The sequence below is a fragment of the Porites lutea genome, chromosome 5 (assembly GCF_958299795.1).
Source record: "Porites lutea chromosome 5, jaPorLute2.1, whole genome shotgun sequence".
Classification (NCBI taxonomy): domain Eukaryota; kingdom Metazoa; phylum Cnidaria; class Anthozoa; order Scleractinia; family Poritidae; genus Porites; species Porites lutea.
The window spans coordinates 2,259,885-2,330,579 of NC_133205.1; the positions used below are offsets into that span (position 1 = coordinate 2,259,885).

Genomic DNA, 70,695 nt, shown 5'->3' on the forward strand with positions numbered 1-70,695 from the left:
GGCAGCAATAACGCATTCCTATACTTTCCGTTTTACAAGGTACATTTATTAGATCATTAACAACTAACATAAAATACTGCAAAAAGGAAATCGCCACATAACAATTTATTGGATTGATATCAAAATAAGTTCATTTTTGCCATGGAATTTTAAACCTGAGAGTCATAGCCACACTAAGACCACTAGAGACAAAAGATCAACACCATTACTTAGGGACATTGTTTAAAAGTGATATTTAAATCCGTCATCATTGAAAAACCTATATTTGTTTGCTACCTTATTACAGAATTCTAAGCGTTACGGTATGTCTTAATTTAAATCAAAAGGGCAAGAGAAAAAAAACCTGTGTTGTTATTCAGTTGATTACAGATTTCTTGACTACATGTTCCGACATTCACAGCAATCTTTGAAATGTGTCTACCTGTTTTAATGTACGGATAATCATGGAGTGGTTCCCTAGACGACAGACAAATTATAGCAATTTTGTGTTCATATTTGAGAATTGTTTATTAGTCCAGAAAATCGGTTGCAGATCTCGAAGTGTACTTATTAATTCAAAACGGCCCGTCAACTGCTCAAAGCGGACACGAATAACGTGCGCGCACAACGAAAAAAATATTACCGCTTTGTGACACAGTCGACCCCAAACAGGTTAGGATGCGTTCTCCTAACGTCGAACGCGATAAAGCGCAGGGTCCAGTTGTTCGAAGGCCGATTATATAGCGCTAGCCTGAGGTTAAATTTTAATCCGGGATTCTTTTTCTTTTGTTCAAAAGCATTTTCTGGAATAAATTTCATTATTCTTTTTAGAGCATCCACTCATCAAATTATAGGCAAAAAGAATTAAACTGAATTTGCTTTTTAAGCTTCCATATCTGAATTCAAATTTCGCACTAACCCTAGGCTATCTTAATCCAGCTTTGAGCTGACCCGGCCCAGGAAACGAAGCGTTGAAACCTAAATGTACATCCTTATTTTAGTGTAAACTGAAATATTCTTTCCACTTGCCAGTTAAAAAGTACTTGCTTAGACGTTCTTTTGGTGGAATCACCATTTGTTGTATTGAATATTGGGAACCATGGGAAGATCTATAGAGCAAATACCATTTTTACTGAACAATAAAAGCTCTTCTTTCTGTTAAAAAGTCAGGCAAATATTCACCACTTTGGCCCAATTTCATTATCCAACATAAGGGTAGATGCTGCTTGATGTCATTGCAGCTGTCGTAGTTTTCTTCCTTATCATCATCAGGGAGATCTTCATGAGTGTCGTCCTCATCGATGATAGCTCCTCGGTCTACCAAAAACGCAACTGTAGAACAGTGTCCACGCCGAACTGCGACTCTTAAAGCGGTTTCTCCAGAAATGCTTTTTGTATTTACAGATATCCCGGTTTGGAAAAGAAGATCTAACTGATCTGTGCGACCTTCTGAAGCTGCTTTTAACAGCAATGGCGGGATAAGATTCTTCGCACAGCATTCATCGTTCACAAGCTTCAATTCGCAGCCTCTTTTGATCAAAACGTCAGCAGTCGCAGTATGGCCTCCTTTCAAAGCGTCATACAAAGCTGAGCAACCGAACCTATCCCGGAGGTTGATATTTGCACCTTGAGACAAAAGATACTTGACAGTGTCAATTTGCCCTCTTTCCGCAGCGACTTGCAATGGGGTCAGTCTCCTGTGGTCTCGCGCGTTAACATCAGCGCCATTCTGAATAAGATAACTCACTAGTTCCAGACAAGTGGCCAAATGAAGGAGTGTCTGCCCATCACCAGTCCTTGTTGCTATACTTCCACCATTATGAAGAATGAACTTCACCACGTCTGTATGCCCCATTTCAGCGGCACGATGAAGTGGCAAAAAGTCCTCGATATCTCGGCTGTTTAAATTTCCACCATTTCTAAGTAACAGCTGTGTGGTTTCCAGATGGCCATTGGTGGCAGCTATATGAAGAGGTGTGACACCATATCTACTAGGACTATTCGAATCAGCACCGTGCTTCAGCAAAACATCAACAGCCTCTGAGTGACCATACTCGGCAGCCAAAAAAATAGGCGATAATTGATCACTGACGGACCACCATTGCTCTCGCTCTTTCAACACGTTGACATCGGCTCCGTACCCTATCAAGCGTGCTATGTTCCCCGCTTGGCCACCGAATGCAGCATGATGAATAGGAAAGTAACCTTGATTATCGTGTTTCTCTAAAGAGGCACCTCTTTCGACAAGAAATTCAACAACGTGCACATCATTAAACCTAGCCGCTAGCATCAGGGGCGTGGCTCCATTTTCCGTCTCTGGTGACGCTGAGTCAACATCACCGCCATTATCAAGAAGCCTTTGAAGGTGCTGGGCGTTGCCCGTTTTTGCAGCCAGGTGAAGAAGGGAAGCGTCATGTATATTCACAATGTTTTCAACAAGTTGGTTGATAAGCTTGTGAGGTGGAGATTCTTGAGCAAGTTGTCCCAAAACAGTCACAACAGGCTCGTCAGGGAAAAAGGGGGCGAGGTGGCTAGTTTTGATACTCAGTGCTATAGCACTGTCAAGTTTGTCTGGACTGTAATTCAAGATTACATTGACGGCTTCGACGTCCCCTAAAACGCAAGCTGATTGAAGACGGCTCAGACCGCTTCTCTTGTCCGGTGTAGTCAACGCATAAAATGCCAGATTCTTCAACGTGAGCTAAAAGAGTCAATTTAAAAGCAGTCGACAACTATCAGTTCATACCACTAACAGTACTTTTATTGATATATCATACGGAGTGTAACAAAAAAACAGACTTTTGATGTGCTCAACTGAGTGTGCTTGAATCAGTAGCCCCCCATCACAATCCCCTCCCCCCGCTGGTTGACCGCTTTACAGGTGATTTGCGATTTACTTTTGAGGGCAAATAAATTTTGTTTATTATCTTTTTCGTATATTTCCTGACGGAAATAATATTTTGAGAAGTTTAAATGTTGGGGAGGAAAGTAAGAGTCGCTAGTTAACAGCCTCAGACAGTTCAATGGTGACATAAAGGACACAATTCTTGACAGATGGCTCCAATTTTAAAATTTAAAGGTTCGAAAACTTATCTAAATACAGTAGCTAGGTTATAAGGTACTAAAGGTGAATCCTAAATCATGCTCGCCATCTACGTGGAATTCACGCTGTTCAAACAAGCGACGCATGACGGTCTAATTAACTGACTCTCTTATGCAAATAAACTGTTCATATTAACTTACCACGTTTTTCCCTGCACGGAATTCCATTTTGGTCAGAAATTACTTGCAAGAAAGTCGAAGCTCCAAACTATTCTGTATTTCCTGTAATGTCGGTTAGAAACGCACTAATGAAGCGGCAAATATTTCCTCCTGTTCATTTCCTTCTGAGGTGTCGACCGCGAGGGACTCGGGCTTACCCGGAAAAAGACCGGAAAAAAGTGCGGGAAATGATGGTGGCGCGGAAAAATCCAGGGCTCAGTCGAGATTCGAGAGATTTCCTGTGAATTTTTTCTTTAGTGGGGCACAGGTCGGATACGAGAAAGTACACGGAAGACAAGGTGGGAAAAGTAGGGCCTGAAGGGAGGCGCAGCTTGCTTGCTTTAACCAGTTCCGGTCCCTCAGTGAATTAGCTCAGGCCTCCAAGCTTAGCGTTACGCTGGTGGAAGATTTAGTTTGCTCTTAGTTTGCTAAGTTTGTGAAGGTGCGCATGAGTAGTAAAGTACCATATGTTGGACGCCGGCTTTTTTCCTCAGTTATAACTATACGGCGAGCGAACTCAGAATAACGGAAAAGATAAAAGCTGTGCTTTTCAAAGTTTGTAACAATTGAGGAGAATACATAACACCCAAGGTTTGAATGGAATTACAAATCCAAAAGGTTTAAAGTGCAGACAAACAACAAAGGGCGGTCAGAAACGAAGTTTTATTTTGTCTCTTAGCCGTCTGAAAATCTTTATCAACATTCTTTTTGTCTTGTAACTTACTTTTGTTAGTTTAGCGAGACTCTAAGTAAAGTTTGAACTAAGAGTAAAGTCCTCGTCTCACCATTTAACGTTACAACGCATGTATCCTTCCAACAAACGACGCACAAGCTTTCCTACTGAGTCAAGAATTCTGTCGGAGCCAAACACGAGGATATTTATGTCCCGGGATGCAGTGCGGTCGGGTAACCGCTGATTCCTTGACATTCGCGATTAGGGGAATAATTCTTGGAAATACTCGGTTCATGAAAAGGCTTGACCTTCCCTTAGCTTCCCAAGCAGTCGTTTTGTCTGAAGTAAAACTATGAAACCTGGCACTTGTGTACCAGAGATTAATATCCTGTAGTTATTATTACTTTCGCATGCCCGCATGCTTTCTTCACAAGGGCTTTACAGCTTTTGTTTTTCGTTGCTGTTCCCTACAGCGTGAGAAACAAGACGATATTGAAAATTTAAATAATGATTTTAAACAACTGCGTCAAAGGATCCATGAAACCAGTATAAAGAGAAACCACTTTTGCACCGGTAGAGCTGTGGAAAGCATCTGACAAGTCTAACTGCACTGTTTCCAACTTGTGCCGTAATCACAGTCGACACATTCCAAACCGACCATAATCTAAAACAATTAAGTTTGTTTTTGAGACAAATAATAACTTCAGTTTTTCTTCACTTTTCCCCACGATTAACAAGGGGAATAGCACAACCTTAAAACACAGACAGCACCATGCAGCACCTTTGATGGTCGCGGTATTATTTATCATTTCCTGGTCGTGTGGCCAGAGAAAGACTCCGAAAGCTTCGCTGGGGAAGCACGTCCCTTCCATGATGAAAACATGCGAAGTTTTTCGTCTCTATTCCGATAAACTCAAACCTTTGTCCGCATCGCTGCAAAAAGGGAAAAAAAATAGACGTAAATAACAGTATACGTTGAAAACTGAAACCGCTCGAAAAGTCAAGTTTTTAAACTATAGTAATGTGACGCTTTAGGTGGACATTTTCAGAGGTTTTTAGCAAACTCCTACATTTAGTACTTCGCGATGTACTGTGAAGAACATGTGCAGGGCAGAGGAAAGGGGGCTAGACCTCATACCAAAACCCTCCCCCATACATTACAGGGTTGATGACGTGAACATTGAGCTACGGGGGGTGGGGGGGCATTTTGCGTCATTTAGTGGGGTGCGCGGGCGACACGCGTTCTACATAGTGCTTGGAATGCATCAGCAATGTCAAACGTATTGTGGGTAATGATAAATATTTATAATTTTAGGGTCGGATTCGCTACCCGTGGGAAATACAGCTACCTGCCGAGAATCCCACCAGCTGCGCAGGCTAACAACAAAAATCATGAAGCTTAAAGGTTCTGAAACTCTGACGTCGGCACTATTTGAGTCTTAACTCTACACCAAATTATGTACCACACCCAACTTACTTTGGAAAGCCGCCAAGACGAGACACAATCTCTCGCACATTGGTGATGAGTCCCTCGTTCTCTTGAGGAGAATCCAGAATGACTGAATACAGTCTTGCCATGTAAGAGTCTATAGTATCTAACGTTGGCACCTCGTTTGAGCCAGGCAAGACCAAGTTCGCAAAAGCTTGAACAAGCGCAGCTCGGAGATTACTTAAGTGATTATGTAAAACCATGTTCGCGTTTCTTTGTTGGTTTGTTTCCATTTCGATTTTTGCTATTGCTTGTTTTAAGTTCTCCACGTGTTTGGAACTGACTGCATTTTGTTCCTCAAATTCTGTTGCCGCTTTGCGGAGTTGTCTTAGTTCATCTTCACGCACTGAAATGCAAAAGGGGAAACCAACTTAGTTAATAGCGAGAGTTTCAAAAGATGACGGGATTTGAATGAGCTCTTCCTTAAATGCAAAAGTCATGTCCTCTCTTCCACTCGTGTACACTCAGAAGCAGATGATCTGCTTAGTCTTCGTTTATTCATACTTGGACCTTAAGCGCTGCCTTCACAATTCTCACTGATACGCTCCTATCAACTCGCCAGGTTTAATGCTTTTACCTGGTTCTCATTAGTGTTCATAAAAACTTTAATAAATCTGTTTCGAGTTGTGTCATGACCGCTTTAATAAAAGGCATCAAGATGAATTTTTACAGGGTTAGCCTCTATCTTAAGATCAGGCTTCTTCCTCCTGGCATTTGTGAATATATTAATAATATATTTTAGGTTGGGTACTTGGTGTTTGTATTCAGAGGTAATTTTAAACGCGAAATGAGACTATGGTTCTCATCGACTCTGATGCTTTCAAAGTTCATCTCCTCGCAGGCATCGAGACTAGAAATAACGCGCTCAGCTAGTGGACTTTGCTCAAGTGCGTTTACACTAAGCTCCACGTTCTTATCCAGTCAGACTTGGCTAAGACTGGGCCGACTCACCTCACATAAACAGACTGTCAGTGTTCTTCTTTTTAGGTAGAATCTGAAGTAATTTAGTAGGCTTTTTCCAAAGCAAAGAGAGGTTGGTCGTGGGTAACAGGAAACAGCACTTACTTTCATTGTGTTTTAGAAACTCTTCAGTGAAGACGGGAGCGTTAAATCCTGGTAAATCTTCCTCTTCTTCGCTTTCGTTTAACTTTCCTGATACTGTTTGCTTATGCTTTCGGCCAAGAATGTGCTCTCTCTTGTTGTGAAGGTTGTTGAAGTACTGATTGCACGGCTTGCAATAGAGATCGTCCTCTGCACAGAGCTACATAAGACCACAAACATGTCACTTTTACAAACATCGTTTTCAGTATACATTCAATTAGTGCAATTTAATTTCAGCGTCAGTTACATTATTTCTACAGACGACACGATAAAAAGGTGCGTGAGTTTTGAATGTTTCGTTTTGATGAAGTCATAATATAAATAAAACTCTTTAGTAGGCTCGGATATAAGGAGTATCACAAACGTGGGTCAAAGACAAGAGTTATTCTTCTCTTAAAAAAAATGACATCACGTGACGTGGATGCCACTTCTTCATTCAGCAGACAGAATAGCCGTTGTTACCTCGATTCCGTTTGAAATAGAGTCGAATCCATTGGGGTTCTCTAAATCTGAAAAAAGGAAAGAAATGACATTTAGGAGACAGTTATTTGAAACACTCGTTGGGCATCTCGTTCAAAAGCAAAGGATAGCCAATTACTAATTCTTTGTACTCATCACACATGCCCATTACCACGATTATTCCTTTTTCCCAGGCTTTACGAATGGGAGCACCGAACACAAATCAGCGATTTACCATAGCCTGTTCCAGGCGTTCAGATAGTCGAGCGCGGGAGAAACATTCACGAAGGAAAAAAAAAACGAGGGGAGACCCGGTGTACAATTTAACTAGCTCCCCACTGACTGCCGCGCTCTACTATCTGAACGCCTGGAACTAGCTAGATTTACCGTTGAGGACGGTGACACGTTTTTATAGTAACGACGTTTAACTAAAAAGCGCAAGTCCACCTCTTAGTAGCTCAGTTGGAAGGCGCCGGTCTGTGGCACACCCGCGGGAGGCTGCAGGTTCAAACTCCGATCGCAACTCCAGCCAGGTCCCTAACATGCTCTCCCGCGCGTCATTCCTAAGGGACTGCTTGGGCTGGATTTGTTTGCGGGTTACAAAATTCTTTTTTTTTTTTATAAGAAACAATTTCAATAACTGGTCAATTTTTTAGTGTCTTCGTCCTTCCTTATCAAGGGGACATGAAAGTACCAACATAGCTATTCGAGGAGATTTGGCCTAGGGGAAGTAGATCCTGGAAGCGTCAAGCTTACGTGGTTTGTTAGGGAAGGAACTTTTAAGGCGAAGCTATAATTGTTTTTTAAAAATAACTGAAACACTTTGTTTAGGCGATTTATGGGAGGAGGTTTGACAGCATTGACTCTAATGATCACAACTACTTAACAAACCGGTGAAAAGACAATTGATGAGCACTCAATAAGAATCTACTCGATCTTCGCCTAGCAGTCGTCTTCCACTTCTCATTATGATTAGACCAGAATAATGGAACAAGAGTAGCTAACTTTTTCTCTTTCTTTCTGCTTGCTTCTTCAAAAAGCTTCTGTAAGTATCCGTTTTCTGATAAGCTTCCAACTCCAACATGTATCTCTCTTTGTCCTTGTCTGCTTCATCTAAGTATCTCTTCAGAGAAAAAGTAAAAAAAAATATTGTCATTAGCTGCTGGTGAAAGCTACAGTCCTCGCTAAAAATCCTCGAAACACTTATTCGCTTCCCTTTCCGTCTGCAACGCAAAAGGGAGGGGGAAACGGAACGGAGCGAAATTTTTCCAAAGTGATTCAAGGTTTTTGTCTGAGATTCTAGGTTATATGTAAACGTGGAATAATACAGGGACATCTGCTTATCTACAGAACTGTCATTATAACACAACTTAGAGTTAGAAGTCAATGTATCCATGCACCTAGCAACAAAGTATAAGCGATCCCTCTGGTTTGTCCAAGAGGTTGGAGTTTTGCCATTACGGGTGAAAGAGCATACATGTAGTTTAAAAATCATTTGTTTGAATTTCAGAAAGGGTGAAATGAGATTATTATTCCTAGCGAACCAGAAGTTAAACTTGAACACCCCCCTCCCTGCTAAAAAAAAGACAGCAAAAGCACAAGCATGATCATGTGCATATTGCCTTTTGCCAGGTACAAAGAATTAGCCTAAAGGTCAGATTATACATGTAATTTTGGCCAGCTTATGCAAGTACCAGCTTAACCTTTCAACACTAGACCAAGATTATTATGGCAAGATTATAATTTATATCTGTGGACGAAATCCTGTGGTGTTACCATTCAAATAAAACTTCTGCATATTACCATTTTTTCTTAGGATTTTACTAAAAAAAGAATATTTGAATTTTTTTGCAAATATTTTCTTTTACCACTATTTAAGGAGTTAACGGGTTTATAGTCTAGAAAAGACAAGAAGAAGGACAAAAACATGTTCTAACCTGCTTTTCTTCAGAAGACAACTTACTCCACTGGGCACCAAGTAACTTTGTTACTTCAGGAAAACTCAACTCGGGGTTTTCTGCCCTAACCTTCTCTCGCTGTTCAGTGAGAAACTTCACATAGCCAGTCAGGGGAGCTTTGGGTGCATTGCTGTCGCGGAATGTCTTTCGTCTCTTCTTTCCCTTTGGCCAACCACCTTTCTTTTTCTAAAAGCGACAGCCAAAAGAGTAGCTTAACACTAATGTTTGTAGTTATCTTAAATTCTCTACTCAATCCTTGCCCAGATTGGTTTCCTAATAATCCGACTTCTAATAATATGGTCTTCTAATTGTCCGACAAGCATCCCAGTCGTTCTTCTGGCAGAATGGGTTCCTTCCCCAGGATACAAGTCAGTACAATTAAAGCAAAAGTACATGTAAAGCATTTTAGATTTCAGTATTCCAATATTAATATTTTGCGTGAATGTTAAAACTAAAACATTACAATCTTACCACTGACTTCTCCACATCACCATGAGAGTTTGAGACAGCTTGGGGTGTTTGAGTTTCTTGGCAGACAGTTTCTTCCAAAGAACCTCCTTCACTCTCTCCTCCACTCAGAATTTCCACTGAAATCATAAATTAGAAAATGATTTTGAAGAACAGCAGGTATACAGGTAATTTCTTCTTCAAAATTCCTGATGATCATAACCCACCCTTCCCTCCTAAATCCATATAATTGTGCACCGGGAGGATATGGACCTTGAGGTACGATGGGTGTGTCCTCTGGTGGAAAAAAAGGATCTCAGCACCTCAGTCCCGTGGGTCTCAGTTTTAATGTCTAAAATAAGAGTTGAGTACAGTTGAACCTCTATTAATTAGCAGCCAGTGTTCCAAGTCCTGAAATAAGTGTAGAAAAGTATTTTAAATCGACGAGAGTGCTCCTTTTATTGTCACCTCTATTACACCGTCATCAAGTGCCTGATACACTTGTAGTGACTTTATTTTAAAAATATGGAGGAATAGTCCGGAATAGAAGGTAACGACTGATTGTGGACCAGTAAATGCCGCTTCCGTCACATGTTTATTTCATGACTTTATGATTAATCTTTATGGAGTGGCCAACCTCTATAATAGCCTGCAGTGCAGGCATATTTTGGGTGGGCGAAACCTGCTTGTTTATGTTCGTATTGTTGTAACCACCATCTTTGATTTTATGTTGGAGGAAGATTGGGGAGAGTAAAAATAGTAAACCTCAGGGTAGGTGCTAGGGCAAAAGAAGGAAAAAGGGGGAGTGGGGGAGGGGACAAAAAAATGTTTTCTCTTCTCTCTCTTCACCCCCTCCCACGCTTCATTTGACTTGTCCCATTTCCTCCTCTCCTTCGCGAGTTTCAACATGGCGTTTTCGCAAGCAAAAACATTCGCGCACCCAAAGAAAATGCCTGCACTGCAGGCTACCTCTATAAAGCAGCCACTTACCAGTACCCCAAGGATGATAACTTAATGGAGGTTCAACTGTAGTCTGAAACATCAGCCATCTCTGTACCCACTCTCCCCCCCAATGGGGGAAGGGGAGGGTTGCAAAGAGATGACTGACACTTCAGACCATAAAAGAAGGTTACACTGGGCCCCAGGGCCTGTCTTCTAGATCTGCTACTGGTCAATGAGCATACTGTCTTGGACTAGGGATGTGCCTACACTTCAGAGTGATGGTCAAAACTCACCTTGACTAAGGTCTGATACAAAATCAGCTTCAGATGTTTGCAAAGACTGGCTTCCTTGTGGTGCATGATAACTGGTAACTGCATTGTGAGTGGCTGATGCAAAATGGAGGCTGCATGGGATTAAAAACAAGAATAAAATGCTGCGGGGCAAAGCATATTTCAACCTCTAGATCCCACAAAAATTATTATGTTTCTCAGGGCCATGTCATGGTTTTTGGCAGCAGAATTTTTCATGTGCCTTTGCTTTTTTTGTCAACTTTTTGTGACTTTAGCCAAAAAACTCTAAGTCTAGTTGACAAGATTAATGTTCATGAAAAAAGGGCTCTGTCAGGGTCATGAGTGGGTGTCTTGGTACAGTGAGTTACTTGTGAAGGGGGAAGGAAGGAAGGAAGCAAAACTTTATTTAAACACAGTAATCTTATCAAATTTACATCCGTATATAAAAATAGGAACTCTGTTCTACCTAAAAGCCATGAAAGCTGGGGTAGTGCAAAAGAGAAAATCTTTGCAGAGGTTGGCATCCCAGTAATGGGCTAAGAGTTGTAGTCGTTCCCAATGTTGGCATGTCTTTACCAGCTTGCAGCAGACTCTAAGTTTGCACTGTTTACATTAAGCCGTGAGTCAAAGTGACTGTGAGACTGTATAAAGATTGATCAAATCTTCTGATTCATGGAGACTATGCACGGTCGATACCATCATCATAAAGTTTAATATATCAACTACAACCAAAGCTTACAGCATGCTGCTTATGTCTGAAGTGCAAGTTTACTGATGTACATCTGAATATAGTTTACACTTGTTTAAAATGGAAGATTTATGGATATTAAAAGTTTCAGTCAAAATATACCTACATGCAGTTTTCAATTACTGAAAACATAAGACAAGTTAAGACTGAGCTAATTTCTATCTTACCGTCTTTTACATAAGCTCAAGCATATCATATATCTACGTACTGTACTTAATCCTTGGGAACAAACCTGCCATCTTCCCCTACAGTTGCAACAGCTAATTCACTGGCTTCACTGACATTCTTCACGTCCACCGAATCAAAGCTAGACAGCGTAAAACCTGGCAGAGACGTAACAGTTGTTGTACCATCAAGAGATGGAGTTAAAACTGCCAAACCTGCCGAGCCTGGAACAGAGGTGACAGAGAAGGTAGCGAGAGAGGTACTAGAGATAGCTTGCGAGTCCAGCACTTGCGCTAAGGCAGTAGCCGTGGCGCACGTTGTTCCATTTTCCAGCGCTGTATCGGCGTGCAAAGTGGAATTTTCTCCAAGGTCCATGACAAATCGATCTAAACTTATTGTTTTTTCCTCGACTCAACAGGAAGTAAGTTTTCACTCACTTGTTGTGGACGGAAGTGATTGTTTTGGAAGTTGTTTTAGAGGGGGGTTCAAAGTTTCCTCGTTACTTCTGAACCACTAACTATCGCCGCCAAACGAGCAATAAAACGCACCACCCTCAAAGGAGGATGGGGAAACAATCCCTGCAGTCCCGGATGTTATGAATACTAATAAGTTACATGACGAGTAGTTAAACCGCTGATCACATCGCACATTCCGGCTTTTCTGGCCTCCAAAAGACCTCCGCAGAATTTTCAGCTCGAAATTTAATACAGGTAAGCTTTTAAGCCTTGGAGAAGGTAATCTATCGATCCGCGCTATTTGCCCAATGCCCTGGAAAAGATAACCTTTGCCCAGACCTGCGGACGCAGCTCAGAGGAGGAGGAATTTGAGGGGGAAAGTCTTTGTTCTGACAGTGAGAATTTTGCCCAAAGTTGCTGTGGTTCATTACATGCAGGTTTCGTTTAAAATGAGCGAATGCCTGTGACGGTTGTGTATTAAGGCTAAATAACAAACTGCTTGTTATTCTGGAATGGGAAGGGGGTGGGGGGGGGGGGGGGGTTGGAGGAGGGTGGGGCTGTGGAGGTTATGTGCTGCTATGGCCCAATGGGGGATGTACTTAACTCTGAGCAGTTAAGGTCTAGACTATAGACTGGGCTAAGGGATGTGAAACAGAGAATTGTTGAAAAGGAAAACATTTTACAGGGAGTGGTGAGTGTAATGATGAATTTTATCGATATATGAAAGTGAAACTGTTAAAGGAGATTTTAGTCTATAGTTGAGATTCACGCAGCAAAATGCAGCTGAACGTTGTCTGATAGAGATTGGCTTGTGCTATGAGGGTCTTAAAATACCAGCAAGTCTGTAACACCTATAAACACCCATAGCCATATTGGGACACTCCTGGCTTCCAATTTCCCAGGGTCTCTCCTCTCCCTAGCAGTGGGGAGGGGGGGGGGGTACTTCTTTATAAGAGGCTAATGGGGATGTGCCGCTCGATGAGGTCACATTTTCACTACTGGTTTGACTATAATGGGGTCGCATTTCCAATAGGGTCACTAGAATGGGTTCGCACATTTTCTGATTTTTGGGTTAAGACAGTTGTTCATATCTGTGGTTAGCAAATCAACGTACCAGAATGTTTGTACTGTTGGTGAAAAGTTAAGTGTTATTCAGTCAATATAACATAAATACATAAGTAGAAAGTGACTAAGTTTTGGATCGGGAAAATTTGCCCAAAAGTGACTAAGACGGGGCCTGTAATTGGCCACAGAATAGACCATAATGGGGTAGGGGCTCTGAGAGCCCAGTGGCACATACCCAGCAAAAATTAACCCAAGTTCCCCCCCCCCCCCCACACACACACACACACACACCCCAGCTCTCCTCTTCCTTTCCCTTGGAGCATAAAGAACATAATTCATCAAACAAGAATTCATCAAACAAAGTGTTTATTTATCATTCTGGTGATGTAGTTGTTTATGTAGAAGAATTTCTTGCCCCAGCAAAACTGCCAACCTAAAATTTCCTTCTGCCAGTGTAGTGACAAAAATTCATACAGTAGAATCCTGATTTCAGTCTTGAACCCTCATTTTTGTGAAATTTCTGATAATTTATATTGAAAACAAATGCAACTTCCCTTTACCAGTCAAATACTATGTTATATACCCCTAGATTTTTAAAAACTCCCAGTTATTATTCAAGGCAATTCACTTTCTAAGGTGGTTCGAAATACTGGGTTTCCACTCTTTAATGTTTCAAGTTAAATATTTCTTTACTCATACTGTCTTGCATATTTTAATTTCATAGCACAGATATACCTCCAAAGATATTCAACCTTAAAGTTCAAGATGGTCCTGAGTAGCATTTCTTGAAAGGTGTGGTAAGTCTTAATGATTTGAAAGTACAGTTTATAATGCCGTAAAAGAGAAAAAAGAGAAATAAATTAGGGCATGAAAGTGACAACTTGCTTTAAAATTATTGCAGGCAACCAGAGGAGCCCACAGTCCTAATCTCCATGCTGCTATTAGCCTGCGTTTGTTTTAACTTCCCCTGAGAATGAATGAAATGCCTGGAAGAAAATCTGACCATGCATGCATGGTATGCATGTTTGGTCCTTCTATCACTTGTAAACTAATCAGGTACGTTTTGCCCTTCCTTTACATGAAACTTAATATGCTAACTAAAGCCTTTGAGCAAGAGCATTTTGACCTTCAACCAATCTGGCCTGCATTCCGTAACCGTCGGTTAGTACTAGTTTTAAAACGTGTTACTTGGACTTTAGACAAACAGGCTTCTGGAGATTTGCCTGCACACAAGTTATAAGGGGGGAGGGGGGTGGGGAGATGGAGGTGGAATTCCTAAGATGTACATTAGTACTCTCACTCTTCCCCTGTTCCACTGAATCTTCTTGTCACCCTTGTATCCACTAGACAAGTCTATATATTTTTTGCCATTTTTCACAATAAATTACAGTGGCTTAACACAATATAACGTGATATTACAATATACTCAAGAAATTTGTAAGGGTTTGGCTAACAATGTAATGTGAAAAGGGAAACAACAGTGAGGAAATATAGGTAAAGAAAATATGTTAAAGGTAACAGGAAATCTTTTATTTTAGAGGAAAACTGAGGCAATATTTGTTGTTTTGAATTTCAACATTAGCAGAATTCAGGAGTTCTGGACTTTGCAGAAACAGGAAACGTTCTTAAATTATTTAGTCCTAAATTTCATTGCTTTCGAGTGACGATTTTCACCGCGCTCGAGTATTTTGTTCACTCTACTATCCCTAAGGAAAACAGAGAATTTCTGGTAGTCTATCCACACGCACGTCAAGACAACAACGCAAAGACGCGAAATTTGCATCTTTTCCGTCAATAATTTATCGCTTGGTAGTCGTCTTTGTCAACTTTTTATACCAAAATTTGAGCTGTTTGAAAAAGATCACCAAGCTAACAAACGAAACCGTTTTGGCAATAAAACTCGAAACACTCAACAACCGATAATGTTTGCTCAATGAACCCGCATTTCCAACTTTTAAATCTGAATATGAGTGTACGACAGATCACAAAAAGGGAATTTCGAATTGTAAATAAAAGAAAAAGGTTAGGATAGTTTTCCCATCGCACTCTTTTAGTTTCTTCCCTTATCGTGTTAAGTGCAAAATGTGATTTCCCCCTTTTTTTAAATAACTGTTAAAGAAAAAGAGAAGTTTGTTTGCTGTTAGATTGTTGGTTCGACTCACTGTCTAAAAAGTGCTAAATGTGGAAACTCGTTTCTGCGATAATGATTGCAATGTCTTGCTAAAAAAAACTATGGCTGGCATCTTAACAGTGATAAATAACGCCGCGAAACTTGTTGCGGCAGTTTTAAACGGGATTTCCTGAAAACAAGCTGTGTGATGATTCTTTTCCTTACCCTCTCATCCCCGGATCTCTTAGTCTTAAAATTTTCATCTTTCTGGTTTGAAACCTGACTTAGTTTGGACAAATTTATCAGGATGTACCTGAGTTGTCCACCTTGCAAATATTGCCTTGCAAAAGTGGTCAAAAGAAGCCTCAAAATTTTAAAAGAGAAAAGAGTGTTTTTTGTCAAAATATCTTTTTTTCACAAGCAACTAACTACACCAACCATCTGGTTGACAATTCCGAAGGGGAAAAGGCTTTTATAGTTCGGAAAACGCGTGTACCCTACGACACGTTTCTGGAATTGCAGTGGACTGATTTACCGGCACACAGTTTTTCGTTAAACTGAATCCTTAATACCCACTGCGAAGGGCGGGACTTAATTGTAAATATTTATAGAGGAATTGAGTAATGTGTAGTTTCGCTTCCCAAACGGAATTTCCGTTATCCACCCCTAAATCGTTGTGGTACCAAAAATCGTGCCGCTAATCGCCTCAAAGACTACCCTGTTCTTGGGCACCTAATTCTATAGTAAATACAATATGAAATTAAACGTAGCCGTAGAGTGTAAGATCTAGATCAGCTTGTGAAATCCCCTTGAATATGATTCTTCTACTTCTTTTCTTCTGTCATCTTTTGTTTTTCTCAATGTGTCTATTTCTTCCTTTTCCTTTTGCGGTCATCTTTTTTTTTGTTTTCTTCTATCTGTAACTAAGCAACACCAAAACATTAGAACAACTCCTTACGAAGATACTTCAAAGACTTTCCCATGTCACGTTTTAATGGAAATTTAATTTTACATTGAGGTTATTTTCTTAGCTGAAATATACTTTGCTACTCTAGCTCTTATACACTAAGTCCTTAGATTTGCCAGATCTAATATAATTTGATTGCTGTCCTTTTCTTTTTATCATTGATTCAAATTGTAATAAATGGTTATTAATGTCAACTATATTGCGACTTTTTCTATCGAAGCAACAATATAGTTAAATGCCGTCGACTGATTATTGTGAGTGTCATTTCCTTGAAACATTTAGCTCGGTGTCTCTTTACTGATGACAGATTTGTATCGTATAAATTAATATTTGAAATAAAGAATGTCTCTTACCCAGTTTTTTAGATTTGCGACGGAATGAGAGCGAAAAATAGATGTTTTGCCTTGTGTGCGTTTCTGTGTGTAAATTAAGGCTTTTCAAAAATAAGGTAACTCCATTTTTTTGAAAATAGGCGATCCACTTTAGAATGGAGACAAACCTTTCCGCTGGGTGTGGACAAAAAGTGTTTGGTCGAGCATTTGATATTGTTTCACCGATTTCACTCGACTTTCTTGACTTAAAGAAGCTTTATGACCACTAATGTTTTATGTTTATGCCAATGAAATTAGAAATTAATGCAAACATGCTAAACGTGTATCTCATGAACGTCAAGTCTTTTTGAGCCTTATTTTGTATTATTGTGTGCAAGTGACTGGACTTAAACCTCTTCCAAAGGGAATCTGTCATTGTTCACCTTGCTTTCAAGTGGATTCTTTAAATAAATGAATTATTACGTTCTGATGCCACCTTGGCAAGATGAAAGGAATTAAAAGAGTGATCGTTTTGAAATATTGGTTCTAATAGTCACCAAAAGCCAAGTGATTCATGCGGTAAATGTTTTGACCGATCGCAGTGGAGATAAAATTGTAGGACAATGGACGGCATAGACGGAATGGTTTCATGCCAAAGACGTAGAATGCGAAGAAGAAAAAACGAAGAATAGTTAATGATGCAATTAGGAAAAATTAGTCTGAAAAATTAGGAAGTCATGACTTTTGTCTTGAAAGGGTGATTCGCTTTAATTGATGAATTAAGTACTATAAGTTCAAGTTTTCAAAGAAATAAGTTAACCATTAACGAGATTGGAATTAGCTGTTTTGCAAAACAATAGCACTCAAGCACACTTGTACAGCGGAGGTTTGTAAAAGGGACAAGCTCGATGTTCTCACGCATAAGAAACTCAACCAATATTTTAACTGTTCTTTCAATTTAATTTTTGTTTTACCACAGAAGAAGTAAGACAATTGAACTTCAAAATGCTGCCAAAAAAAAAAAAAAAAAAAAAATTAAATTGGGCTGCATGGCTCTGTCAGTTTTGTAACTTTTTGTACAGACTTTGAAACGGTTCATTCGAGATTTATTAATTCATAATTGTCTTCTTATCACCAGTAATATTACAGGGACATACGAATATCATAAAATAAACTAATCCTAGGAACGTTTAATCGTCTCCATGCCGGAAAGTTAAGTTCTGCTCGACCAGGATTGAGCAGCTCGTTATTAATTACCGATGGAATCTCGTCGCCTTACAAAAGATACAATGTACAAAAACAACTTCCTCTCGCTTCCGATGAATGTCCTGCTCGTAATGCGGCGCTGCATTCTCGGGAAATCAAGTCATAGATTTTCGTGATAACACGGGCGACCGACGCTTCGGTACTCTTGTGCTTGAATTTTTGCGGCCACGCGTGAGACAGCAGTTCACAAAAAGATCGCAGGTCATTGCTCCGTTATAAATTAAGCAAATTCTAAAGCGATCACGTGTAAGATGATTTCCTTCATAAGACTGTTCCTTGTTGTTGGAGAAACAAGAACGTGAAGTTTCGCATAGCTTCACTTCCCCATTCATTGGACAATTCGCAAAAACTTCTTGCTTACTCCCTTCTGTTGGCAAATAAACAGGTTGCACAGAGTAATTCATTAAAGTAATCAGATTAAATGTTAACTTCTTTTTTCCAATGTGCTTTTCTCTTAACCGCCCTATTTCTTTACTTTTGCTTCGAAATTATAACTTGGTTATACTGTTGATAAGGGCTTCCTTTTGATTGTTGCTAATTCGCATACATTCTGCCCCACTGACCAAAAAATATTCTTTTATCGTAAGGCTTTTTTTTCGCGCTTAGAAGTAGCCTTTTGAGCCTCTGATTTCAATTCAACTGGTTTCAATTACCCTTATTGGGCAATAAAGTAAGTATATCTCAAGATATGGTCGAGTTTAGAATGTTAGCATCTTTATAATGATGGCTTGTGGTTTTCCCTGGTTCTTAAAAAAAAAAGAGTCCATTTAGCGAGTTCTTAAAAGTGCATGCCGAGATCATGCCAAAAGCGAGGTACCTACAGAGTGAGACGTGACTCACGCCTGGGGAGCCTTGCTTAAAAGCGTGGACGTTTACAAAGGGAATTGAAATGAGGATTGGTTAGACGGAAGTTCCAATTATTTAGAGTTAGTGTTGCTTTTTCTTGTAAAATTAAGTTCATGACGAGATGCATGAACACTTCTGCTAACCAGCGAAACCACAAAATGCATCAGATTTTGTGTAATTGAAAATGATACCTTGTCTTTATTTTTTAATTAGCGAAATCCCATTGCTTTTTCACCACAACAAACGTAGAGTATAGCAGATCCTGCTATTAGAACATACACAACTTTATAAATTATTTACTCCTCATTTATGCACAATCTCCTTCTATCGGACTGCTGTAAAGAAACTGACAAAAAAAATGATGCAATTTCCGTAGTATGGGTTCACCAGAAAATGTCAACCGAAGCAAAGGCAAAGCAGTTATTTCAGACTGGCAATTGTAGTTTAGGTAACTGGCCATTTACACCTACTGCGAGCTTGCAAAACCGCTAGTACAACTGTGGTGTCTGGAGATGTTAAAATTTAATTGAAACCTCGTCGAAAGCATTTTTGCTTGGTGCAATAAGGCTTTCAAGATTTTACAAAGAGATTTTGATTTTTTGATTTTTTGATTTTTGATTTTGACTTTGAAGTTTAAAAGATACAAACTACGTAAACTGATAACTTGAATATTAAGCTTAATTAAGTGAGGATGTGGTACAAGCAAATCTTATTTATTCACAAGTATTTGATATTCAGTGATATTTTAGAGAAGTTAAATCACTATTTAAGCGTACGTCAACATGTGTAACAATGCAAACGTTTTGGTATCATGTGCTGGTAGCTTATTAGTTCTTCGTCGAGTAATGTATGGCCCAAGCAAAGTTTTCTAAGCCTCAATAACAGACGTGCAGCTACAACGTACGTAAAACTAGCGAGTGGCCATACTCTAAGTGACATTTTTTTCGTTTATTGCAACAAAAAAGAGCCAGTGAATTCTGTGAAAATAACAGATGGTTATTACCGAAGTATCGTATAGGAAACGACTTTTCTTTGTGTTGTCTAAGGAAACGTCATAAATTTATCGCTGCTTTACTTATCCATAATTGTTGAGCGTTATTCTTTTTATACAGTAAAGAATGGGTATAAAGAAAATTCTAGCTGTTAAGATGGGAAAAATAGAAAATGATAAGGTGTTAACAAAGAAGACAAGGAAAACATAGACTTGGATTATATCGAGTAATTCATGAGTTATCTTTCAGTACCAAAAGCTACGTTACGCGTTAATCACAGAATAAATTTTATAATCTTGTTAAACTACATGTCCATGAACATAAACTAAAAGCCTTTGACCTTTTTTTGGTTAATGAAAAGTATGTTTAGATTTCTGTCAAATACTTTGTGTAAAGGTTAGAATCCTATGTATTGTTCAGCCGTAGATGGTTATTGTGTACCTTGCGAAAAAAATCAATTGAATTTCCTTGTCACCACACATTCAATGTGTGGTGACAAGGAAATTCTGACAAGAGAAGAAGAGAAATTAAGTGATGAAGCATAACTGTGGAGCAGTTTAATGTGCTTTTCTTGAGCTGTCGCTGAGGAAGTAAAGAACGTGTGGCTAAAAGACAAGGATCGAAATCATGACTCGTTTGCATCATTGCCAAAGTCTTTGAAATGATTTTAACATTGTTTAAATTAAGAACTATAAAAGATAAATTTCCTTCAAGGTACCAATTGACAGATTTGTTAGATCGTCTTGCGATGTATAGACTACTTGCATAAACGATTTTTTGATACATCTCTGAAAAGTGTATTGTTTAATTTATCTTGAAAAATGGTTAATTGACTGCATACAATCGTTTCAGGTCACAGGCTCGGAAAATGTCTCCTGCCTGTTACACTTTTCCAACTCTACATTAAGCTGGATAATTGTTTAAATTCTATGACCCCGAAATAATAAGAAAAAGATTAAAGCCTTAATGTGCTTTACTTGATCCGTTTTGCATTAACAATGGCGTTGGTAAAAATCTGCTCAAAATGAGTATTGAAAACATTTCTTTTTACCCAGTATAGATGGATTCTAGTGAAGTTTTCACCCACGAGCTGTTTTCTAGACAATCTTTAAGTCTTTATTGAATCATGACATTATTTTTGTTCTCTAAAAGAATGGTCACACTTTTCCGATTCTTTTTTCTCTAAAACCAATGCAAGTTTGCTCCTTGCATTCTTCCTTGTGTGTTTTTGTGTATTAAATGTTTTTCGGTTCAAAATACTGAGACACGAACTTACAACTTTTAGCAAACTTATTCTACATTTTGACATGTGCAATCTACAATATTCTTGGGTTTGTGACAAGCCTATTTCGAACCATTAGCGTATCATCACTGCTCTTGCCTTACGAAGCATCACTATTCTAGTAGTCCGCTAACTGACTTCCTTTGTATTTGATTAAAAGAAAATGCGATCTGTGTAAGGAACACGCAAACCGTGCGAGCTTTTTTTGTAACTTTCGCCTCCATGCTGTGACTAAAACAAAAGTCTTCGATATGCGACCACGTAGAGAATGGAGTCAGTAGAAGAATATTGCAGTGTCCAATGTACATCACGAAAGCTTCCATGAGTTGTGCTGAAATCTAAATCCTCTGAAGCTTCTTTGAAAATGCTCGCTAATTGTTTGAGCTTTACCCTTTATAATACTTATAATCTCTTCCTTTTAGTTGTGATTCTTTGTGTGAAGAGAAACGATGCATCTTAGATTTACGAAATGCCATTAGCGATAATTTAATCGGTCTGATGACGATCCATGCAGGCACTACACTAATTATCCGCAGAAAAAGAAAAAAAAAATGAAATCGCGAATAGAGAAAATAAGCGAAAGAAATTTTTCGTTTTTGCAAGTAGATCAGTTTCAGAGATGTTGAATCTTCATTCGGAACTAAAAGTAGTTATTAAAACACCCGTTCTTAATTTTATTAAGCCCTCCTTATCCGTTTCTAGTAAGGTGTGATGTAATGCTGCTCTGGTGAACGTAGATAGCAAACACAATTCGTGGAGCTAGTGAAGAATATATTTGCAATGTCGTTATAATTTTCAATATTTCGTTCACTAACATTTTAAAAATGCTTCCAGTTTTAACTGGAGTACTTGGGAGTGCCAAAAGGTTCTATAACAAGTTGCCGTTCGTACAAAAGCGCATTCGTGCAAATCTTACGCTAACTGAGATCAAGAGAAAGGCGTGTCCAAGCAATTATCGCCTATGGTACCGCGTTCGACGAAAATATTTTTGTTGTTTGAGAGCGTTTAAGGCAAGAATTTAATTTATTAATTTTCCAGCACCGGTTGTTAGGTAAAGATTCCTGTCGAACTCATCTTCGAAAACGTGTTCGTTGATACTCATGTGTCTGTTTAACTTGTAATTAAACCTCTGTGCTCTGTTGATCATATTAACTCCTAACTAAGATGCCACGTTCAACGGGAAACTACATTCGCGGAGTCTGTTCTCGACCACACTCAAAAAGATATTTTGTTTGTTCACTTAATTAAACTTACCTTTCACGAAATCGTTTCGAACACTTCTAGAAGAAGGCTGTTTTGCCTTGAGGCAAGCTATCGAACACGCAGGCTAACCGAATCGTTTGAAGACACGAACAGGAATTCTTTAATCGTCGATTACAACAATACTGATACTGATATTGCGCCGTTTAGATGTTACTTCAAGAAGCCAAAGAGGCTTGAAAAAAACTATATCGCTTATTAGATCGCTCGTGTTTGCTGTGTTATGCTCACAGGTGTAATTACTTATCTCTTTTGGAGCAAAACGAATGCACATTTTTCTGGTAGATTTCATGAGTTTTTATATGTTTGCAAAAAGATGTTATACTCGTAGCCACAAGGCTAAAAAAAGTTCTCGGTTTAAGTTTGGCTGGGCTATTTTTATTGTTTAATATTGAAAATCAAATAAAATGTGGCGGAATGATTCTTATGACTCATTGTGTCTGTGTGGTGAAGTCGGGTTGTACCGGACATAACTAAACCAAGAAACACTTCCGCGGTTTCTAAATTCATAAAAAAAACAAGTCGTGTTCATAAGATTACTAAACGTTGTCGTTCGTTTTAACTTGTTGTTTATAGTGATAACAAGCGGTGATAAAACATGACAACTTCCTAACTGTTTCTCGCTTTTTTATTTCTTTGAAACTGAGCTAGGATATGACGTGCTCAAAGTGAGACAAATGTTCGCTTGCTGGAGGGTTCTGGTTGATTGTAAAATTGGTGCAAACAACAGCAAAACTGTGTAGAGTTACGTAGAGTTAAATAGTTGTGAAAATACATTCAGATCCTCCGAGAGCGTCCAAACAATTGCCAAAATTTGATGATCACTCAGGAGAGGTACTCGAAGTGTTGATTTGGGTTTTCTAGATACTGAGCTGTGGTCGTTGTATTTACGAGGTTCTACTGTAGAAAATGTAGTTGTAAATTTTGAGTCAAAGCCTTAGGAGCGGCTATAGCCTGCTGCTATATGTTTCTAGGCATTTATTAAATTTGGTATTTTCTTAAGTTTTGTTATGTGCGCTTTTGGGAAAAAAATGCAGTCGCGACTTCTTTTTAAAAGTATCTCACTTAGTGTTTTGTCTATTTTCTCTGAAATGATAGAAGTTTTTTAAAACTCCAAAAGCGCTGTTTTTACTTTTAAGTGTTGTTAGTTTTCCCTGATTTCATTTAAAGTCAAGTAATTTCTTGTTTCAACGATATGTTGGTATATTGTAGTGTTGGAAAGAAACATGTAAATGTGTTTAATTTTATGTGTTCATCGGAATCATAGTGCGACTAACAATTGTTGTTTTGCTGTCGGGTTTAGAAGATATACGTGACCATATTCTTTTCATTTTCTTAAATTTTAAGCCAGTCTCTGAACTTAAAAATTTACCATGGCCATGCCATTCTGTCGTGGATATTAGACAAGTTTTAGGCGTATTTATGTAGCGCATTTGTTTAGAGTTTAAGGATGGTATGTATGACAACTTGGAATTTTTGTTTCAAGAATGTGCACAGGTAATGAGTTCGTTTGTAGTGCGTGATCTGGGAGTCCTCAAGTTCTGCCCACTTAACTGGGTCAATGATTTCGACCCCATTTGAATGAGTTATCGAATAATTAGAAACTATATTAAGAGGCGCTGTCGTCACTGCCGCAAACTAATCAACCAGAGAACCCTTTGTGGAATTTTTGGCTATTTTAGTAGGTTCTTGAGCTCTTTATAGAGCTGGCTACCAACGCAGAGCGTATATTTCGTATTGTAGACGCCACAATTTATGCAGGCAACCAAAAATAAATCAGTGATGAATTACAATGTCATTAGTTACCTTCAGTTGTGTTGTTCATTTAGGTTAAGTCGATTCACAAGTCATCCGTATAAGTGGATTTGTTGACAGCTTTCACACGATTGCGTCCTTTTGAAAACAACTTCGATCATAGAGGAAGTGGACTGTAGATGACACACATCCGGAAGACCAAACTGCTCTTAGTTTTATCGCATCTTCTTCTTGTGCGGTAATTGTAGCACAGCTTACAAGCCATACACCTCGTGTATATTAAACTGCGAAATTCATCGACTCTTGTGAAAAGGGTTTATGGGCATTCTCCGCCTTCGACTTTCAAGCTAACAATGGCTAATTTGTTGTATATACAAAATCTACTGGGTGCTTTTATTATAAACTGCTGATTAAATTAACGAAAAACCTCTTTTGTCTGAAACTGAAAAACACAACGACAGGTTCGAGTAGAAGAAAACATATTCTTCCGAGATCTGGAAAAGATGCAAATGTCTTAGAGCGTCCTTCATTTGTTCTTTTTTGACCCCTAAGTACATTGCATTGCTAACCAGTCACGTTCACAGGAAGACGGAAGATACGATTTTATTCTTTGCCATTTCGTGCAAGTAGAAAGTCGAAGATGAACTATTGTTCTGGTCGCTGGTAATGTCTTCTCAGGAGAGCTTTTTCGACACCTTACTTGTCAACCTGTCGTCATTAATCATTTGTAAACACTGAGAGTGTTATGTAAATAAGGCTGACTTATTCGCACCTTGTTTAGTTGTGGGGGCGCTATTTTTCCATTACCAAAATCCACCACTAGAAAACGCTCTAACAAATCTCATTTCCATTTGCTACAATGAAAGCGTGTTGACGTGTGATAAATTTCGGAAGCCACGCAAACGTTATCTGTATTCTTGTAAGTTCGTGACACCTGTTGTCAATGTTTGCTCAACTCGGTCACGATGGAAACTACAAACTTTTAGTCAGAGCTTTTATTGTGGATTAAATGTCTGGGCAAAGCCAGGCCGAAGCGGCGCAAAACGTTGTTAAGAATGTAAAGCCCTTAACTTATAAACCAAACAATGCGCGTTTTCATTCTTGCGTTCCACAAATGGTCAAGTTGGCTGCGCGGACTGCCTCTGAAGGGTCTCATTGTCAACGGCATAATAATGCTCCTCCCATCTTTGAACAGCGAATAATGTTCTACTTTTTATAGTCTGCTTGAATGAATTCACAATATAATTAGATTTGGACTTGAAGAGTCACCAAATTACAGATTAAAAGTGACTTCTCCCATGGGATAGTCATTAACTATTAATTGAGCTTGCAAATGTACGACACAGGAAATACATAAATTCACGGAAACAATAGGCCCACTAAAACCGCATCGTTACGTAGGGGTATAAATACGGCGCGCGTAGTAAATATCTGTCAGTCAGATGTGAGCGAGGATGAAAACCTAAAGGTTTGGCCATAGCTTTAGATTGTTATAGTATGGACGGAGGCATGAGTACTTTTGGACTACCACCGTTCGACATTTCCCAAGATTTTGGTACTCCGGCACATCTACGCCACTCATCGGAAAGTTTTAATTCACGCTTTCTTGGCGCCCGTTTTCCTAATGCTATCCCGAACATTTTCAGAACGGGGCCCGATTTCGGCAGCAAAAGCGTAAGCGAAGAAGGAGCCCGTCACATGAACATGAGCAGTGGAATGGAGAACATTTCTGAGATGGAAGAAAGCGAACTACCCATTACAATGAATGAACCTTATCTTCCATCGGGAATAACAACGACGCTTGGATGCACACAACAACAACACAGTTCTTTGCATTCTACAGTCCCGCATCTACAGCCGTCTAACTTTCCTTTCGACACAGTAACGTCAGAAGCGGATACCTATCCAAGAGACATTCCGTTCCCAACGCCCATGGATTTCAGTATAAAGAACGAGCCTGAGCCTCGCTTTCACCTTAATCCACCGTCTGCTATCTCAAGCATAACCAGTGCCCTACAACCGAACAAACGGTTTTACGGCCCGAACTTAAACCCCTCTTTCTCCGACACTGCCGCCGCACAGTCAATGTACACCTACATTCATCAAACGCCGAGCGACGAACCCAAAGCACCCCAGTTTTACCGACCGTTTCCCGGCTTCCCACCGTTTGATCCACCGGAGTCCATTTCAGATAATCACGGCTTTTCCAAGTCAGAAGACAGCCGAATTTTCTCACCTGTGTCCAGCAGTCACCGACCTCCAATTATTGAACGACAGAAATCGCAGCCCACCAACCGTGCGGAGGCACACGATGTCGAAGATGTTGACGACGCTAACCGCTGTAAAAACACGGTGGAAGGCACCAAAACATCGGTGAGAAGGCTCAAGAAATGGTACAAAGACAAGTACGGAAAATCGATAGACATGAACACGGTGACTCGACAAATGGCTATGGAAATGCTGAAAGATTTCTTTCTTGAGATCCGCGACACTCGACCGGGTAAAGAAGGCAATGAGTACGAACCTGTTACTCTCACAACTTACAGAAATGGACTGAGGCGATACTTTCTCGAAAGAAAGTGTCCCCCTGCCGTGGAAAATTTTGATTTAGCTGATCGGGAATTTGACGTAGTTAACTATGGCCTTGTATCAAAGAGAAATGAGCTCAAGCGTAAAGGCAAAGGAAACCATCCAAACGTAGTTGAAAGCATCACTGAAGAGCAGTTAGAGAGAATGTGGGCTTCTGGAGCAATTGGAGTGCACGCGCCAAGGCCATTGCTTCGACTGCAATGGTGGATCAACACCGTAATGCATGGGATCAGAGGTAGAATGGCCCACCACGATCTCAGCATTGATGACTTTCGCATCTCGCGTGGCCCTGATGGAAAGATAATCATCGATCACATGAAAGCTGGATCGAAAAGACCGAGAGCGGATGACGACAAGGATAGCCCGAGAAGTAAAAAGAAATGCAAGGCACGGGTAGCGGCCACCGATGGAAGCGAACGCGATCCTGTCCGAGCCTTTGAGGTACGATCACTTTTATATAGCTTCTATTAATATGAATAGTCGTTTGATCTATGAGCAGTGTTACAGTGCCTTTGTAAAATCCGAATGAAAAGCTAATTTCTGTCTCTTTTTCTCTCCGTCTTGTATAGGTGTACCTCCGCCATCGCCCACCAGGTATCTCGTCATTTTATCTTACCCCTAAGCACAAGCCTAAGGGTGATATCTGGTTCAATAAAGTACCAATGGGCAAGAACTCCATAGGTCGCATCATGAGAGAAATCAAGGCAATCGCTGGAATAGGATAACATGTCAGCACCTGGAGAGATTTGATATAGTGCGACCAATTCAGGGAGACCTCAAGCTGTCGAACATTTGTTGTCTTAAAAGAAGAGACATAAACAGAAAGATCGACTTTAAGTGAACAAAAGAGACTCGCGGAGATTGCGGTAGTCTTAAACCATAAACCTTTAAAAATTGACGAACTGAGCCACTAGTAAGTAAACAAGAATAGTTTCAGTTCTTGAAAGAATTATCCTTTAAGTTTTATATTATGGAAAGATTTTTACGTTTTATGCTATTAAAAGTAAGAAAATCGACTATATACTATATATAAATAAGGACATTTTGGTATAAGAAAGGAAAGAATCTATTCATTTATGTCTAAAAGAAGCCGTTTATGGCCTCAGAGCATGCTTGTAAGATTTCAAAGCGGTTGCAGGCTTTTAAAAAAACTATAACTTGAGTATTTAATATATATATGCATCCAGCAGCCGCAACCAAAGAATGATAGCTTGAGTTTATTTACTTTCGCCTGTTATGCATTTATTTGAAGAAATCCATTCGAGAAAAGCAATTCTCGCCTTCATCTTTTCTCTCATTACAAATCATGGAAAAGACTTGCATTTGGCTCGGAAAGGCCTCTAAGTAACTGAAAGCTTGAAGTCTTTTGAAGTATAGCTTTATATCTCGTGGACCGCCTATCTACACTAACCACAAAAGACCTCGTTAGCAGCCTTAGAAACTTTTAATTGTAATGAACACATCTTTGTCCCGAGGGCGTTCGCACTCTTCTTATTTGGATTCAATGAAGGTTTTACGAATTTAATTTCGTTTAAAAAAGCGACTCATCGCGACATTGCCAAAACAATCTTTATATAATGTAGCTTTCCCCTAGAATAGAACCAACGTGTTTGTTTATGACCTTTTGTAAGAAAAAAACTAAAATATAAAAAGAAAAGTCGTGAGACGAGATCGAGAGGAGTTAACTTTCAAACCGCAGGCAAAATTAGCTGTGAAAGAGGCGTTTCTTGACACCTATGTTTCATAGAACATCAATCCGCAAAAGAGATTTCAAAATGTCCAAAGATAAGAGAATGTATTAGCTTATAACGATTTATTGTTAGGAATATATTTTTTATCAAAATAAGTTAGGAGTGTTAAAAATTTTGCCCATTTGCTCTGTCGTTTGAATCGTTGCTGGTTGGAACGACGAGTAGTTATTTAGAAGTAGCTCCAATTTTAGATCGAATTAAATTTCATTGTAAATAGGTTCATAGCTGCTTTTAATTTTGTAAAACGTGCCCGCGAGAGCTCATCTTTAGCTGCGTTCTAAGAGATCTTTTGTAGCGGAAGAAGGGAGGAACAAATTGTAGAGAGCAAATGTATTTAGATAACAGTTGACCATTGTTTAATAAAAAGATGGGATGAACCCAGCTTTGTTTCGTTGATGCGAGATTATGCGTATCTTCCGTTTACATCGTATTTTATTGTTCGGCTAAGTACAAACTGGCAAAAGCACCCTAAAAAAAATTTCCAATTTTAAAAACAGAGGGTTTTAAAAATATATCTGGCAGTCTTTGCCACGTCGTTCAAGGACATTTAGCCAAAAGTTTCACTCATGTCAGGAATCTTTCGAAGACGCCAATTAAATTTTGTGAACATATTATCATATTTTATTTTTGCGTCTGAAATTATAGTTGAATCTTAAAATCCACCCAAGAAGATTAAGGTTTGCCTCAACTATTTTAGAATTTTTTTGTAAAAGTCACTATCCCGTGCGTTTTGTGGGCATGAAGCGTAAAAAAGGCTAATTTTTATGTCAAGGTTTTAACCTTCAGGAATTATTGGAAATTTGTAATAGTTATTTTAGGTTACGGTTACCGCGCAAATGAGCGTAAAAGTTCCTTTGTGATAGAAAACCTAATTTTTGGCGTAAATCTTTGCTATGAGGTTAAAATTTCGACGAAAAAAGTACTTCGACTTTTCGTTTAATTAAATATTATCAAATTGGCTATCAGGCAATTCCCGAAGCCTTTCGTGAGTTGCTATGATGTTGTTTTGACTAATATGCAACCACAAAGCAACAGTTTCGTGACTGCTAAATTGCCCTTCCGTCAAACCGAGTCGCTTGACGCATGCCCAAATGAACCTGTTGCGATAGCAAAGGACGGGCGCTCAAACAAAGTGAAGCCGAAAAAAGCATGTCCACTCAGACATTGAAACCCTTCCAGTATTGGACCAATTCCCGTGGTAAAAGTCGCAATTTATTCTAGAACGACTGCGAAACTTTCTGTATAAGTAATTTGCGGTCACTCTGTTTAGGAAGTAGCGGGGTAAGGGGTAAATTGCTTCAAGAGGGTGATTATCACTTTAGATTACGATAATAATAGTCAACACGTCGACCAATATAACGGTGACACGATTGACGTTTGCGGGTTCCTTTGCCGGTACATGTTCTAATTGCTTCCTCGAAACCTTCTTTTCTGTTACGTGACCTGTGGGAATCGTTAGAGTCTCGGTTTTGCCTCTTTTCTTGTGGGAAAGCTACGCCCATTGGTGTGAAAGCTGACGAAGCCTGTCCACAAAATAAAATTCACTTATAGAAATCAACAAACAAATGCACAAGCACAATCTAATAGATATTTTTGCGGCCAGTAAGAAGCATTGTATTGATGTATAAAGCTTTCAGGTTTTTTCTTCGCTGCGCGCCCGTTGGCGCGCCAACCGTCTTTTTCAAAGATCAGTAAAGGGCTGAAAAATTGAAAGTTATGCTTTTTCAGTGGAAAAAGAAAGGAGCAGAGCTCGCTAACAATGTTTCTCTCCTGGTCGTTCTTTCCTCGTTGACTTAATTTTTTTGCACAAAACATTCGTGATCCGGTCCATAATGGTTTTGTGTCGGAGACGGAGACGTTCCCTTCTCCTAATGAGTCGTTAAACGCGAAGCGATAAGTTTGCGGCGGCGTGTCTGTGCAGCAAAATCTAATCAATGCAACTATGAAGGCCAAAATGTCTCGGTCCTTAGAAAAAGAACACAAAATGCAATACACAGGCAATGGTACCCAAAGACTCTCCTTGCAGTAGCATCTAACCTACACTACGTGAAAGCTGGTATCTGATTTCTAAATATAGGTAGGCAATATTATCTAACAAGCAGCATGATTTTGTTTGGTGGAATACAAAAGTGGATCAGTAGCTTTCAGCTAATATTCGCGTGATAGTCAACGCTGGTGATAACAACCTTGAAGATTTAGGTGACCTGTGACATCACTAAAGTGTGGAACTCTCTACTACCTCCCTTCTTCACCTTGGGGGTAGTCTAGCCATTTTGCTTTTCAACAAAACTGTTCTTTCTGAATAATGTACTGAAGAATAAAAGACAAGGGTTTATCACAAAACATCCTAAAACAAAATTTCACTCAACTGTCATAATGTTAATCAGTGTATAATTTCCTTGGAACAGGTGCTGTTCCCCTCTTAGCGGTTTTCTTTGGCAAACTCTAGATCTTTCTCCCCGCGTTGTTTTTTCTACTCCTCTCAATTAATGCGATCACTAACGCTAGTCATTGTTGTTGCTTTTTTAACAGCCCTCGTGTGGTAGCGCTTGAATCACATATTTACAAACTAACGTCTGGGGAGGTAAAGCTAAATAGATGTCAGGCGAGAGTTTATCCAGCGGGTACCATGCACGACAATGTGACCACTCGTAGCTACTGTCTGGTGTTTACAATGATCAATGCTCTCTGCGATGATGTGTGTTCCGTTTTATCTATTGTGTTCAAAGCTTTTAACAGCTTGTTGGAAAACCGTGACTGCCGCCCGGCTGCAAAATGCAATCACCATGATCGGTAGACTACAAAGAGGCGTTAGTACCCGCAACGTCGTTTATAATGCATAGGTCTGAGTCCGCTAAATGCGTGGTAAAAAGTAAGAATTTTTCTGTTTTTTTCTTGAACGTGCAAAGCTTGTGCTTGGTTGTCGTTGCTTAGTTTGATTATGCCGTTAATGCAGCCATCAGTTGCGTAAATATCAACGTTTCCTGTACTAATATTCAGCTTTATGTTAGCCACAATAAAAGTGTGGAATATGTGTTTGTAAACTGGTATGGGTACCTTTCTTCTCACACGGCCACTATAAAAACCTTAAGCTAAAACGCAGAAGTTGTGCTATATATGTGTTTGCAAATGTATGACTTTTCCTTCCTGTGATATTCAAGGTTAATTTTTTGTCATTTGCCTTTAAAATCTGTGGAATATGTGTGTGTGAACAGGTATAGGTACCCCTTCCTCTTACACAGCCACTATAAAAAGCTGAAGTAGAAAGCAAAAGCTGTGCTAGATATGTACTTGCAAATGAGTGACTTTTCCTTCCAGTGATATAAAAGGTTTATTTTCTGCCACTAGCCTTTAAATCTGTAGAGTACGTGTTTGCGAACTGGTATAGGTACCCCTTCCTCTTACACGGCCACCATAAAAGCCTTAAGTTAAAACGCAGAAGCTGTGCTATATCGGTGTTTGCAAATCTTTGACTTTTCCTTCCTGTGATATTTAAGGTTTATTTTCTGCTAATAGCCATTAAAATTTGCAAGTTACGACGATTCTGAATGTGTATGCCCGGGCCATTCCCGCCATAAATACCTTAAGGTTTAGTTCTGTTACCGTGAGGAGCTCGGTATTATAGGCTGGATTTCCCTGTCGAATAATTCTTACGTGCTAGCGCACTTAAATTTTACGCGCGTAAATAAAGCAGAGGCAATGTGTGATGTGTCGCGAGTAAGCTTAAACGCGCGACACTTCATACATTGCCTCTATTTTAATACGCGCGTAAAATTTACGTGCGTAAGCACTTACAAATCACGCGACAGTGAGAAAAATACGTATCTCTCGGTATGATCCCCTGTTATTTATCGTTTATTTTACCTTCGTCTTCTTACTATCACCATTATTGAATTTTTTCCAAGTTTAGGCTGTGATTGACTGAATTGAATTCTCCAGTACTCTTGCATTCGATAGAGTTTTAAAAATCGGCTTGCTTGCTGTTGTAAAAAAATAGGTTAAGAATTTATTTTGTTAATTGCTGTTGACATAACATGTCGAATAATGGTCCTCCGATCTATAACCGCCGGTCGTATAAGTCACTTTAAGCTTGTTAAATGCAACTAGAATCCTCACTTACAAAAACCACATCATCTTAAATCTCGCGGATAGTAGAAATATAGTCATCTGGGATGTCATTTCATATATTAATATATATGTTTAATATATTAATTGTGTTTAGAATTATGTCGTATAAAATACTACGGTAGTGTTTTTATTCAATTTTGTATTATTTCTTTTGTCCGATGTGTGCTGAGTAGAGACAATATTTTTGCTTCAAAGGAATCCTCTGGTGGTTTCATTGAATGAATTATATTGTTGCAACCTTTTTGTTTATCGCTATATTTAGCTATGTTGCGTATACGGGCTCGCCTTTTCAAGATCTCTGTCTGAGTGTTTCGATGCTCTTGTCACCTATATAGCCGGCAATGAACTGTGCGTAGAAGTGTTAGTACTTAGCAATGTTGGCATCGAGTCTAACAGACTCCTAGTTAACAAAAGCAAACACTGAAATAAGATAAGAGGTTAGTCGTCATAATCGTTTAAAATAAACGCAAACTGTGCTATATTCGGAACTCGGTTGGAAAGTTCAGTTTTTTATATTGTAGAAGCTACGCACAAGTTTACGTCAGTTAATGAGAAGTTTTAAAGGAGGACAAGATTTCTAATCGTTTCTTTATCAGCTTTCGGATCTTGTGAAAGCCATGTAGTATGTCTTGAACTTGTTGCTACGTGACTCTACTCCAAATACCATTGAACATGATTATGTAATAAGCTTTAACACATAATTTCAGTTTCTACTTATTTAAGGGTGCACTTTTTCCCACACATCATTTGGGGTTTTAACTTTTAATTTTCTCTGATTAAATCGATCAGTGGGAACTCGACAAACACCTTTTTCTTAACTCTGGGCTGTTACGCTTAAACGATGGCATCATTGTATTATTTGCTATAATTTCTCTCTGTTATGTAACTCTCATTTTTATTCTCGAACAAAAATGTTGAAAGTTGAATAAACTTCAAGACCTCAGAATTCTACAAGAAAATTACGTAACATGAGTTGTCCGACCAAGCTCTCTACGTGAAGTATGTTACAGAACTTTGTGCCAAACTTTCCCATTGCCCCGATTTCTTACATATATATTTCTAATATTTATTATGTGCTTCCAATTAAGGCACCGATGATATTTATTTAACAATGTCATATCATTAAATAATGTTTTCCTTGCGGATTAATCTATAAGTACACTCGGTGTGAAATTGTCATTGCTCTTGAACTAGAACCCTGTTGTCCAAGTAGATTGAGGTATTTAAGCTGTTAGTTGTTGACATCTCTGACCATCTCTAATAAGTACTGAGAATTTGTAACATAGTCCCAGATAAAGAGAGCTGTAGGGTGACATACAGGAGTACAAAACGTTTATTGTATAACTGCTGGAAATACATTTTTAAGCTAGTATTTATAGAATTAAATAACTTTAAGTCAATTAAAGTTGGCTTACCAACATAAAAACCACAATGCCTACATCTAATTCTCTTTTCTTTATTCAAACACTAAAGAATTCATAATTTTTCAGAAACTAGTAAATTAACTTTTTAGACTATTTACGACTCAGTGATTTTGTGCAGCGACAAGCTGAAAGCACGTTTTAGCATTCCTTGTGTTGTTTTTCTTTTATCTGCGTTTCGCATTGATTTGAGTCCACACTGAATGGTGTTAAGTGGACTGTTCACCGGAGAATAAAAGAAAAGAAAAAAGGCAACAAGCAATACATATCTAAACAAATTGTCGACTGCCCGCTTAATTTTTTAAATTTGTTTTTTAGTGTTCATGGACGGGTGATTTTGTCCACGAGGTTTGATCGTATCAAGGTTTTCCTTCGCGTCGTTTGTTATGCGTTTACTGACTGTCCCTGGTTACGATCAAAGAATCATGCTGTTACATTTATCAAATATTTTCTTTCTTTGATATAAACAGGCAAACACGTAAAACTTTAACTCTTGTTAAGCCGGTTCTCCCAGGTTCAGTAATTTTTACGTAAAATGAATGCCATTATCGTTTTAATTGCTTGAGTGGGACTTGCTCCTGCTTTACCTCTGACACCCTTGACTAAACTGAGGATACAAATTTTTCAGGGAGTAAAGCTATCTCCTTTTTTTGCAACATTCAAACTGCTTATGTTGGAAATGAAGAAGACTCAAATGGAATGAACAATGTTTGTTCTATGCTTTCACATGTTCATGGCACTTCCGGTTTCAAAGTGGACTCTTCTCAATACAATCGTTTAACCGTGCATGATTAGGCTTTGTTTACGTTAGCCCTGCACGCGAAGAAAATTGCGACAGAGCATAGTGATTAAATTCACACCTGTCCTCAGAAATGATGTTCGAGAACTGTCTAATATGATTCTCACGCGAGTGCCAACCCTTGCTGACTTGCTTGACCTCTTTATTTTTCGAATAGTACGTGGCGGTCGAGGCGTGAAAAAGGAAAAGTACTGAGTCGATAAGGATGCATGATCTTGAATATCTTACTGTGCAATTGCAAATTAGTTAAGGCTACCCTAAGTGTGTCAAATGAGTGACGCGTTTTTTAGAGTGGCTCTTTCGCCTCCAAGGGCGCAAAAAAAAAAAAAAAAAAATTCAAAAACTGTTCGTGACTAACAACGCCGAAAACGAAATTATAACACATGTGAATTTTATATGTAGGGGTATCATTCGATTATGTCCTCGAACGCAAAAGTTAGAACCGCATTTCATGTTTTTATAATTCATGATGGGCGTGAGGCGTGATAATAACTAACGATGTATGATTAGTCTTTTTGATGCATTTCCTGAATGGGCCAATTACAGCTCTATTATGAAGAAGCTTTTAGCGGGCCACCCAGGAAAGTGTATTCGCATCACGCAACAATATCGTTGAATTTGAAACTCTTCGTTTTGATCATCAAGGACGCCTGTTCTTTTCACATCATCGATAAAAGCTTCTCTTTCGAGTTTCAAGTATCGCGGGCGATCTTTCAACACAGTTGCCTGCGGGGCGCAAGTTCTAAAACTGTCACTTATTCCATTGTCAAGTTACTGACGTAAAGGCTTGCAAACGCATTAGGGCAATTTGGGGCTTTCTGTTAGCAAAATGATCTAATTATCTTTGTTGCGAAGGTTTTGAAACACGAAAATAGTTACTTTGCATGATAATGTAATTATAATTTTTTCTTGCTCCAAAAACTGGAAAGTTTTATCACACCCGATCAAACCTAGTCGATCTTTTGTCGTTTCAAATTTTTTGGTGGTCTCTTTTTAATCTAGGCGGTAATTCAAAAACTTTATCTTGTTTTTACTGATAGGGTTGATTGAACTTTGGGCTGATTTATTATTTAATTTGCCCCTAGCATTCTCAGAAGTAGAATTTGTCACCAAGTTTCAACGATTTTGCGATAAACTAACGATCTACTTTAGTGATAGGAAAATATTAACTCAGGTGCTGATAACTCACGTTTTTCGAGCACTTTGCTCACGAAATAAAAACATCGTATTACAAAGCCATAAAAATTAGCATTCATTCGATTTCGTTTCGCGTGCGAAATCGCATAGGATTTATTTTTTTGAAACCTTGGCGTGATGACTCACGCTGGTTAATTACATCTCAATAAAAAAGAAGTAAAAAGCGGTCTCAGCAAAAATGACAAACAAAGGTCTTTCAACAGACCTAAAATGGGTACATAATTTCCTGTTTAATCCACTGAGCCATAGTTAGGTTCAAAATTTAGACAGGAAATGATTTAGTGTTTTTTGTTATCCTAAGAGGCCATTATGAGCAGGTTAGGTCTCAAACACTGTTGATTGCAATCACTGGAAGTTCCTATTGAAATTCTAACCACCATCGCGTGCAATGACGAAGGTAGTTTTGCTGAGTAATTGTGACAGCAATCGGCAGCTCGCAAACATTGCATTTACAAGTTTTTAAACAAAGCAAACATTTTTGGTTCATTATGATTCGGGGGCTTAATCCACCCTTGGCTAATACCCGGTGTACACCTTACAGTAACTTAACGAAGTCGTAAGAGCTCTTCAATGAACGAGCAATACAAGACACGTGAAAGGTCCACGCATTCATCCTAGCGTGGCTGTCGTTCCGCTTTTGTGTTGTGTTACGGTTTCCAGGGTTTACATAATTTGACGTAAATTAGTTCTTGAACTGTCAAGTAGATTCAGCTGCTTCTGCGAAAAAAAAAGAGAAACACATGAATGAATAATGATAAGCAAATGTGCATAATGGTGAAGGGTGTTGCGAAATAAGAAAACTCTTAACGCGTTCGTAAATTCTTAAATTGTGGTTCTTGAACTGTCTCTTCTGTTTCGTTGTCCAATTATCCCGATAATGTCCTTATAACATTTGTTTAACCTTGATGATAAAATCACACTTCATGTATTCCAGAAGCTCGCGGATCAGTTGACAAATATCCACTTGCAACCCACCGGTACTATTCAGGTGTTTCAATTCATAAACGACACAAAAAGACAGGTAAAGTAGCGTATATGATTTGTAACATAAAAGGGATCAGAAAAGGAGGAAATTATAGGTGTATGACGGAAATTAGAGAACTTGAAGTAACAATAAAACACAATTTACTCACAGGCAAATCCGCCCTGTCATTCGCAAGTTTTTCACAACGAGAAGCCTTTCTTGTTTTCTTTCTTTTTCGCATCTTGGAAACAACGAAATCCTCGCACCGTTGCAAATTATTTTGGAGTTATGGTGTAACTTCTACGTATGCGATAGTTTGTCTTCCTATTTCAAAAACTTTAGAATTTAGACATGATTTACCCAACTCGGGAAGCCTGATAATTTTTTTTTAATCTTTATTTTTGAAATATGACAAAACTCTGTTTCAATTTTCTTTCATTGTTAATTTTATTTCTTTAACAGACGCGATAATTTCCCAAACTTCCCCGAAAGCTTGAGAATATGGTCAAGAAAAAAGCCCAAGAAATAAAATTCGGATCCACGAAAATTAAAGTCTGTAAAGAAAGGGTACTATTTGCATAAAAGGTTATTCACAATGAAAGCCATTTTCATAGATAATTATGACTGAATTTTTTATCAACCTTCCACGTACTTACCTGTTTGTTTTCAATAAAATCTATAATGTTTAAATCGTAAAGCCAAATTCATTTAGCGAAGAAAATCCGCCTTTGACGCGGAACTCGTGTTAACATGGAAAATGGGTCGTCTGATTTTACTCCGGTCGTTGCATAGCGAATTTCCTGTTTCAATTGTATCCTACAGGCGTCCGTTTTCTAGCCTAAAACGACGCTCAAATGTGACGCTCAAAAGACCCTTGAATTAGACAGCAAGCTAGTTTAAATTCACGCAAAACTAGACAATATATGATGACCGGTTTATTTGCTTTTTACCCTGGACTTCAAAGGACTGAACTGCAAATTTCTACATTGTCCTACATTCATTTTTCCATTTTTTACATTCACATGTTAAGACTGTGTTTAGCAGTAGGACAGTTTTGTCGGCTGTTCGCTTAAACAAAAGTGCTTTTCCTTCTGATGAATTTCCGTCTCGAATGAATCTTTTCTTTTCTTTGTTATTCACTGTTCATTTGTTATGAGAACTTTAAATTTTGGAGGGGCTGATACCGATTGTAATTTCAACCTTTTCTGAGAGATACGTGTATACATCAGTCCAAAAGTGCACGAGCTAATCCTTCTGTTATCGTAATAATTGAAACGTTCAGAAACTACTCAAACTTTCAGATAGCAGAGCGCTGCGTTCAGATTGGGAGCGTGTCTCTTTTCTCCCCTCGTTTTTTCTCCTCGTCAATTTTTCGGCCGCGCTGTACTATATATCTGAACGCCTGGACCTGGCTATACTCAAACTTGCACGTGTTCCAATTGGATTTGCAGTCCATCTTCTTAAAGTCATTATTCTGAAATAAAACGTAACCTTAAAGCCAACTTCCCATATAACCCAAGAAATGCATGTCTTTTTTTTACGCGTCGCGGTTGTCTAAAGCGGGCACCTCTGTTTCTAATCTGTTGAGAAAAAAATGAAAAAAATTGCAAAGAATTGTGTGACCACTATTTTTAATCTGTTGAAAAAAAAACTGTAAAAAAATGCTAACCTTTTATTCGTCTTGAAATGTTTTATTTTACGGTTAAACATGTAAATATCAGTTTTTTTTTCTGTGTGAAAAACTGTGTCAGAAGGAAATTCAAAAGATTAAGTAACATTACACCAGAATTTGTTCTTGGGAACAATTTTTTCTTTGATATTTAGCCAACAAGCCCCTTTAAACGGCGGGTGGCCTCTACCAAATAACAGAATGTTTATATATTATAGTGCACTTATCAATTTATCAAATGATGTTTATCGACGAATGCCATATCTTTGGAAATGTTTGGCACTAGTTTTAATTTTGCCACTTTTTTTGAAATTTTACATAATTTCTGAAAAACAGCCTTTCTTACTTGCGCGGAACAGCTAAATTCAGTTCTTCGAAATAAACTCGGACATCATCAGAGGGCGCCGCACCTGACTGTCGATTGTACGTTGAATTTGTACCATGTGAGCTATTTTATCCAATCAGATCGTTGGAAACTTAATCGATGAGTTACTATGAATCTTTTAATTGTTTGAGGGCGGGGAGGGTGAGGTTGAATGGAAAACGTTAATTTTTTTTTTTGCGCGAGTTTCTATGCCACTTTTTTGAATATATTGAATTGTTTTAAGTGCTAGAAAATATAAAATGAGGCTAGGTATGATACGCTTGGATACTTGTGTATGATCGTGAGAACACATTTTAAATCGAGTTACTGGACCGATAGTAAGGTTTAGTTCTATAACAATTGCTTATAGTGTTTGAGAAATTGAAATCATCAATGACACTTAAACCTTCCTAGAGGAGAGACACTACAAGAAAGGCTTCTAAATATTCTGTCAAAACAACAAGAAGGAGCTTCCGCCAAACGGGCGACAAATATACTCCCTTCCCCGCCAATATTTACGGAGAATAAACTTAGCAAAAAGAAAGTGATCCCAGGAGTGGCCGCTTGTTGTTTATGAATATCGGTTCAATAAACTCCTTATGTTTTACATGAACACGATCGAGTGGGAGTCAGGGAAGACCCGAGATTCCGGAATTGAATTCCAGCTCTCACGAAAGTCCTAAAGGCGCAAGTTTAAAGTAACTGCGTTGCCATTTATGGTGTTATTAAAGGGCGTCTATGTTTCAGTAGCTCTGAGTCAAGAGATATCTCGAATCAATTAGTCCTATATCGGCTTGTTAAAACCTGACAATTCACTAGAAATAAACTGACTATATTTAGCTGGGATCAACGCTTACACACGCTCAAGGAATAAACTACTTCCGTTTTTCTGTCTTCTGTTATTGTCGTGCGAATTTGACGTCATTTGGGTAATGAGGTAACCACTTGACTTTGCTATTTGTGATTTTGTTGTTTAATGAGTTTTGTTGCTATGTTTTGTTGTCGTTAAGGACATAATGACTCACATCTTCATTGTGGCGACAAAGGGCTTCATAATTAAAAAACAATTGCATTTTTATTGTTTTGTAAATTGGGGCCTTCGTAAGCATTCCTGAGGAGAAAATTGTTCAGAGGAAATAATTTTCTTTAAATTTAAACTTTCCTCGACAGTTTTGGTCTCTAGTTTCAATCCTCTCAGCAATCTTTCGTCCTAGCATTTTTAGTGTTAACTTGCTTCTTTGTTTTGTTGAAATATTGGCTTTGGCACCTTCAGAATATCACCATGAATTGTGTTTTGACTAAAGTAAAAATTGCGTAAAAACAGTGAATTTAGAGCTTCCATTTTCCCCCTTTGCAGATTCTAATGTTGTCCTTAATGGTCAAGTTATTTAGATCTTTTCGAACATCCAGGCTTGTCTTAGTATGCACAATGCAAGTGTGCGGTGAAATGATGAATATATAAAAAACTACAAGCTGTTTGAAAAAAAAAAGACCCAAAATATAAACCTTTATTTCGTGGTTTAGAACACTCAAATCTATTCAGAGAAAGAAGGGCTTGAGCTAAGGGCGAGCAGAAATACTTAATCATTTTAACATTACTTCCAAATAACTTAATTTGCTGTTATTTATGGTTTCAAACAAATGTATGATGCACGCAAAAATGTATATTCGTAGAATTATTGGGGCTTGATCACGGTTTCTGCGTTTAGAAAATGAATTCTTCAAATTTATCGTTTGTTATCCACCCTAATCTTTTCTGTTCTAGATAATCTTTAAACTTTTGCAAGTTACTATTACCGCTTTGTTGTTTTTCCGTGTCACCATCCGTATATTTCTTCTAATTTGGAGATAAATTTGGGACTCGAAATATCGCGACTTAAGGCAAGATGTCCGCTGAGAGATTCGAGAGTCTGTCGTTTTATTATATCTTCGCGTTTGCAGTTATTCTTGAATATTATTATCGTGGAATTGAAATTGCAAATTGTATGTAATTAGCTAGCACTGGTTGTAAATTGCGTGAACATAGATAACACAGAACTATTGATGGTCTGTTATCAAACCTGAGAATAATCATTATATTTCTTAACTCTTTCCATTTTATGCAAGCGAAACTATTTATATATTTTAAAATCCTGTCCCCCTGTTTTCTGTTTTTTGTCCTGTAAAAGATTAACTTTAAGATTTCTCTGGAACTTGTTAATCTTTCTGTATGCTGGGACAAGACATAACTCAAATAACGCTATCAATATCCTCGATAGTGCAAGTCACATCTAACAGTGAATATTGTGTACATAATAAGTAATTTCCGGGAGTTTTGTTTTCACCAAATTGGAGAGTTTTGATACTATTGGTTCAAGTATTAGTACATAATGAATAGTGGTATTTATATTTGGCTTTACTGCTTAAATTTCAGTATATTTGCAGTCTATCTTTCCCTTTAGGATTGTCTTCGGAAGTTAATTGATATAATTGTGTAAGAAGTATTTGTTATTAAATTTTTCTGTCATAAAAATGTTTAAACGCAATACAAGGTATTAGCCATTTTGTTAGGTGTTTAGAAACGAAGACCAGTTGTTAGTCTGAAGTGTTTTTAGTAAAGGAGGCCTCTATAGTAAGTTTTTAGTTCAATAAACACAAGTTTGAGCAGGTTTAACTCTTGGTAAAGTATGGTTAGAATTTACTGGCTGCCTGTTTAATACCTTCCGCCAACCGCGTTTTTAAAGAAATTACTTGTTGACTTTATCGCGGAAGGTCTTTCTGCAATTTTAATTCTTTTTTAAAATTATTTTATTTTATGGGGTTTCTAATTTTATATTTTCATTTTGAAAGGTTTTGAAAAGGGGGCTGAACCTGCCACAACTGCAGCGGCCTGCTTGACCGCACTTATTTTTTTACATTTTTTATTTTGCCTCCACAAATTTAAATATCACCTCTCAGTTTTTGGAATACAGATTTTCTTTTCTTGCCTGGAACAACTAAATCCAGCTTTTGGAAATAAATTCGGACGAGAGGGATTATCTGAGGATCATTGTCCGGTGACACATGCAGCATGTACCACGTGATCCAGTTTGCCCAATACTATCTCAGAATCGTTCAGGTTTTGAGGGAGAGGGGTGCAGTTGAAGTGGAATTCTATTTTTATTATCTTTTTCACACACTTTTATCTCACTTTTAAAATAGTCTTATCCAAGTAATGCATTTTGCATTTGGCCACAGAAACTAGTAGTCTATGTAAAGAATCTCTCACTCAAACGAGTGTTTCTTAGACCTCGAACAGTCTCTTATTTTTCTTTGCAAAGTTACTGCACGCGAAACACAAGCTCAATCGCGCTGGCTGAGATTAGAAGTAGATGGATTTTAGAGAAAAGGCGGACTGCAAGCAGTCTAAGTGTTTCTGGGTGGAAAATTTCCACCGAAGAAGTCGTGTCCTAAAATTTACGGTATTCGCTATCGAAGTAAGGATATTTTGCTCTTGAAAAAAAATACGCCTTGTAGCTTTGCTTTAACTTGTTTTCTTCAGTATTAATATTGGAAATCGTAGGGTTCAGTATCGCTTTTAGTTCCTTGTTTGTCCCGCCTTGGATAGCTTATGTTGTTGCACTGCAAAATTATCACCGGCGAGGCGCCTTAAATTTCCATCTACATTAATGATTCCAAATTTTTTTTCTTAACAACAGTTGTCTTTAAAATAACTATAATAATCACGTATCACTTGTATGTTTGTAGTATTGTAGTTAGCTTGAGAATTCATCTGATTTACTCTATACGCCACTTGCATGTCTCCCATAATGAACCTTATTTGCCCCCCGCCCCCCAAAAATGTTACATAACCGTACCTTTCTTCTTCATTTTTCCTGGGTATTACAGCCGTCCCAAGAGAAATTGAAAACAATGCTTATGCAAAATTTGGGGGGGGGGGGGGAGGGGCAAATAAGGTGCATTATGGGAGACGTGCAAGTGGCGTAAAACATTTTGGGGTTTTTTGGTAGGTAAGAACTTTCCGTGAGCGCTCACAAAAACGTCGGCAGAGAATAACATGGTTATGTTGTAGTTGCTGAAACCAGAAAATAATATTCTGCCGACCACAAGAAATACTTGACCTGAATCTATACAAAGCATTATTGTCTGAAGGGTATTGAGACTGTTAAAGTGGATGATTTTGATTTTAAAGCTTTTTAATAAAGTTTATCCCCCGTTAATAAAATAGTGTGTATTTTGTGTGGCTGTGCTTTCCCTCTTTGCTTTACGATCTATCTTTCAACCAATACACATTTAGATGTCGTCCTCTGCATGTAGCCGAAGAACAACAGCCGAAAAAGATAAACTGCAACCAATAATCAAATTTTTCAAGCAAATTAAGCGGCAGTTGGTAAATAGTAAGGTTTCAAAACATAGCGTGCCCAAGCTTAGGACCTTGAACCTCAAAACACTTCTTGTCAATAGGCTCTTCACACAGCTGGCTCAATGGCGTCTGGCAGAGGGACAAAACCAAGTGGAAACAACATTATTAATTTCATATAAGAGATAAAAGATGGCCGAGGAAAAATAATTGCGTCCTTGTATATTGGTGATATGTTTTTAATGCTTTCACAGGAGCAAAGCTTGTTGAATTAAATTAAATATTAAAATGTGATAATTTCCAAACGAATAATAATAAAAAGAAAGAAATGAGAGAGAGAGAGGTTATAGGTTATTGTCAAGTCGAAAGTTCATTTTTACTTTGGCCCTGAGGCCAGTGAAGCTAAAGACCAAAAAGAAAGAACAAAACGGCAACTAGTAATTAACAGGTCCAGGTCTTGTAAAATATGATTAACTTTAAACCAGGGTTAGGCAACATTTGAAAGGAAAATTTGACGTCTGTAAGAAACGTGCAACTGCAGCTTTTACACTGTTAGGGTAAACCAAAATATCAAACCAAGGCATTGTATCAGAAAGTAAACCGAAGTATGGGTTGAAATTTTAACCTTAGATTAGGGCTTCTTGGTCATCGAGTGTCTTGCTGTTTCGTGACAACAAACCGATTCAAAGTAATGTCATTATGAGCTAATTGCTGTTCTCAAGCAAAATTATAGCCGGAAAGCCATGTCATGTAATAAAGGACTATTCGAAAGGGCTGATTGCACTTGTAAGGGTTCTTTTCAGTCAACACGAAGGTCGCTTAAGGGTTAATACGAAATGTCGTTTCGTTTAGAGATTTTAAATCTCTGTTAGTCATAACACAATAATATCCTTTAGGTCTTCCCAAAACACCGGAAATCATTGAGTACTCTTTATTCTTTGACTTAAAATGGCGTGTTCTTCTAAGCTAGTGGCAGTCTACATTTAGATAAAACTCAAAACAAAATGGGATAATTTGTTTTCAACGAAGTCATTGAACGCAAGATGTCTTTCTTTATCTTTCACATTCTCAAGACAAAAACGAGTACACGTGCCAAGCTGGCATCTTTATTGCTGTTGTTGTCGTGCCAGTATGGGAGCAGTTTCAATAGGGCTCTTCTAAACATCCATTCATCATTTAATATATGGTGCTAGCGGTTTTCTTCTAAAGCAGTGCTACCAGGATGCTCGAAATTTTTTTCAGTTTCCCATGACCGATCGTGCGATGATGTTTTTTTTTGTTTACCATTTAGGAAAAGTTTCCAGAAAATCCGGCTGAAAAGTAAATGGAACACGACTTTTTGGGTCGTTTCAACGAAAATATTCCGGAAGCAACGGAACATCTGAAAAGGTGTCCTGGCCGCCTGAATATTACAAACGGAAATTCGTGTTTCATTACTTCAAAGCCATCTTTGATACCAGTTTCAAGCCTTTTTTTTCGGTAAATGGAACTGATTTGTACAAATGGTAAGCGCAATGTCGGGACGAAATTTACCGGGCCTAGATTTTGTTTACCATTTACCCAATCCATGAACTCACAGGTTTGCCCTTGTAAATTGTAAACAACCTTTGTCTTCTGATTGCTGGTCCCACGCTATGTTATAAACAATGAAAGGCAATTTTTGACGAGGTGGCACAGCACGCCAATAATGAACACCCACGTTATGTTCCCACACTCTTAATAATTTATTTAGCCGGCTGTTTGCCTCTATTTCCAAAAGGCGGTGGAATTGATTTCGTGGAATATCACTAATAAGATTTTTCAAATGGTTTGGTGGGCGGGTGCGTTAAGCCTTCGAATACAGCCGTATCTCCTCGCTCCACGCCATCCGCCGCTCGCCGCATCGTGCCATTTACTTGACAGTGGTAGCGTTCCGCCGCCAAACATTAGCGGAGGCCAGTTGCAGTACAATACAAGTGTCGTAGCTGACTGAGAAATGTTGCTAATTTTCAAGGCAGTTACAGGTAGCAGAGGATAAAAACAAAGGAGCAAAACCGACTAAGAAATCATTGTTCCAATTTACGTTTTGTATTTTCCTGTTTCTCGTTTGTCGTGAACGCGGTGCTACTGTTCCCTCTAATGAAGTGACCACTCTCTGTTCCATGCCTCTCAAACAGGTTTTTGAAGATAGATTTATAAAACTAAAGTTAAGGCTGCTAAACTTTAGGGCCCAGGTCAAATCCAAACCTCAGGCAAGAGAGGGCCTCTTTAAGTTTGCTCAGACCTGGTAGCTCAATAAATAGCAATTTCAAAGGATCTAAAATCGCGCTCACTTTCCGCTTATGGGAAACCTTTTGACCCCACTACAAACCAGAGTGCTCGGTGGTGCTATCCGTGAGTTAACAGTGGCTATCCCGATCTTAACCAACCGGTTGTCTTATAACGGGTAATGCAACACAATTGTAGCCTTGTCTTCTTAACAAACCCGTGGTTATTAAGAAATTTAACCTTCCGGCCGGGTTGTTCAAAGTAGGGTGAAAATGACCCAGGGTTAGGGTAGGGTCAGTGGTTGAGTTCAGACTGAATATGAAAGTTCGAAAAGCAAAATCGTTTTATTTCTTTTTGTGTACAATTTGATGATTGGATGCTCCAAAGAGAATAGAGAAAATTTTTCCAAGAAAATGTTGTTGACAAATGAGAAAGAAAGTCAAAAACCCGGATTAAAATATAACCCCGGTTTAGCGCTGAAACAACCACTGGGAAATTTGGCCAGGCCTAAACAGGGTTTTAAGCGTTGTTTGCTTTTGAAAAACCAGGCCTAGTTCATAATATTTCCGAAAACGCTCTAGCTTTTTTGAAGCTGTAATTCCACCTGCAAATTTTGACGTCTATAATTAATGTTAATTTGTCTTAAGACGAAGGAACATTATTTTTAAAAGAAATCGCAGCTGAAAATTCCTAAATACAATTATAATGGGCATTTGGGCGATTGTTAACACATTTTTTATAACTTTATAATATTGTACAAGGGAAGATCTAGACCATTTTTCGATGCATGTCATAAAAATATGGATTTCTTGCATTGAAACTCTACATTCACTTTGAAACACTGCAAGTTTGTTTTATTTATATTTTTTGGTTTTGACGGACAAAGTGTTTTCGCGTTCCTGTAGAGCAGGTTCTTGTTTAAGTTATAAGTTTTAAAAAATTAATAGTGATAATATATTGGTTTTTTTTTACTTTTTTTTTTAATATGGGAAGAACTGCGAAACATCGAAAAGGAGCCAAAAGTAATCATTATTATAATATTTTTTCAGCTGTAAATTGCGACACTAAATGTGCCAATAGACAGTTGCCAACTGAAGCGGGTATGGCTTAAAAATATTTTGTCAATTAATGATAGCAAAATATAGTAAAAAAGAGAGAGAGATAGAAAGAAGGTACAAGGGTGGGAAAAAAAAAAGAAAAAGAAAAAAGGATGGCTCTCCTTCTTCCCTTTGTACTTCGAAGGCTTAAAATGAAGTAAAACAGCTGATATTGCGGATAGTTGAATCCCAGAACATGAGTTGCCGGATTATGCAATGTATCACAACAAAGAAAAGCTTCTTTTCGGTACCATCGTTTCCCGTGGATATGACTGATAAACGCTGAAATTCCCGCTTTTCCATCACATGGCTATTTTTTTTTGTCTACCAGAGAGTTAGCTTCAAAAACCAGTTTCTAGGCGTACGTGATCTTGTTTTCTCGCTCTCTGTTGACAAATGTGGATAAGCGTGCATTTGAACAAGAGAGTGACCTTTAAGGTGGCTTACTACAGTTTTCAGATAAAAACTGTCGACATTTTCAAATTGGCACATTTTTAGCAGCTGAGGGTCTCTACTGTGAACTGTTAATCTCTGCAATTGATGTAAATTATAGTAGAACGTGCAATGTAGTGACCGAGCACCCAAACAGGGGACTGGAAACTAGACCTTTAAAGGCTCTTTTCATAAAAACTAGCCGTGCGACCCTATCTGAAAATTTCAGGATTTATTTTTTAGAAATAATTGTTTTTAGAGACAGAGAGTGTGTGCAAACTGCATCGCGGCAAACCCGCCATCAGAGCTGAGAAAGACTTCTCAACAATTTTTTTGTGGAAAAAGTCATTGCTCGTTCTCACCAAACCGAAGTCTCTCATGGGAGCTATAAAGGTACTGACGTACGCCTGTTTTCGTGTCTGCTTCAGCAGGCAAAAGTAATCGTTTTGTTTGTCAGTAGTCTGTCAGTGGCAGTGTTGACCAAATTATGACTTAGCTTTATTCTTATTTGAATCACGGCATTACAGAAACCTTTATTTTCACATTCATAGAATTTTTAGATTTCACACATATAGGATTTATTGATGAGAACTCGCAAAACGGATTGAAGAACCGAACCCTATCTAGTCTGGTTATGTTCCTTTTTTCTTCGGCTCGAAGGTGACTCTTTTTATGTACGCTTCCATTTTTTTGGTCTGTTTCAAGCGCATATACATTTAGAGTTAGTACATTTTCATTGCAAAAGCGATTGTTGTATTTTGCAAATCATAAACTAGCAAAGATGCTGCAGGTACGAAACCGTTTATTATCCACTTGTTCAAAAGGCGTTTTTCAGTTGTCGAAAATAACATTGCATAGGAGACACGCTAGTGCGAAAATTTATCTCTTTGTCATATTCTTGAGCCGAAAATCTGCGAAAACCCAGCCGTAATAAAAAAAGTTTTACTTAAATTTTCCGCATGCTGTTTATCAATGAAACTGTAATAAAAGGCAATTTAACCTCTCAAACAGTGCCAAAAATGCGAACGCGTGTTCTTTTCTTTGATTTAAAGTGACTTGATATTGTACAAGGCCAGAGAGGGCAACTTCTCAGCGAAAACACAGCACAACGAAGTGCTTTTTTTTTTTTCAAAAAAAAAAAAAAGCCATTAAGCCTGAGTTTTCTCAAACAAGTGAGCACATGGGAATCTTTCTCGTTTTTTCTGTCTTTCTTGTTGTTGTCGTTGTTGTTGCCATGGTTTGGGAGAGGTCTCTTTGGGTTTCAAAAGGTCGTTATTTATATGAGACTGGCGGTTTTCTTTTAATTCAAGTTGCTTTTAAAATTCTATTTCAGTTCCAATCTCGCGGTTGGTGCCTCTATCTTCTAGCGCTACTTGAAGAATGAAAACAACGGTTAAAGCAGTTTCACGAATCAAAAAACGAATACGTGTGATTCAAAAGTGATCATGTTTTTTTGTTATTATAAGAAATCCCATTGTTTTTCAGAAGAAAAATTCATTTATTTGCTTTGAAAAGCTGGATAAGTGCGTTCTGAAGGTTACAGTTACTCTAAACACATGCAAAACTCCAGGCTACAAGTATTAATGTGGAAATATTAAACATCTTATAAAACATCTTATAAAGATTTTTACTCTTTTTGCTCGTCCTGACCATATAATTGTTTGTCTGTAAGTGCTCAGCGTTAGATTTTTACTCTTGTACTAAAATGCTTAATGGGTTTGTAAATAGTGCAATGTATTTCGATTCATTACAGACTAAATGTATTTTTATCCTATCTTATTAATGCACCGCAAATAAAAAACACTTAGAGAAATGAATTGTTGCACACTATGTTTGCTTTGGAAAATGGAAAACGTCTTTATTACTAAGAGCCCTAAGACTGATAAAACAATGAGAAACAGAAAGGTTTTTGACTGATGTTCAAATAAATAATGCCAGAGAAACATTTTTTTGGTTTCCATGCCTACGTGGACCAGTAGGAAATTGTTAAAGCCGTAGGTAACAATCTTCTAAATGGAAAGTCATGTTATCTTTCTAACAGCTCCAAATAAGAGAAATGGCTTAAGTCCTGACTTTTTATATACAATTACTGAAAATCAGTAACAAAATCATTCAAGAACAAAGAGGGGAAAAAGTGAACTCGAAGGCTAACACTCCTTATTTAGAAGTAAGCGTAAGAAAAGATGGTTTTAAAGTGTAGACGGTCGATTTGGAAAAAGTGGCCAATTACGGGTTTTTTACGGTTTTCACTAATTTTAGAAGGGAAAATCAACTTTTTCATTTATCCCGGCCTCTACGAATCATAACTGGTTCGTCCTTTTCTCAGTCGGCGTTCTTTGCGGATCGGGAAAGGGGCCCAGCCGATGGCTCCACGACATTTAGCTTTTCGTTTTACCTTTAGTTATATAAATGTTGTATCAGCAAAGCTCTTATTACCGGTATTTTTGTCCCCAATCAGGATTTTATGGTCTTCCTCAGAAATATTGTCAAATTTGTCGCTATGAAATTGCACTCAATACTTGAAATGGGCCATCCATCTTTTTCTGTTTTTCTTTTCGACAGTTTACAGTTCAGCTTTTTCTATTAATTGTGATTAATTTTTGCCCGATTGTGGCTATTTTTTGGCGAATGGCAATCCAATATGCATGGCGTATCCAAGATTGCGTATTCTCTAATGGCGGTCATCTGAAACCACGTCATATGACGTCTTGTGTAACGTGAATACAATCTAAATTATAGCTGAACAAATTTGAATGTGCAGTTTTACAAATCTTGTAAGAATTTGAATGTCCAACCATTGATTATCTTGAAAATGTGGAACATTGCCCCCCCCCCCCCCCCCAGAATACCTCATAAAGCCGAGTTCTATTCTTGCTTTTCTTTCTACGTTTTGCGCCAATTCTTTTGCCTATTAGGCCATTTTGTACCCACCACCAAAACTTCTAGGTCTTCACGGTTAACTGCCCAGTTTTCTGGCAATTTTGTGCGGTAGAATTGACGTCATTTTTCACATACCGCAAATCTCTTCCAAATTTGGTCAGCTGTGTGTGGTTATGATGAATTATCCGCGGGATTTTAGCCAATCAGAAACTGAGAAATATTTTGAGTGAATAATAGTGTAAATTATAAACTTGCCTCGTCAGCTATGGCCATGAAAACACCAAACACTGTCCGTAATCGGCAGAAACTGTGACGATTTAAAAGACCAATGCACCGGTCATTAGGGTGGAATATAACCTGAATTTTTGTCTCCATCCACAGCGAATAAAATGACTGCGAAGTAATTTAAGGCAAATTGGGTATTCTGGCAGAAGTATTGACGAGAACCAACTTGCCTAGCTTCCCTATGAACTTGCCATTGCCATGCTTTCTTAATTAAGTTATCTCGGTGTCGAATCAAATATGATTATTACAACTGCTAAACTCATTAAGAATTAATTTTAACGGAGGTCCTCAAAGAACGAAAGCATAAACTCATGATGTAACACACTTTGCCCTTCGCTGCTGTGATGATGAATGGACTTTTTTCCTCTCCAATGCTGATCAAATCTAACACTTATTTCAACTTACCGTTATACCTGAAAACTTGAATTATGTAGAGGCTTCGAATTTCTTACAAGAAAGAATATTTTCCCCGGGAGGTTAAGGTTAAATTTAGTGTGTGTAATGTTTTTGATGAAATATTAATCGGACAATTTGTCTGCACATTAACAGCTGAAAACGTTGTACAGACAATTTGTCTGCGTGAAAAAAGAAAATAAAGAAAAAGAAGCTGTTAGAATTTTATTAGAGATTTGAACACTTTATGCAGGGAACAAATGGAGCGGGGTAAAATGCCCTCACTATCACGAATGACTTCATCGTTTATACGGTATAAAACATAAAGATAAAGTTTAAATTGCAATTTGAACGAATTCAAGTGTTGCCTAGTAATTGCTGCAAGGATTCCGCTGCATTTTTGCCTGAAGATGATTGAATGCCGGCGGCTTTCTTGAAAGTCAGAGCATAATGATTCACCGGTTGTTAGAAACTATGAACGCAATTCACAAAGCTGAATCTCCCAGCAGGTATTGGAAGTAGGTTAATTGTCTCTATATACGTACGAAGAGCTTGTAGGTACACACCTTCAAAACTCATCTAGCGTTCGAACTAAGTTGGATACCCGGCCAAAAACATTGAAAGACGAAAATTGGGCTTTTTTTCGACAGCTGGGAAAGTGTCCACTCAGTCACGGTAGGTCTGATCTCAATTAATTAATAAAATGAATTAAGCTAATTAATTTGTTGTGTCTTCATGATCAGAGAAAGATTGAAATATCATTTTTTTTAATTATTATTTTTGCCTTAGTCGTACAAGGAGGCGGTGGATGACTCCACCAAAGGTTTTCCACGATTGATGCCGCATCATGTCCCACCCCTGTTAATATCATCTTGTAGATCTGTCTACAGTATTGTTTTAAAATTCTGATTTTCAGACAAACTTTGTTACGCAGCAGCCTGTAAGCAGTCGTCTCGGCACAGTTACAATTTCTCTTAAATGATTTCTTTCCTTGACAAGCCTTGAAGGAAACCAATATGATGAACTGTTATCCATGTCTCGTTACCATTAATCAAGCTGCAAATCATTTACTTCATACCCGAACCACTGTTTAGGTCGTGTGAAGTCAGTTTTCTAGTTTTTCAAATTAGGTGGCAGTGCATTCAACTACTGTTTGAGTAAGGTATCAATAGGCTCATCAGTTGAAAGACCTTGAAACAACATTTGCTGGTTAACTTTACAATGAGGTCAGATGGCCGTTCTCACAGTAGTTGTAAATACGCAAAAGCTTTGTAGTAGTTTCACTTGGCGCAACCTAGCAAAGCCGCGTAAGACAGCACTTGCGTTGAACTTTCATACAGTTTTCATTGCAAACAGTGAAAACGCGTTCAAGTTTTCAAGGTACATCCAGTGCTGTAGGTGTGTGTTTCAAATGTTTTTAAAATCTTCAGTAACCCTTTGTGTGTTTAAAGATGTGGTGAATGTCTTTCAAGTATTTAGTTTTTTCTACCCCCTTGGAAATAAGCATCTATAATACCTTTTCCTTTTGTGGACGATGACGGGTTTTCCCCCCTTTTTTCTGTGCACGCGGATCACGCAAGCAGGTCGACTTTAGATTTGTTGGCTTTTTATCAAGATTAACAAATGGGACCAACTTTAGAGATAATATAAAAACAAAATAGAAGAACCATTCGTAAAAGGATCTGCACGGTATGTTATTCACGCACGCACGTACTCACGCCTACGGCATTCAATTTGAACTCCCGTTAATCGGATTTCTTGAGATTCACCTGTAGCTACGTCTTAGCTACTTTTGTCACTTGTCTCTAATTATTCAACAAGGGCGGAGGTTGGAACATTTCTCGCTGCAATCGCAATACATCTCTCTCATTTTGTTACTTGTATGTTAGCGGCTTAAATAATCGGCCTACATTCTTTAAGACTTGTTGATAGAAGGATCTTCTTGTAGTTATCTTAAGATCTTATGATAGCAGCGGTGTCACTTTGAAGGCAACGTTTTTGTGTTTGTAATGATTTTTCATTCCAAAGGTAGCCCTTTAAATAATATTTTAAACCCAAATGCCTAAGCTTGCCTAGCAGTTGTCTACCTCAAAGAAAGCATAATTTAATAATTCTGGCGGAACCAGATGGCAGCTCGCGATGTCTGTTTTTGTAATAAAGGCTCACAAGGAAAGCTGGCTATAGTGTCAGATGATAACAACAAAAAGAACAATTTTAAAAATTCACAGTAATTAGTGTACCAAAATGCCAACAAAACACTGAAAACGGTGTGTGTTTCTTTGGCCTTTGGGTGGATGGTAGTCAACCATAAATACTCTGACTTTCAAAATGAAGTATTACGATGTTGTTACTGCCTTTGCACAGTTGTGTCCTTCGTAGGGTTTTGATTGCCCACCGCCTGTTTACGGTTGCGCGTTTTATTGAAGAAGTATCACGCTATCCATAAAAGTATCACGCACATTTCAAGTAGTTTAAATTTATTTCCCATCTTCTTTGTACATATTTCCTTATGCCAAAAAGACAAAAGAACCTACCCTTAATTACGAAAGGGACGACCAATTAACAACGTGGAGAAAACGTTCACCTTGAATTCGAAAGTTGTTCAATGGTCAAGTAAAATTCATTGCCAACATTCACAAAGTTACAGTTGAAATCGCTCGCAGCTCATCATGAAAAGCGTTTTATACCAAACTGCAAATACTGGAAATAGAGAAGCCGTGACTACTAAGCACTGAGGTCGAACTTTGCGAGGAATTTTTTAAACTCGAGTGGAGCTAATGAAAATCATCCAGCAGTGCGGTGTTACTGAAAGACGAAGCAATTTTGTAATTACACTCTTCGGTGATCCATTGTTAGAAGGGGACAGTTATTATCTTATAATAATACGTCACAGTTTTTTTCATTTTAAGGGTAATAGTCATTTCAAAGTAATGTTTAAAATGCGATGGAAATATGCATATATTAAAAAAAAAAATCTACGCATAAGGGCGGTCATAGGTACACCTGTGTTCTAATTTTGCAGACATTTCAAATTCCATTCCAAGTGACCCTATGTTGCAAATCACCACTTAGTTGTCAATAGAAAATAGGGGGAAAACGTGCCCCTCTTCAAGAAGGCAAGTTAGAAATAAACGGCTATTGTAGTTGTGTAAATTGATTTTATCTTTATCTTTAAATCCCTCTAGAATGAGCAAAGATCTCAAGTTATGGCGGAGGGCGTAAGTGCCTCTCTTGTGTGATGGACAACTCGCTAATGCTAATACATGCCGGCATTGACCAAACAATTCTTCGTGCTCCTCACATGAATTTTTTTTTGCTGAAAAGAATCAAAGGAAGCTTCCGCAAATGACTTATATGACGTGACCTAGCATTAATATTGCCTATAGTTAAAGAATCTTAACGTCATTCATAGCTTTGCTTTTAACTTGAGCGCCGAGTACGAATTGCATCTATCCATGATTGACGAAACAAAGGTCGCCGATTTTGAAAATCGTAACTACAATTCAGTCCTGTTTTAGAGTCGACATTTTGTTGTCTGTCAAGTTCAGTGTTCTTGAGTTTTCCTTTTCTTAGGCGATTTGAATACCTCAGATACACATTTTTTTTCAGATGTGCCATTTTTTTTGGACTACGTGTTCATGATCAGAATTTCCTGTGGGGGCTTTTTCTTTACAATCTTCTTAGTGTTAATGGAATACGTACATAACTAGGCGAGAGCTAGTTGACACCGGATGTCCAAAGAATCACAAACTGCCTAGAACAAACATAAAACACGTAAAGTACACTGTTCTGGGAGGGTTTGAACTAACCAAGACACCAATGACAAGATGGTAGGCAAACCTTGCAAACAACTTGACAAGGCAAATCAAAATACTCCCACATTGCTAACAATGACGTTACGATGCATCTCTTCAAAGAGACAACCCACGACGAATTATGAGCGACACTTCTCGTCCTCGTGTAGATGTTAACAAAACTAATAGGAAAGAGTATTTAACGCCTAATTATTGATGCAAAATTACTGCAAATATAGCCCTTGAGTGATAATTGGAAGTTGCAAATTAATTCTTTTAACGATCCGTGGGGGACACAAATCGGCCCATTAAGTTACTCATCCTTTTAACACTCAGACAATTGTTACCAGTTTTCTTTTCAAAATTCTGAGAAATAGCTCTCCCCCTGAAGCTTTCCACAGAATTTGTTTCCAGTCTGCAAACGATTGTCCCTGCTTTGTTTGTTCTTCAAAGGAAAATTGATCTGCGTATTCTTCTTGTCTACCAGTTAAAGTTATCTTTGACCCATGAATGTCAAAATCCTATGATAGAAGAAACACTGCCAACTCAATGCTGATTCATAGTCTTTTCGAGAGTTCTTGGACGCGTCAGTTGGTTTTTCAGTTCTCCTCAATGTCGGTAGAATCAGGATCAGCCGAGGACGGTGTTCTAAAAGAATACATTTTACTCAATTGCCGGGTTATTCTCGCATGAGTTTTACGTGCCTTTCCTTCGATTCTTGCGCACCTTCGAAGCGCTTTTTTGTAGCTTTGTCGGAAATAGTCGTCAAGGGCACCGTACAAGTAGGGATTTAAACAGCTGTTGAGCCAGATGCAGAAATGAGAATACTTCATCATTATGGTGAAGTACGGATAGTTTTCTCCTGTTCCATAATCGTACCAGAAAAACAGCACGTGATTTGGGAGGTAACACAGCGCAAAGCTCACGATCAGAACAATCAGTAAGCGAATAAACTTCTTGTGGTTTGCCTTGGTTCTGTCACTGGTCGACTTTCTGCCCTGGAGGCCTTCATCTCTGCGATTTAGAACAATAGCCATTTTACCATAGGCTATCCCAATTATGACTAAAGGGAGGAAATATTCTGCCACGAATAGATACAAAGTGTAACCTTCCCTTAGAATTGTGTCAGCCGGCGGGTCGCCCCAGAATTCGTCGCAGCTGAATTTGTTGTCTTCTCCAAGCACTTCTTGCTTCTGAACATCATTGACAATAATTTGCGGTAAAGCAGACATGAAAGCAAAAAGCCAAACCAGCAAAAGAAGTAGCTTGACCTTCTTCAGGGTCAATCTAGCCTTCATTGGATAAACAATGCCCATGAATCGTTGGAGTGTCAGGGAAGTAAGGCTGTAGATCGAAGCCCCCTGGCATACCAAACTCAGCGCCGGAATGAGTTTACAAACTGCGGTGGACCCGAAGAATCCAAACGGATATTTTCCCGTCTCGTAGTACAGTAATATAAACGGCGTACAGAACAAACCCACGGCCATATCAGCAATTGCCAAACTCATCAGGAAGAGTCCGTAATAGTAATTCCTTAAACTTCGTAACTTGCGATTCCTCCTCACTGCCAAGCACACGAGAATGTTTCCAGCTATGTTTAGAATCACAATAAGAACAGAGAGGATGAGTCGAACGACTAGCGAGGGAAAAGGCTCTGGGATTTCCCGGCTGGATGCCGCGGTTGTCGGAATGGGTGTCTTTTCGTCCATCGATGTCGACAGGACTGCAGTCACAGAGTTTGTCCACGTTGTACTCGTAGCGGAAAGAGAAGGACTAGCTGAGGTCATGATGGGAACAAACTGAACGCGTCAATACTTTGGCGCTTAATTTACTCTGTTTGGTCTGGTTGCTATCGTGAAATAAATCTTGAAGCCAAGAACTAAATTTTCACGCGCAGCTGAACAAATTGGTGATGTCGAACTTTTTGCCGTGAAATACGCTTTGAACTACTTTCTTGCATCTGTTTCAACACGATATGAGTGATATTAACTTCCACTCGGTGGCGAAATATGCCTCAATTGAGGAGCGCGCGATTTGATCGACTCACCCTTATCTGTCGAATCACGTCATTGTGCGTCGTGCTCACGATGTCGCGATTGATTGAAATAGTGAGACATGCGGGGCTTTCTGACATGACAGGTTAGCTGCGATGACTGGTTAAAAGGATAATTAACGGAAAGATCTACCGCAGTCCGAGAAATCCCTTTCTACAATGCCATGGCCGGAGATCCAATTTGTAGGTAGGAGTGAATTGTGTACGATGTTAGTATTTGTAATGAGAAACAAAACATAAAAGTCAACAGTGTACATTTCTCTGAAAACAATTCTGCCTTTCCATTTCGATAAATTTAGATAGCAAATGTCTTCTGGATCGGTGTGACTGCCTTCTTGAAGATAAATACAGTGATTCGTAACTCCCTTAAATGCTCTTTGTACCTAATAATATTGATAATTTTCCCTCGTGGAGCAGGAGAAGCTTAAGTTCAGGGAAAAAGCTGAATGTTTTCTCAGCGTAGCTTATTTATAGTTAAGTATTCTAATCGTTTTCTCGTCTTTCACAAACAATACTTCAGTGCTCTCGTATGGAAATTTAACACGGTGTCTTCAGACTAAAGTGAGATAAGTTAATATATTTACAAAACAAATTTTAAGGGGCCGCATGAGATTCTCTTTCATCCGGTATTGTTGCGTCACTTTTTGAAGTAAGAAGTAAATGACAAACAGTGCGTTTTACCGAATTCCACATCGTGAATTTCCATGTACACGACGCGCGGTTCTTTAAACGTGTGTTATTTGCAGGCAAATTAGAACTTTCCGCTCATATTTGTTTTTTGTGTTAGTGTTTTATTTCGTAAGGGGAAAATCTTTCTTAGGGTAGCGTAGCAATTATCTCCAATTCTGTCACAACACACTTCAACGTGCAATAAAATGTGAGATCGAGGCTTTGTTGAATATTATGAATAAATTGTAGGATGAAAGAGCAGCCCGTGAAGATTATTACTTTTAGTATTTGCATTTACAGATTAAGTGTTTTGAGTGTAAAATATACATTTGAAATTAGTGTAAGAATCAACTGTTTTTTGTTTAGTAAGTAGTTATGTTAAGTATGCAGCACTAAAAACGTTCTGCTCGGTCAATTTCCGGCAGATCTCCGGTCGAATTTGCTGCCTTTGGTTTTTAAAAAGTTAGAAATGGAAGGCATGTAATCTTCTCATCCTCGACTCGATCCCTTGATCATACATTTGCGGCGTAACTAAGTCACGTGGTATCATAAGAAAACAATATTATCAAAACTTAATAACTGTCAGTGTTCTTTGAAGCAGAGGACATTTGCCATGTTCGGCTTCTGATTGTTATGTCATAGATTGCCTTCACCTTCGAAGAAGCCTTAAAAAAAAGGAAAAGGTGCGTTTTTGTTTCTCCCAAAATTTTAGTCTAAATGTATCAAATAAGAGCTCTGAGCAATTTGCAGCAAATTTAAACCTTATTTTCGCAGCAAATTAAATAGAGCCTACAATTAACAAATGGCGATTTCGTTGCCAACTATCACAATAATATCAGTTGCAAATGAGTTTTGAAATAATTACAGAGTTCATTTGTTCGCGTGTGTTTCGCCGATATCTCGTGCGGGACGCTATGAAACTTAAAATTACTTTTCCGCGATGACTGAAAATCGAGTTGATGAGAGTGATAATTGATCAAACGTTGGTCATTTGGTTAGTGACGATAAGTTTTGATCACAATGTTTTGCAAAAAAGTAAAATTGCAAGGTAATGAACACTGGGTGAAACAACTGGGGAGTTGGTTACCACATTTAGTTGACGGTCTTCTTAAAGACTGTGGCCCCACACCAATACATTTTCGTTTGAAAACGCACACATTTCGATGCGTTTAGGCCTTTCGTACACATTAATACGTACGCTGAGCGTTTTCATCGAAAACGCGTCGATTTGAAAACCCTCTTGAAATGGATCAAAACAAAAGCGCATACATCTCATATTAGTGTGGACGACGGTCGAAAACGGCCCGCGAAAATGCATCAAAAATGAAAACGATAACCGAAAATAGCATTGGCGCGTGTGTTTGTAGCTTGCCAAGGGTTCCGATTTCTTGAGCATGCGCATAGAGTTCAACTTACCCCACAACGTGCAACTCTATCGTGTGTGGATAGTCCAAAACGCATCAAAACCGGCAGTGTGGACGCGAATCGATCGATGAGTTTTCCCTGACATCGAAAGCTCATACTTTGAAAACGCATTAGTGTAGACAGGGCCTAAGGGTGTGTGTACGTAAATAGAGGAAATGGTTTCAGCGCGCTAAATAATAAAGAAATGGAGTCAAAGACAAAAACTAGTGCTAAATGCAGGTATAGACATCAACTGTGCAAATTATCCATTCCGACTGTCATCCTGAATCTTGAAGGCAATGTTCACACGTACTTAGCTTCATCAGTGATACATTAAAGTTTCTGTTATCATTTTTGAAGCGCAATCACAAAGAAATGATTACTAAATGGGAACAGAGTAGCAATAGGGACTAGTAAAGAGACTGATCCGTGTCTTAACATTGATGCTTAAAAACAAGAGGTTCCTTCCCTTCTCCTGAGCTGAAGACGCGCCATCAAATGATTTGGGCTACACAGATCACATAACATTACTTTAAACTGTCCTCATTTTCAGTTTTACTGGACTTTCTTCTCCGGCCACTGACAGGAGTCCATGTCGTAGTCTCCTGCCACTGACAAGAAACTGACAATCTGCTTCTTGAGAGTGGAGTAAAGCCCGCGTATCTCGTTTAACTGCGTCCAAAGGAAATAATTATACTGTATCCAACATATATACTTTTCTGTCAGCTGTGTAGATTGTGAAGCTCGCTGAAGTTGTTTCGCAGCTTCTTTGTTTGACTGCGCATTCCTTTAAAATCTTCCTTTGTTTTGTCTATGAACTTTCTAATCTCTATTAAATCGTTCTCGCAAGCTGCCAGCTGATTTTCTACGGCCCTCTTTTCCTCGTCTACCGTTTTCAAAAGTTTTTCAGGAAGCTTTCCGCCCTCAAATTTCTTCACGGCGTCCATGAATTCCCGCGATCTGCTTCTTAGCAAAGGAGCAGGTTTCGAGGATCCCGAGTTCTTTCTGACGGGTATTTGAGAACTTTCCCTCGGGTTCTTTCTTGTAGCAATCATAGGGCTGCCTTTTGGACTTCCCTTAGGACTAGGATCTTTGGATGTTGTCGGTGAAGGGAGCTTTCGAGACTGATTAAAGAAACTCATGATTCTGGCCACGTCTCAAAACCGCTTGGTCAAGAATATTTCGCAATGACCTCTGCCGCCGCGTTGTGGTTGAATAAGTCTTCCGTTATCTTCCTCTGTCTCTGTTGACCAAAGAAAAGTAAGACGACTTATTCATACGTAAATACGTATTGAGAGCTCTTCAGACAAACGTAGAAGTTTTTCAGTTGAATTGCTTGGTCAAAGAACAGCGATAGTTTATAATAGGCATTGTCAAACAATACTGTTTACATGTAAGTTATCACTTTTATTATACACTTCGCATAACTGTTTTGAAGGAGTGCCTACCGTAGCTTTTTGAATAATTGAATCCTCTTTCAATTCTGTTCCTCAAAAGTTGTCCACTCCTTCTAAAGTCGCCTTTCGCTTGTATGGGCATTTGCTCGCACACTGCTTGTTGATCACTGCCTCATTCCGCTCCGATAAAAGTTCCGCCACTTCACTAAGTATGGGATTTGTCGACGGCATCTTAAACAATTCATATCATTTGTTTTTATACGACACACATGATTGCTTATTAAGTAAGGTTTTAATTGAATGGATGTATGTTTGCATTATAAGTATAGTAAGTAGTTGCTAAGAAGTTCAAGAATGGCCAACATTTGTCCTCAAAGCGGGCACACCAACGTTTTAATAAAAGCATCTCTGCAAAAAGGAACTACGCTCGCTGGTTCGCTAGTTGCAAAAGGCAGGCGAATCTATATTGAGCAAAAAGAAAAGCGCAACCTCCGCGGGACGCGTAATGCGCCTGTCACATTTCCCTCAAAATTGTGCATTGGATTTGTTTTCAGTTTCTTCTTAGGCTATGTTCTTACTATACCGGATACTCGAAAATCTATTCGGTATTGTGTGAACACCTATATCCGATATGTGACTCTCTACTTTAGAGATCGGCGCGGCGCAGCTTGGCTCCGTTACATAAATCGCGCGGAAATATAATCACCGTTCGTATGTGTGAACAGTAGCCCACCGGTATGGTTTTCATGTCGGCGCAAAAGCTTTCCGGTTTAGTATGAACATAGCCTGAGTATTACATTCTGATTAAGTTGTGATCATAAAAGGGCTGCAATAAAAGGGCATACGTACCACCACGTGTGGTGGTGGATGGAGCAAAGACACAGCCACACTAGCAAGCGCGAAAAGGTTTTTTGCGGAGTCGAACATAGCTTGTCCCCGCTCATGTGGTTCCCTTTTTAGATTCTAAAGAACCCTCAGCATTTGCTTTCTTATCTGTAGAGTGTCCAGCGATTTTGTTACCTCTGCGTCCTGCGTCCCTGACAAATAAAAATCCCCAAAGACGCATAATAATTCATGGCATGTGTCCCGTAGAACGCAAAAATCGATTGATCTGAACTGAGATGTTTTTGTAGAATATCCTATTCTGTTTCTGTTATTGTGGCACGGTTGTTTAACGATGCGTATTTATCTTAGTCTTTTCTTGATTTCAGTGAGCTGTACTAAAGAATTTGTAGTCTGTCTTAAGATTAACTGTCTGGTTACATAAAGGCCTAAACATTTTCAATTTAGGGCTCCTTGTTTTTTGAGTTGGGACTCGTGATTTTTCACAAGATGAGTCCCGGGACTCAAACTATTTGTAGCTAAATCACTGGGTATCTAATCAGTGTTTATCGATATGACGTACCGAAAGTTCTTAGCCTGCTTGACTCGCGCGTGCTCTACCAAGCGCTAGCAACAAGACGAAAGGACGGGAAAGATAGAACACACACAGCCTAAGCTCGAATATGCTGTTCCATAATCTTCCAAACATAAGGATTTGTATAGGAGAAAAACGATTGTTTCTGTAACCTACGAATGCATGTGCAGGGATTTAAATAAAAATCGGCTAACCTCACTTAAGGTATTTGTATCTTCTTTCCTGTGTGGTCACCGAGCCGGTTTCACTGTAGGTTTTGTTGAGCCGATTTGCTCAAAGGACAAGAGATATTAAACCGGTTACAGTAAAACCCTCATAAAATGGGTATAAATCAGCTCGGGGACCACACAGGAAAGAAGAAGCGCACAACTTTAATTTGGGAAGGTCAGTTGTTCTAAACAAACAAACATTTACCTTGTAAACAGAGTATGGATTCTGATGAATCAACGTACGGAAAGCGTTGTATCCTATTACTTGGATTTTTATTTCAGTTGTATCTTGGTACTTGTGCGCGCGCTATTTAATTTTGGGCGCGTGCATTTTTTATTTATTTAAGTTGCGTGTAAAATTTAGTTTTGCTTTGCGTTATTTTCGTCACTTACATGTGTTGTCCGCGACTGTGCTCACACGGTGGGTGGCCCCTCCTAAAATGTTCTGCAATTGGTATAGGATTTAATGGAGCCGAAACCAATGGTGGAATTGCACGCATTTTAGGCATCCTACTGATGAACAGTTGGGACACGTAGATATATTTTTTAGCAACTACTTTAATTTGCAGTCTGTCTACTTTGAATTGGGAAAGACCGCGGTCACCGGCCACGGCTAGGGGACTTGGTGCAAGTTGCGTTACAGATGGACCCATGGGGATTATGGGAACGTGAGTCACACAAACGGCGCGAAGTTGCAATGGGGAAAAGTCACACTTCCAAAGGTTTGTGCACGTTGCTGGATGAAAGAGAAACGTGTGATAGCATTTATAACTCATAATTGCTTGACGTAGATCGGTACATTTGCATTGTAAGCGCAGTAAATTTCAATATGAGAGCTATTCGCGTATCATCTTTCGGTGGACCTGAAGTTTTGAAGCTTATTGGCGATGTCCCAGTTCCCATTGTTTCCAAAGGACAGGTGAGATTTTGGTAAGATGTTCATATAACCCCATACATTTATTATGCATACATTCTTAGACCTTATTTATATTGACTATGTGTGGGAAAAAGTATCAAATTGCTGCATGTATAATAAATGTAGGGGGTTACCGTATTATTTTCTCGAATATAGCCGTCCCTCGATTAATCCCCTTCCTTGAATTCTTGTTTTGCAACCACTTGACTAGGCGGCCATGTTGGGGGTCAAAACAATAGAATTTTTTCTCAAAGAATTTCCGTGAAAATAGAGTTTAGTTCCCTGAGGAGAGAAATGCTTTTGTTCTTGATCACCAACATGGTCACCGTGACGTCACATGCAAACCGGCAATAATCGCCCCACTTTGACCATAATATTTAAAATACAGTAAAAACCCACATATAAGATCCTAAAATTTAAGAACCTGTTAGGCTAACATTTTCATTTAAAACCCCCTTTTGATAAGAACCTACCGTAAAATTCCGAAAATAAGCCCTGTGGCTTATATTTTTTAAAGGCCCTTTTTGAGGGGCTTATTTTTGGAGGGGCTTATCTACGGAGGGAAAGTTGCATTTCAAAATCAGTTGGGCTAGTCTTATAGTTGGAAGGAAATTTATCATTTTTGCTTTGTTTACTTTGTATTTGAGGGCAATTTTCCAAGTACAAGCCCCCGGGGGGCTTATATTAATTTGGCGGGGCGATTTAACAGAGGGTTTTTTGCATTAGCGGTTTGGGGGGCTTGTATTTGGAGGGGCTTATACATGGAGAGGCTTATTTTTTGGAACTTAACGGTATTTAGCCTAAAATTTCCAATAGGTTCTTATTTTACAAAAATGAAGGCAGAGAAGAAAATACAGCCAGAATAAAGTTCAAGTCTAGGTTTCCCTCAGTAAGATTCAAAATATAACACAGCATTTTATGGACACTGCAGCACGAAAGACATGCATTCTAGTACTTTGGAAGAATAAAATTACTGCATGGTTATCATCTAAACTGTATTCTAGACAATTATTTAATTCAGCAACATATTCCATATCACATAGTAGTAGTTATCTGGGCTGATCACTGGTACCCCTATCAAATTAAGAACCTATTTAAGAACCTAAGTAGCCTAAAAGCCCACTAAATACCATTTCTCTAAGAACCTATTTAGGCTAAGTTGGAAAAATCTGGGTTCTTATATGTGGGTTTTTACTGTAGTCACTTCCCTCGAATAATGGCCTCCCCACCCTTCCCCTACAGCAGCATATCTGAAGTTTGAAGCTGAAGTCAGTGAAGTGGAGTCTGATCCAACAAAACTGATAAGAGACCAGATTCAAGCTCAGACGCCCAGGATATTGACATTGAAAATTAATTAAGGAACCAAATCTGGAACTCTTAAAAAGCCCATGTTCAGTTTATTTGATGTGATTATTTTCTTATTTAATGGGATGATAAAACAAAACATTTATGTGTTCAGTTTATTTGATGTGATTATTTTCTTATTTAATGGGATGATAAAACAAAACATTTATTAATGACTTCCAGTGAACAATATTTGAAATAATCGCCTCCCTCGAATAATCGCCCCGTTCTAGCGCAAAAAAAATAACTGCCCACGACTATCAATCAAGGAAATACAGCATACGAAAATCTTACCTTGTCACACATTCTCAAAAGTAAAGGTTATCAGAAACACTGAGATTTATTTAGCCTCACCAATAAATTTGCACTGCAAACCATGTGTACTGTGGTGGCTTCTAGTTTTGATTCTCCCACCCAATCCTGGGGTGATTTGAATTTGCAGAAGGAAGACTACATATTTTTCCAAGTCATCACAACTGAAGCTTAGGTTTAATAAAGTCAACTTGAACAGAAAAATAAAATTAAATTCAGTATTGCCAGCCAAAACTGAATCTTACAAAGTTTCTTACATTGTGCCAAAGCTTTCTGAAATTTTGTTGAAAGATTAAGTCAACACTTAATGTCCACTTTATCCGGATAAAGTGGTCCATATCCAGAGGTGGTCCCCTTTGACTGGTCTGTCTTGGCTGACCAAACCTTGATGTTCCATTGTCAAAAAATATTGTTCCCAATCCCACTTAGAAGTGAACAAAACACGGTTGAAATGCAAATGGAATGCTTTGTTCCAGTTGGAAATCTTGTTTAAAGTCAACAGTGTTGTTCCATTTTCCCTTGATTATATCCTCCCAGGTCTCTGATTTTATGGATCACTTATAAATTTAAATATGGTCCCTTGTCATGGAAAAGGGTGGCATTTTACATTGTTATATAGCTGGAAATTTTTTCCCAACAGGGCACACTCTCATTGGTTACTTGGAGGTCACATGACATCTAACAATGAAACTATTTCCCGCCAAAATCTCTGAGTTGGAAACATTGCAATATCTTTGACATCAGTGGGTAACACTGCACTATTACCTGTAAATGTTGACTGCTTACAACATTTATTTTCATAAATTTGTACACGAAAAAGTTTTTCTTTGTGGGCTGTATAACAATTGCCTCGAATAGATGGGGAAACATGGAGATTCTCGGGAACAAAATTAACTGTTTCTCTCAGGACCAGTTATTAAGTGTTTAATGGTTGCCTGGCATCACTGGCACACATTACTATTACCCATGGGTATGGTCAGTGGTCTTGGGACAACAAAATTTTGGAGGACAGATATAGTTACTGCACAAGGACACACTATGAACTCTTGGGATGTTTCATAGGTTAATGTCCTTTTCTGGGCAATCATTAGTATCATGTGCCAACTTTGGCACTTTAACTTATACAGTATTATGGGCAGGGTCAGATGGGTCAGTGAGTTGCTTCACTAGTCTCAAGATATCAGATAGCTGCTAGCACTTTTTTTGTTCCCTGATAGGTATTGATCAAGTGGTTTTTAGTGCTCAAGTCTCTTAAAATATATTCATATTATTTCTGTAGGTACTGGTTAAGATAGGAGCAGCTGGTGTTAATCCTGTTGATACTTATATCAGAACTGGAACTTATGCAAGGAAGCCAACACTACCCTACACACCAGGTTCTGATGGAGCTGGGGTCATCCACAGTGTGGGTGAGGGTGTTAAACAAATTAAAGTAAGATCACTGAATGATATTTTTTGAAACCCCAATTCAGTCTTAAATACATTGAAGAATTAACATCAATCTTATTGTTTAACTGACTAGTTGGTTCTTCGTTTTGCTGAGACTTTCCTTTCAAGCCTTTCACCTGCTTCTTGCATGTAGCAGTTTGCTTTTTTGCCTCTGTCTTTCTTTTTTCTTATTACTCATTATCTTGTTGTTATTTTTATTTGGTTACAAGGCAAAGGTGGATAGATATTAAGCCAAAATTAAATCCATAATAATAATAATTGTAAAATTCATAGAATTAATATTAGTCCTATGGCAGTGCTCTGCCAATTTAACAATTGTCCATCCGAATGGTAACTCCTTAGAATTTCTTCGAAAGATCAGTATTGTTAGACTGACAAAATCTCACCATAACTGGCTTTAAGGGAGAAATTACCACAAAGACGTGGGATTGTTTTGTGGTTTTGAAGGTGCAAATAAGTAAAGAATAAACAGCCTGCTTAGTTTTTATACTTTGCTTTATCCCTAGCTAGTGACCCCAAGAATTTCTTATCATTATGGTGGAAGGGCCTGTGGATACAACTGTATGGTTTCATCTGGTTTTTTTTTTAAGTATGCTATCAACTAGAAATTATTTTGTATTTCTTAAATCTTAGTTTAACAACATCTGTTTTTTTTTGCTCATTTCTGCATCAGGAAGGTGACCGTGTGTTTGTAGGTGGGAGCATATCAGGGACATATGCTGAATATGCTTTGTGCAATGCCACCAGTGTTAATCACCTCCCTGAAAGCATTTCATTCAGTCAAGGAGCAGCCATTTACGTGCCTTATTATACAGCTTATAGGGCACTATTCCAGAGGTACAGTCAGAAAGATTTTAATTTTGCAACAGGGGTGCTTCGGTGTTACTATGGTGTTGGCAGCTCTCTCCATCCCTCAAAAAATACTTAAAATATTACTTGCAGTATTATAATATAGAGAGCTGTTGATACAAAAGCTCTCAGCATAAATCTTTGTAATTGTATATTCTGTTGGTTTAAGTCACTTATTTTCCCGCAACCTCACTCTTTGTACCCTCATGGAATTCCAGATTATGGTAGGGGCTGGGCAGGTGGGGGAGATTCATGGGGGTTGTGAGAAGGAAAGTTTAACTGAAAAATGTAATCACTTAAATACCCTGCTTTTTTATTGCTGTCATAGTCAATGAAAATTGAAGTGAAGCAACACTTATTGGTGTTTATTTTCTTGTGTTAACTCAAGTTATCTTACCACAATAGTTATAATAATAATAATAGTATTATTATTATTAAATACAGGCTGCATGCCAAGGCAGGAGAAACAGTATTAATCCATGGAGCAAGTGGAGGGGTAAGTACATAATTTATGTCATAATAATTTATTATTATTCCGCTATATTTTTTGTGAGGTGAGGTTAATTTCAAGCTGGTCTTATTTGAGCAAGCTGAGAAGTAGGCAGGCTGACCTGAAGAGCTTTCACTACACCGTAACATATTACATTATTTTGATGTTGATGTGTTTTTCCACAGACTAAAATGCACCTTCAAATATTTATGTATTCGTTGGAAAAGTGAGAAATAGTATCAGTGCCACTATAAAGCTTGATAGTATTCATTAACTGTATGTTATCAGACAAGCTATGCATAGGCTCGCCATTCCCTGGCACTGCACCCAAGCACCCTTTCCCCAGACGAACGAACAAACGAACAAACGAACAACTTTTTTAATGTGTCAATCTTTTTGCTTGCTACACGTAGGCTACTAATCGGGGACACCTAATTGACAAAATCTTATCAAGCTTAAATGTAAAAGCTTAAATCAAAAATTCCATTAATAGCATAAAAATATTAAATAATAATTAATTATCATAATAAAATAGTATACAATCTAATTAATCTAAAGTAAGTGAGAGTTTTAAATTAACAAACAGAGTCTCAAGTATTGCACATGAGAGTGTTTGCCATATTTCACAGTATTGAACCTAGGAATAAAAAAGTCTGGATTTCGTAGGTTGTGGCTAGACAATAATACGTTGAAACGATGGCTAATATTCCCAGTTATTAACTTAAATTTCACTGTGTACATAAGGATTACAATATCCTGCAGGCGCCTGTTTTAAAGACTTGTCATTCGTGCACTTGTAAGTAGCTCGTTATATGAGCATATCCAGTCACAAAACACTGATCGTCACTTACATAGTATGTAAATCTGAAGGGGATGGTTTCTTCATCTATAGGTTGGCTTAGCAGCAGTGCAATTAGCAAGGGCTTATGGAATGAAAGTTATTGGTACCGCGGGAACAAGTGAGGGTGAAAATGCAGTAAAGAAGGCTGGAGCTTCGTTGGTGTTTAACCACCGACAGGATGGATACGTTCAAAACATTCTGGTACGGCTACTGTAAAGTGAACTGAGTGTTAAACTCAATAGAGCGCTATGTATAGTTGCACTAATTTTTCTGAAGTAATGTCTTTTTGGATTGACTGATTTTCATGTCAAACTAGGGTTTCAGAGGAAATGGAGATTCCATGTCTTTTATTGGTTTTCCACTGTAGCGCACGACTGTAGTTGAAATAGGTGCTGCCACAGGTTCATACAAACTGAGACAACCTGTTGTATCTAAATGCAATATTGTTTACCGAGGCTGACTGATGCTAGTGTGGGAGAGGGTGTGATACTGTTGTAATGGTATTAGGGGCGTACATTACGCCTTCCAAAAGAAGGAGCAGACGTACTTGGAGATACAACTGTAAGTGAGTAAGTACGAACGTAGTACTAAAAAATGTAATTATTACATGTCTTTCTCTAATATGTACATTTTTAGGATGCAACAGATGGTCAAGGGGCAGATGTTATTGTGGAGATGTTGGCAAATGCCAGTCTCACTAAAGATCTTCAGCTTGCTGCTGTGAAAGGACTCATAGGGGTATGTTTTCATATGAAGTGTTATTAAGATCATTTGTAGTATGTCATCACGTAGGGAGTTGGTGTTACTATTTAAAACGCTGTTTATCACAGTTTGCGTCGTGCTTTATTTCAGAAGAAATCGCAGCAATACGTGAAAGTTTTAAAAATTCTCTGCTTGCACTGAAAACTAGAAACGCTTCACCCGTGTGTACCCCCTATTGGCTCCGAAAACGCCTTTCCCTACCTTTGCCAGATTGGCCGTATCCGCTAATAGACATTCCTAGTTTCTTGTGCTTTCTTGGCTGCTGCTTTTAAGCTACGGTATTTTTTGTTCATTTAGCCTTGCCTTTCTTCAGGTTGTAGGCAACAGAGGAACAATTGAAATTAATCCAAGAGAAACCATGGCTAAGGAATCTAGTATCATTGGTGTTATGCTGGGTCATGCTACTGAGGTAACATGAAGTCACTCTTTTCCGTTACCAGTTGAAATTAAACCTGTGTAACACTGTGTGATTTTTTGGAAGAATAGGAGGCATGTGCCTTCACTTTATTGACTTCAGTCACTCTGTTTTGCTCTCTTACTTGATTGATTGATCACCTGATTTTTTGACATACGGAATCAAACTGTGTCACAACGTGAGGCGAGAGACCACCAAACTTAGTAAGCTAAGTAGTCGCTTGTGAGACGATCCAACTACAACGTACGAGACATTCCACTAGGAACACTAAACTTGGTATTTCTAATGTATAGTTACATTTGGTGGTTCCACTGTATTAAAATAATGCAGATTTTCTTCTACTGTTCGCTTCAGACTGGATTTTTGCAACGCGTACCTCTTATTGGTCCGAGACTGCTATTTTGAATCTTGATGATAACATTTGAGTTCTTTATCTCTGTTAAAGGAAGAGAAGCAAGAAATGACAGCTGCTATTGAGGCAGGACTGCAGGCAGGATTTTTGACTCCAATAGTTGGACGGGAGTACCAATTGAGCCAAGCTGCGGATTCACACAGAGATATCATAGAAAGCCAAGGGGCAAAAGGGAAACTAGTCTTGATACCTTGATAGATAAGTACCTTCCAGAGACAGAGTTCACTGGTTAATGATTCCTCGTTAGTTTTTTAAATGGTAATATGACCACAATCAAATTGCGTGCAAGGCTGGCAATACGGCAACAGAGTTTTAGCATCGGCGCGCGACGAGAAGGCGTCATTTTATTTATTTTTCTGACGAAGATATGGTGTTAAAGCACAGTGTGTGGTTCCTTACAGTATCTAATTGTAGGTAAAGAATTTCAGGTAGAGTTATGATCATTACGTTACACACGTAACTGTTTTCACGTATGTAATTGCCTGTATGTTATTTTGAAATAGTAGCTAATTTGATAACTGTCAAACAGTGACCTACCATACCATGTATGTGTAATTTGAGACAGGATATGTTCTTACATGCCGTTTATTCATGGTACATCAACGTATTGAATCACGACCTAGACCGAGAAAACAGCGGACATTTTGCGACGCCACCACTGGTTTCCCAGCGAAATAACGTCTGATGAACGAGTGCAGAAATTCCCTACTGTTGACGTGTCACTACCCAGATCTGGCTTGTGCTTTTGATTGGTTGAAACAGTTAATTTTTCCCTTGCGGCACCACCAATCATAAGCGCTACCCAGATCTGGGTAGTGGCACTTCATCAGTATGGAATTTCTCCAGTCGTTCCTCAGACGTCATTTCGCGGAAAAACTGATGGTGGCGTCGCGAAAATGTCTGCCGTTTTCTCAGGCTATGAATTACCCACCAATGCCTTTTACCTAGTAACAATAGTAATAAATATTTTGAAAAAAGCTAATGATCAAGGTATAATTATATTGGTTGTTTCATTTTCTTCAATCATTCACGCTTTTGTGTTCTCATTTGTTGGTTGCTTCTTTTGTCCACACTCGTTCTTCCTTTATAGGGAGATTTGTAATCTTCGAACTTAAGTACGTGTTCATCGCAAACATTTTGAAGTTTAGAAATGACATCATTAGAGAGATTTGGAATCACATTTACGGTAAACGGCGATGGTGATACTATCCACGTACAGTAGAACAACAGAGAAAAATAGCCTATAGTTTAGATGCAATGAAATTACAACAAAGTACAAGAATAGACAATCTTTATTTATACTGGGTGGCCCAGATATTATGTCTAGAGCCGAAATTCATTGGGGCCTTGTTAAGATAGCCAAGACTGTTAAACAAATATATGTACAGCTTTGCTGATACAATACAAAAATAAAAACAACAGCCAAATCCAATCTCTTAAACTTAATACTTTTGAAGCCCAGTAGATAAACAACATTCCCACTTCTTTTGGTGAGAGCGCTGAACGTGTGGTTTCATCTAACTCAGTTTTCACACCACTTCTACTTAAAGTAGAGGTCCTGCTTGAGGGAACCAGAAGCAAAAAAA

General features: G+C 38.5%; 5 protein-coding genes and 1 long non-coding RNA gene across 7 annotated transcripts; 2 read left to right on the forward strand and 4 right to left on the reverse strand.

Moving 5' to 3' along the window:
* Positions 1–397: 397 nt before the first annotated feature.
* Positions 398–3,343, reverse strand: LOC140936429 (uncharacterized). Its single transcript, XM_073385902.1, has 2 exons — positions 3,223–3,343; positions 398–2,680 (listed from the first exon to the last, which is right to left on the reverse strand). Exons 1-2 carry the CDS (start codon positions 3,247–3,249, stop codon positions 1,109–1,111), a joined length of 1,599 nt encoding a protein of 532 aa, XP_073242003.1. The 5' UTR covers positions 3,250–3,343; the 3' UTR covers positions 398–1,108.
* Positions 3,344–4,549: 1,206 nt separating this feature from the next.
* Positions 4,550–12,055, reverse strand: LOC140936431 (high mobility group protein 20A-like). Its single transcript, XM_073385904.1, has 9 exons — positions 11,580–12,055; positions 10,603–10,712; positions 9,392–9,507; positions 8,900–9,106; positions 7,968–8,085; positions 6,966–7,012; positions 6,468–6,663; positions 5,391–5,748; positions 4,550–4,846 (listed from the first exon to the last, which is right to left on the reverse strand). The coding sequence occupies exons 1-9, from the start codon at positions 11,885–11,887 to the stop codon at positions 4,813–4,815; spliced, it is 1,494 nt and encodes a 497-aa protein (XP_073242005.1). The 5' UTR covers positions 11,888–12,055; the 3' UTR covers positions 4,550–4,812.
* A 2,485-nt stretch (positions 12,056–14,540) lies between these two features.
* Positions 14,541–22,550, reverse strand: LOC140936466 (uncharacterized). The gene is made up of 2 exons (XR_012165386.1): positions 22,061–22,550; positions 14,541–16,065 (listed from the first exon to the last, which is right to left on the reverse strand). It is a non-coding gene; the product is annotated as an uncharacterized lncRNA (long non-coding RNA).
* A 2,689-nt stretch (positions 22,551–25,239) lies between these two features.
* Positions 25,240–28,542, forward strand: LOC140936428 (uncharacterized). Its single transcript, XM_073385900.1, has 2 exons — positions 25,240–26,851; positions 26,980–28,542. The coding sequence occupies exons 1-2, from the start codon at positions 25,319–25,321 to the stop codon at positions 27,133–27,135; spliced, it is 1,689 nt and encodes a 562-aa protein (XP_073242001.1). The 5' UTR covers positions 25,240–25,318; the 3' UTR covers positions 27,136–28,542.
* Positions 28,543–51,938: 23,396 nt separating this feature from the next.
* On the reverse strand, positions 51,939–56,374 carry LOC140936435 (neuropeptide FF receptor 2-like). The gene has a single exon (XM_073385907.1). The coding sequence runs from the start codon at positions 55,955–55,957 to the stop codon at positions 54,770–54,772; it is 1,188 nt and encodes a 395-aa protein (XP_073242008.1). The 5' UTR covers positions 55,958–56,374; the 3' UTR covers positions 51,939–54,769.
* Positions 56,375–61,978: 5,604 nt separating this feature from the next.
* Positions 61,979–69,766, forward strand: LOC140936441 (quinone oxidoreductase-like). 2 transcript variants are annotated; one of them, XM_073385915.1, is made up of 9 exons: positions 61,979–62,063; positions 62,096–62,238; positions 65,171–65,323; positions 66,014–66,177; positions 66,634–66,685; positions 67,572–67,721; positions 68,157–68,258; positions 68,596–68,691; positions 69,143–69,766. In XM_073385915.1, the coding sequence occupies exons 1-9, from the start codon at positions 62,060–62,062 to the stop codon at positions 69,302–69,304; spliced, it is 1,026 nt and encodes a 341-aa protein (XP_073242016.1). In that variant the 5' UTR covers positions 61,979–62,059; the 3' UTR covers positions 69,305–69,766. The 2 variants fall into 2 exon arrangements, with proteins under 2 accessions (XP_073242016.1, XP_073242017.1); XM_073385916.1 differs by having other exon boundaries at positions 61,998–62,238; positions 69,143–69,765.
* Positions 69,767–70,695: the final 929 nt, after the last annotated feature.

Excerpts from the sequence above, each read along its gene's own strand:
- LOC140936429 (XM_073385902.1), bottom strand. The coding sequence starts at position 3,249 with ATGGAATTCCGTGCAGGGAAAAACGTG. Across the intron at positions 2,681-3,222 it reads TCCGTGCAGGGAAAAACGTG|CTCACGTTGAAGAATCTGGC; the intron begins GTAAGTTAATAT and ends TGACTCTTTTAG.
- LOC140936431 (XM_073385904.1), bottom strand. The coding sequence starts at position 11,887 with ATGGACCTTGGAGAAAATTCCACTTTGCACGCCGATACAGCGCTGGAA. Across the intron at positions 9,107-9,391 it reads GTGATGTGGAGAAGTCAGTG|AAAAAGAAAGGTGGTTGGCC; the intron begins GTAAGATTGTAA and ends TGTCGCTTTTAG. Across the intron at positions 4,847-5,390 it reads CGTCTTGGCGGCTTTCCAAA|CGATGCGGACAAAGGTTTGA; the intron begins GTAAGTTGGGTG and ends CCCTTTTTGCAG.
- LOC140936428 (XM_073385900.1), top strand. The coding sequence starts at position 25,319 with ATGGACGGAGGCATGAGTACTTTTGGACTACCACCGTTCGACATTTCC. Across the intron at positions 26,852-26,979 it reads ATCCTGTCCGAGCCTTTGAG|GTGTACCTCCGCCATCGCCC; the intron begins GTACGATCACTT and ends CGTCTTGTATAG.
- LOC140936435 (XM_073385907.1), bottom strand. The coding sequence starts at position 55,957 with ATGACCTCAGCTAGTCCTTCTCTTTCCGCTACGAGTACAACGTGGACA.
- LOC140936441 (XM_073385915.1), top strand. Across the intron at positions 65,324-66,013 it reads AGGGTGTTAAACAAATTAAA|GAAGGTGACCGTGTGTTTGT; the intron begins GTAAGATCACTG and ends TTTCTGCATCAG. Across the intron at positions 68,259-68,595 it reads CTGTGAAAGGACTCATAGGG|GTTGTAGGCAACAGAGGAAC; the intron begins GTATGTTTTCAT and ends GCCTTTCTTCAG.